Raw genomic sequence first — 72,089 nt, 5'->3', positions numbered from 1 at the left:
AAAGGGGGCCCTGAAAAGGTTGCGACCTCTGTATGCAGCCCCACTGAGAACGACTGTATGTGTGGATGTATAGGTAACTGCCAAAATAATGAAAACACTTGAGTAAATGAGGGATACAAAGTGAGGGATACCTGTGTGGAAGCAGTTTAATATGCCACACCTGTCAAGTGGATGGATTATGTTGGCAAAGAAGAAATGCTCACTAACAAGGATGTAAACAAATTTGCGCACAAAATGTTAGCAAAATAAGGATATGGACATTTTCTGGGATCTTTTATTTCAGCTCATGAAACATGGGACCAACACTTTACATGTTGCGTTTATATTTTTATTCAGTGTAGTAGAAAATACTGTTCATAAGTGAGAACTAAGACAGGACCAGAGAACAGAACTGCAAACCCCAGGAGGCAGATTAGGATAGTCCCCAACACTCGCCCCTGGTGCACAACAAAGAGTTTACACACGAGCAAGCTTCTCTTGGATGGACGTAAACACATATTAATTGGCCAGATATCCTAAAAAGAATATTGTTCTCTCCCATGCTAAAGGATTTTGTGGTTCCCTGAATGAATTGTTTTACCCTCTTCTTGTACTTTACCCTGCCCTCCTCTCTCCCACCCACAAGGTGTAGTGATATTTAGGGATGACCCAGACTTATTCTCCAGGGCCGATGATGAGTCCACCGTTGGCCCAGAATGTAGGCTCCCTCCTGCAGGCTCAATGTGGTGGAGACAAGAAACACTAGCTAGCTTTTATTTACATCTACCTATGAAGTTATTGGGAAGTACTTGAATACGAAAAAAAAGGGTCAGTTCCCTCCTTTGCTCAACTCTCGTCTAGTTGGTCACAGCATGTTGTGACATCAAACTGGATAACTGAGCTGGCCATTTGATTGGTTTGAAGTGGTGCTTGTAGAGGGATAACCCTGAAGGAACTGCAAAGCTCCACAGTGGAGATTGGATTATCTGTCCATAGGACCACTTAAGCCATACACTCCGCTCTTTTCTGGGTGGCCAGAAAAGATTGTATATAGCCTCGTTATTGTAATTTCATTGTGGTGCTCTTTATTTAATTTTTTACTTTAGTTTATTTAGTAAATATTTTCTTAACTCCATTTCTTGAACTGCAATGTTGGTTAAGGTCACGACCCTTTGTGAAGGGCTGCAGCAAAAATGGATCAAGCATATCAGTCCCAGTAGATTTGTTTTTACATCAATCAAGGCATCTAGCACATGACAGGCAGTAAATTGTTTAAATGAAGTCAAAGATTCACTAGAAGTTGACGGGTTAACTGTCGAGTCAGGTAGAGGCTATTAGAGGGAAGAGCACTCATTTGACTGAACAGGGCCAATTAAAACACACTTTCGCTCAAATAAAAGCCTGCTGTGATAGAATGATGATTAAAAGCATTACCATTCTTCTCAGTTATGATGCCAGAGTCCGACAGAACTTGCTTAAGCAGGGTCGAAGAAGAATGTATACACTTCAGTGCAAGGATCACCAGCAGAGTCAGAGATAGAGCTTAAACATTTGTTTGATTTAGCTTTCTCAATGAAGATAGTGTGTGTCTATATACACTACCTCACTTAGAAATGTCCTTGTTTTTTGAAAGAAAAGCAAAAAATGTTATCCATTAAAATAACTTGAAAATAAAGGAGAGCCGCACACTCTAGGACAGGGGTCGGGAACCTTTTTGACTAAGAGAGCCATGAAAGCAAAACATTTGGAAATTTATTTCAGTGAGAGCCATATAATATATTTTAAAAGTGAATTCAACTAAATGTCAGTATAATAAGCCTCTGAATTTATTCTTAAATAATGTTGTTATAATACTCACCATTAATGCGACTTCTGGTGCTGCATGGATTTGCTGATGTCTTTGTAGTCTGGTTGGTACTTGGTGAGGTTAAGCTTCATGCAAGCGTTGAGGCTTTCATCCGTTAAACGTGATCGTAGGTTGGACTTGATGTTTTTAAGATGTGAGAATGACTGCTCACATGCATACGTAGATCCAAACATGGTCAATACAGCAATACTCACACGCTGCAGTGTGTGGTATGTGACAGGAAGCGCGTTCCAAGTTTTGAGAATCAGCTGGTCTTCGGGTTGAAGTTTTCTCATTTCTGTCCACATGTGCTTGCTCGCCAACTCCGCTTTCTGTCGTGTGATTCTTTCCAAATCTTCATTCAGTGACTTGAACTTATTCACCCACATGTCTGAGGCCTTCAGGTCAGCCACTTCTGCTTCAAAATCTCTGACGGAGACACCAGGAATGTAACTCAGGTCGGCTGTGTTCAGTGAACACTCGTTTGGAAGGGTGATGAACTTAAAAAGACGAGTGTGCTCACGAAATTCTCCAAAGCGTGCTTTGAAGGACTGTAGGAGACTGGATGTGCAGCGAGCTAGCTGGTGGAGATCAAAGTTTTGAATAGGCTCACTTGCTGTGCATGCATCTTTAAATTGGCTCAGTTTTTCAAAATGTAGTAAACGACCTGTTTCAAGATCCATGATGAAAAGTTCTAGCTTGTTTTCAAAAGCAAACACAGCTTGTTGAAGGGATAACACTGTATTTCCAATGGCTTGCATTTTCACGTTGAGCTGGTTCAGATGTTCAGTCATATCTACGAGATAGTAAAACTTGAGGAGCCACTCAGTTTCGGCTAGCTCAGGATGCTCGATGCCTTTCATTTCAAGGAAAGTCCGGATTTCTTTCAGGCAAGCCGCAAAACGGCTAAGCACCTTCCCTCTTGACAACCAACGCACATTGCTGTGCAAAAGCAGACCAGGATAGTTATTTCCAACTTCATCCAGCAGTGTTTTAAACTGGCGATCATTTAAGGCTCGAGCAACAATAAAGTTGATCACACGAATGACCAGCGACATCACTTCCCCAAACTGCCTGTCACACATCTGAGCACAAAGTGCCTCCTGGTGTAGAATGCAATGGAAACTTAGGATGGGTCTATTTTCATGTTCACGGAGAAGCGCCACAAATCCTTTTTTATTCCCCACCATACACGGAGCACCATCAGTACACACTGAGAGAAGTTTATCCATAGGTAGATTTTTTTCTTGAGCAAACTCCATTAAAGACTTAAATAAATCCTCACCTCGTGGACCCTTTTAATGGCAGAACTGCAAGACTTTCTTCGCGCAGTGTGTCACCAACAGCATATCTTGCAATCACGCTGAACTGCGACAAATGGCTCACGTCTGTTGACTCATCCAAAGCCAGGGAAAAGAATGGCGCTGCATTTGTCCTTCACTTGCGTTTCCTCCACTTTGTTTGCCATCACGATGGTACGATCATGAACAGTTCTTGCCGACAGAGGCATGTCTTGTATCCGTTTAATTATCTTGTCTTTGTTCGGAAGATCATCAAAAAGTTCATTGGCTACATCCAGCATGAACGTTTTAGCATACTCGCCATCTGTGAATGGTTTTCCATTCCTCACTATTGCTAAAGATCCAGCAAAGCTAGCGGAATTATAGTCACCTTGCCGGGTCCATACGCGGAGTTGCTGCTGGCTAGCTTGCACCCTGCTCAGTAGCTCTTGGCACGCTTTCTTTCTGCTGTCTCCCGCAGGGTATTTTGATGCAAAGGTAGCATGGCGCGTGTCGAAGTGCCGCTTTACATTCGACCGTTTCATCGATGTAATTTTGTCATTGCAAATTAGACACACCGCAGAACCTGCTCTCTCCACAAAGGCGAATTCTTCGGTCCATTCGTCCTTTTTTTCTTTTCGCCATCTTCTTCGTCGAAGGGTTAGCTTTGAGCTAATGACCGAGCAGACTGATTCAAAAGGAGGCGTTTACCTGTTTTACCTAGCAACGGCCAACGTAGGCCAGTATCATTTAATTAAAATAATGGACAATTGCTCCTGCAGCCCTGAACAGGACATGAGCAGTGAAAAATCGATGGATGGATTAAAACAAGTGAGAATATTTTGTTTTATCTGCGAGCCAGATGCAATCATCAAAAGAGCCACACCTGGCTCGGGAGCCATAGGTTCCCGACCCCTGCTCTAGGAGCTCTGATGCAAAAATGTAATATCCAACGTTTCGACAGCCAACCTCCAGGGCGCCCTATTGTAGCGGGCATTGATGCAGTAACGGCCCCTCTATCTACTTTTGTTGACTTTAATTATTAGACCACTCGCAGAACAGCTCCCCTCATTTGTAAAGGACACCAGCAGTATGATCTCTATCATTGAATCTCTTGATCCTCTCCCTGAGAATACCTTGTTAGTTACTTTTGATGTTGAGTCGTTGTACACAAATATTCCACACGAGGGCGGTATTGAAGCTATGGAACATTTTCTTCTGCAACGTGACCCAAATGAACTACCTTCCAGTGCATGCATTATAACATTGGCTGAAATAGTACTCACACAACTATTTCATGTTTCTAAATGATTTCTTTATTCAGATGAAGGGTACTGCTATGGGATCCCCCATGGCTCCTAACTATGCTAATTTGTATGTGGGTTACATGGAGAAACGGTCTATTCAATCCTCTCAAAAATGTTTTCTTGCCTAACATCATTATTTGGAAACGGTATATTGATGATATTTTTGTTCTATGGAGGGGTGATGCAAAACAGCCCCAGGCATTCCATGCTTTTCTTAACTCCTGTTCTGAACATTTGAGATTTACTATGCAATCTGATACACGTCAAATCAGTTTTCTTGATCTTCTGATCTTGTGTGAAAATAATGTTCTATACACTGATCTTTACAGGAAACCTACTGATCGTAACAGTTTGTTGAGGGCTGATAGTTGTCACCCACTTCCCTTGAAAAATAGTTTGCCCTACAGCCAATTCTGTAGAATCAAAAGAATTTGCAAAAAACAATCAGATTTCGACAGAAATATGGCTGAGACACAAAGAAAGTTCAAGGAGAGGGGGTACAAAAATGATCAGATTAATATTGCCATTGAGAAAATTCAAAAAACAAAACGAGACATGACCTTTAAAAAGAGCAGTCTCGCAAAAAGACGCATTATTGCATTCTAACTACCCGCTATTCAAAGCGCTCTGAACAAATTAAGGGAATGTTCACAAACATTGGCACATTCTAAAATCCGATGATAGTCTCGGTAATGTGTTTTCGGACCTTCCCTTGGTCGTATTCTCGCGGGGCAGAAATCTCAGAGACCAATTGGTACACTCTGATTTACCACCCCAAGATATCCCTCCACAATGTCTATTTGCGCCCCTAAATTACAAGTGTAATGGCTGTGCTCAATGCAATGGCACTTATAAATGCAGATCCTTCAAACACCCACAAACAGGGAAATCAATCCCAATCAAAGGTGTTATTACGTGCTCCACTAAGGCAGTTATTTATCTTATAACTTGTCCTTGTGGTAAAAATTATGTGGGTAAAACAAAGCGCGAATTAAAAGTACGTATCTCAGAGCATCGTAGCACCATTAGGTGCAAAAAACTTCCCCAGTTGCGGCCCACTTTTTGGAGGCAGGCCACTCGATTTCGTCTCTGCGTTATAATGGCATCGAACATGTCACCCTCCCTAGGAGAGGGGGTGACCTTGATAATTTATTGTTAAAACAAGAGGCTGCCTGGATCTTTAACTTTGAGACCGAAGGGACCAAGGGTCTATATGTAGACTTTGATCTGAAGCCATTCTTGTGATTATTGTTTATTGTGACTTTGCCATTGTAATTGTTTGTAAGCTTGTGTAGTCTAAAATGAATCTATGATCGTATGCTATCCATTTGTTTTTTGTATGCTGTTCTTTGTATGCCATTTTAATATTTGAGAATTAACCAATGATATTAGGCCACTCTTGGCCATGATTACAGATACCTGTGTGTCTTTTGACAATATATAAACGAGTCATCCCGCAGTGAGGGGAGCTGGGAGCAAAGGAGGGGAGCTGTTCTGCGAGTGGTCTAATAAAAAAGTCAACAAAAGTAGATAGAGGGGCCGTTACTGCATCAATGCCCGTTACAATAGGGCGTCCTGGAGGTTGGCTGTCGAAACGTTGGATATTACATTTTTGCATCTGAGCTCCTAGAGTGTGCGGCTCTCCTTTATTTTCAAGTTTTCTACTCCGCTAGCCAGCACCTCGCCTAAATAGGTGTGCGTTTCTTTTTATTCTAGATTGTCCATTAAAATAACATCATATTGATCCTTTTAGGCAGAGTTTTAGGCAGAGTGCCTTTTAGGCAGAGTTGCAAAGAAAAAGCCATGTCTCAGACTGGCCAATAAAAATAAGATTAATATGGGCAAAAGAACACAGACACTGGACAGAGGAACTCTGCCTAGAAGGCCAACATCCCGGAGTCGCCTCTTCACTGTCGACGTTGAGACTGGTGTTTTGCGGGTACTATTTAATGAAGCTGCCAGTTGAGGACTTGTGAGGCGTCTGTTTCTCAAACTAGACACTAATGTACTTGTCCTCTGGCTTGGTTGTGCACTGGGGCCTCCCACTCCTCTTCTATTCTGGTTAGAGCCAGTTTGCTCTGTTCTGTGAAGGCAGTAGTGCACAGCACTGTACGAGATCTTCAGTTTCTTGGCAATTTCTCGCATGGAATAGCCTTAATTTCTAAGAACAAGAATAGACTGACGAGTTTCAGAAGAAAGGTCTTTGTTACTGGCCCACAATGTGCCATTGGAACACAGGAGTGATGGTTGCTGATAATGAGCCTCTGTACGCCTATGTAGATATTCCATTAAAAATCTGTTGTTTCCAGCTACAATATTAGCAATGTCTACACTGTATTTCTGATCAATTTGATATTATTTTAGGACCAAAAATGTGCTTTTCTTTCAAAAACAAGGACATTTCTAAGTGACCCCAAACTTTTTAACAGTAGTGTATATATTCACAGTACTATGAATGAATTGTGATTAATTTGGTTGAATTTTGTAGTGCTACTAATTGCATTAGTAGTGTACAGTTAGAGGTGCCCTATTTGATAGATTCCCCCGCTCCCCCTACCTCGGGCTTCCAGTGGGGAGACCTGAGGTCAACCTACCCCCGCCCCCCTCCCCATCTCATATTTTTGAGTGGGAGACCTTCCCAGGCAGTGGCCTGCCTAGCTCACAAACTAGAATCAGGGAGCCCACTCCGACAAGGTTAATTGGACCCACAGTCCCACATGGTGATATGATATCATTGATGTGACGTGCAAATGAGCGATAGAAAACCGATTGCACAAATGTGACCATTCCCCCCCAAAATTGTGTGGGTGCCCCGTGCCGCCCCCGGCAAGATGCCGCCTTGGGCAGCTGCCCATGTCGCCTATACCCCGCCACTGTGGTACAGAGATAAGGTAGTCATTCAAAAATCATGTTAATCACTATTATTGCCCACAGAGTTAGTCCATGCAACTTATTATGTGACTTGTTAGGACGATTTTTACTCCTTAACTTATTTAGGCTTGCCATAACAAAGGGGTTAAATACTTATTGACTCAAGGCATTTCAGCTTTTCATTTTTTATTAATTTGTAAACATTTTGAGAAACATAATTCCACATTGACATTATCGGGTATTGTTTGTAGGCCAGTGACAAAAAAACGACATGTAAATTCAAGGCTGTAGCACAACAAAATGTGGAATAAGTCAAGGGGTGTGAACCCTTTCCAAAGGCATTGTATGTACTTTACCGACCGTGCTTTGCTGGTTCAGGGGGTAGAAACTGCCAGCCAGTCGACCGTGGTGGTTCCCCATGAAAGATGAAACCCTGTGCAGCTCACACTCCATGATGTCACGACTACGTCAAATTATTTTCAAGTGGTCTTTTTTAGGTTTGCAGGAAATAAGGGAAAGTTTCCAGATGGTTTTAGCTTTGTCATCACCGCCCACAGAGACGGTCTTTGGAATTTAGTTAAGTGCCGTTTTTTGGGAAGATGTGTCTTTTGTGCTTTTAACAGACTCAAAAGAAACTACACTTACTGGTAGGCCTAAATATCATTTATGAGAATGGACACACCCTAGTATTAGTGGGGCATTAACATTTACTGTAACACGTCTAATGGGCCGTGTCTAGACAGTTGGCCTTTTGCCTCTCATTGAAGAGAAAGGATAACATAAACACACTACTTCCTATTGGGTCAGACATACTGGACCTGACCACTGTATCAGCCTGTTTCCAGTCTGTGTCAGATGTGTGAGAAAGGATTGCTCACTGTGTTAGGAGTGCGTGTAACTGTGTCGGGAGTGCGTACGGTGGAATCTGACTAACTGGAATAGAAAAGCTCTGTGTAGTGTCAGAGAAAGTGTGAGTAAAATGGGAAGAGAGTGTGACGCACTCTCTGTCCTCAGATGTGTGACCTGCCTGACCTTACATGTACCACCTAGACACATCCATGCACACCCTCCGAAGCAATGGCGAAAGCTAGTCTTACTGGGGTCTGACATAATGGAAAAAACATTAGACAAAATTCTTGACAATTTAAAAACATTAGCATGTAGCGTGCGTGCGTTTGCATCTATTAGGTACACATACTTGTCAGTACAAACACACAAAAAGTAGGTCATAAACTGGAGGTGGTGCTTTGTTTGTTTTTGAAACCAGGTATGCTGTTCACTTGCGCTATATGAAGTGGAAGGGAGTTCCATGCAATCATGGCTTTATATAATACTGTATGTTTTCTTGAATTTGTTCTGGACCTTTGAAAAGACCCCTGGTGGCATGTCTGGCGAGATGTGTGTGTCAGTGCTGTGTGTAAGTTGACTATGCAAACAATTAGGAATTTCTAACACATTGTTTCTTCTAAAAACAACTCTTAGCCAAGAGAAACTTGCATGCATATTATTGATATTAGCCCTCTGATTACAATGAAGAGCAAAACATGCCACTCTGTTCTGGGCCAGCTGCAGCTAAACTAGGTCCTTCTTTGCAGCACTTGACCATATGACTGGACAATAATTAAGATAAGATAAAACTAGAGCCTGTAGGATTTGCTTTGTGGAGTGTGGTGTCAAAAAAGGAGAGCATCTCTTTATCACAGACAGACCCATCTTTACAAACATTGAATCAATATGTTTTCAACCATGACAGTTTACAATCGAAGGTAACACCAAGTAATTTAGTCTCCTTAACTTGCTCAACACATACACCATTCATTGCCAGATTCAGCTGAGGTCTAGAACTTAGGGAATGATTTGAACCAAATACAATGCTCTTAGTTTTAGAGATGTTCAGGACCAGTTTATTACTGGCCACCCATTCTAAAATTGACAGGAAGTCTTTGTTTAGGGTTGCAGTGATTTCACTAGCTGTGGTTGCTGACACGTATAGGGTTGAATCATCAGCATACATGGACACACAGGCTTTGTTTAATTCCAGTGGCAGATCATTGCTAAAAACAGAAAAGAGTAGAGGTGATGTCACATTCGTCATACGAAGGAGACCAAAGCGCAGCGGGATGTGAATACATCTTCTATAATGAAAACGAAGAACACTTAACAAACTGAATGCTCATTCTAGCCTGGCCAATGCGAGGAGCTGGAATAGAGCGCACCGGGCTAGAATAGCGCCCTGGAGACACCGTGCGCTCCACCGCATAACACGGTGCCTGACCAGTAACACTCTCCCCACGGTAAGCACGAGGAGTTGGCTCAGGTCTCCTACCTGACTCAGCCAAACTCCTCGTGTACCCCCCCCCCCCGTGTGCCTCTCGGGCTTCCGTGCTAGCCGCATACCTTTATATCGTCGCTGTTCCTCCATTTTCCGGTAGTTCTCCTCGTAGTATCGCCGTTCTGCTTTCGCTGCCTCTATCTCCTCTTCAGAAAGGCGATACTCCCCCGGCTGTGTCCAGGGTCCTGCTCCATCTAATATCTCCTCCCAGGTCCATTTCCCCATTAAGCGCTGTTCCTCTTTTTCACGCTGCTTGGTCCTTGTTTGGTGGGTTATTCTGTCACGTTCGTCATACGAAGGAGACCAAAGCGCAGCGGGATGTGAATACATCTTCTTTAATGAAAACGAAGAACACTTAACAAACTAATACAAAACAACAAAATGAACGTGAACGCTAAATGACACGAGTGCAGACATGCAACATCACATAGACAATAACCCATAAACCAAACTGGAGAATGGCAACCTAAATAGGATCCCCAATCAGAGACAACGATAAACAGCTGCCTCTGATTGGGAACCAATCCAGGCCACCATAGACCTACATAATGCCTAGACTACACACACCTAGACATACCAAAACCCTAGACAAGACAAAAACACACATACCACCCTCGTCACACCCTGACCTAACCAAAATAATAAATAAAACAAAGATAACTAAGGTCAGGGCGTGACAGGTGAAGAGAGCTGCCCTGCAATACACCACACTTTACATGTTTAACATCAAAGAAGCTTCCATAAAATTAAAAACTCTGTTCTATTAGATAGCTCTGAATCCACAATATAGCAGAGGTTGAAAAGCCATAACGCAAACGTTTTTGAACAAAAGGGTGATGCCCCGGTGATGCGTTGTGCAGACCTCACTACACTCTGGAGAGCCTTACGGTTGTTGGTGGAGCAGTTGCCGTACGAGGCGGTGATACAGCCCGACAGGATGCTTTCGATTGTGTATCTGTAGAAGTTTGTGAGTGCTTTTGGTGACAAGCCGAATTTCTTCAGCCTCCTGAGGTTGAAGAGGCGCTGCTGCGCCTTCTTCACAACGCTGTCTGTGTGGGTGGACCAATTCAGTTTGTCTGTGATGTGTACGCCGAGGAACTTAAAACTTACTACCCTCTCCACTACTGTCGCGTCGATGTGGATAGGGGGGTGCTCCATCTGCTGTTTCCTGAAGTCCACAATCATCTCCTTTGTTTTGTTGACGTTGAGTGTGAGGTTATTTTCCTGACACCACACTCCAAGGGCCCTCACCTCCTCCCTGTAGGCCGTCTCGTCGTTGTTGGTAATCAAGCCTACCACTGTAGTGTCGTCCGCAAACTTGATGATTGAGTTGGAGGCGTGCATGGCCACACAGTCGTGGGTGAACAGGGAGTACAGGAGAGGGCTCAGAACGCACCCATGTGGGGCCCCAGTGTTGAGGATCAGCGGGGTGGAGATGTTGTTACCTACCCTCACCACCTGGGGCGGCCCGTCAGGAAGTCCAGTACCCAGTTGCACAGGGCGGGGTCGAGACCCAGGGTCTCGAGCTTGTCGACGAGTTCAGAGGGTACTATGGTGTCCCATACCTCTTTCACTCCACGAGGAGTTGAGTTGTAGCACGGTGTTGCGTTCCCTCTTCCTAGAGGCGTACGTAACATTTGGCCAAACAAATTATTTTCCAACAGTTTACTAAGAGCTGGCTGCAAGCTGATAGGTCGGCTGTTAGAACCAGTAAAGGCTGCTTTTCCATTCTTGGGTAGTGGAATGACTTTGGCTTCCCTCCAGGCCTGAGGACAAACACTTAAAGTTTTTTTAATTGTATGTACAGGATATGCATGGTATACATCTTCCAACGAAATGCTTACTTGCAGGATCCTTCTCGACAATACAACAACAATAATAAGAATACAATATATTTTTAGTGTACGAGTCAGTGTGGTGGAGGTGTTGTTGCCTGTTGTCTGCCCATCAACAAGTCCAGGATCCAGTTGCAGAGGGTGGTATCCCTCTGGGAGGGAGGCTTCGATGGTCTGTATTCACTGCCACATGAGATGCGAGTCTGAGTTGTTGAACATCACTTCAAGTTTGAGTCTATTGTCTTTTTGCATCCCTAATGAATTTGCGGAGCTCGTACCTGCTTGACTTGTACGTGTTGAGCGCCACCGAGCCATCAGGGTTCGTTCTGCTGACATTGAACGCTGTAGTACGGGCTCTCAGCATTGTACAGACATTGGTTGTACAGACATTGGTTTTTGGTTGGGGTATGTCCAGATTGTTATTGTGGGTACAACATCATAAACACATTTCCTAATGAAGCATGTGACTGACAATGTATATTCCTAAATGTTGCTGGATGAGTCCTGGGTGGGTGAATCTTTGAAGATATTCCAATCAGTATTCTCAAAACCATCCTGCAGCATTGTCTGCCTCCTCTGTTCAGCACTGCACTATTTTCTGTGTTGGTGGCTCCCTCTTGTATGTAGGCAGGGAGTAGGAACAAAGGGACGTGATCTGATTGGCCGAAGTAGGGGCAGGGGATGGCATTGTATGCATCATGAATGTTTGTGTATACATAGTCAAGCACGCTGGATCCTCTTGTGGTGTATGATACATGTTGGTGATATTTATTTATATTTTTTAGACAGTCTAAATTAAAGTCACCCGCCACAATAAAGACTGCTTCTGGGTGAGAGGATTCTTGCTGGCTAATGATCTTGTACAGTTCACTGAGTGCCGCCTTTGTGCTTGCTTGTGGTGGTATGTACACAGCTGTGATAACACATGTGAATTCCGTCGGCATATTGTGGGGTTGGCATTTTAGCATCAGAAACTCCAGGTCGGTTAACCTCTCTAGGGTATGTGGGACGGTAGCGTCCCACCTCGTCAACAGCCAGTGAAACTGCAGGGCGCCAAATTCAAAACAACAGAAATCCCATAATTTAAATTCCTCAAGCATACAAGTATTTTACACCATTTTAAAGCTACACTTTTTGTAAATCCAGCCAAAGTGTCCGATTTCAAAAAGGTTTTACGATAAAAGCACACCAAACGATTATGTTAGGTATGAGCCAAGTCACAGAAAAAGACAGCCATTTTTCCAGCTAAAGAGAGCAGTAACAAATAGCAGAAATAGAGATACAATTAATCACTAACCTTTGATAATCTTCATCAGATGACACTCATAGGACTTCATGTTACACAATACATGTATTTTTTGTTCGGTAAAGTTCATATTTATATCCAAAAATCTGAGTTTAGGTAAGACGCTACTGTATCACTTGGCAAAAAGCCTGAGAAAATGCAGAGCGCCAAATTAATATTAATTACTATGAAAATTACTATAAAATTTAACTTTCATTAAATCACACATGAAAGATACCAAATTAAAGCTACATTGGTTGTGAATCCAGCCAATATGTCTGAATTCAAATAGGCTTTTCGGTAAACATAGTAAACAAAGAGAGAGAAGCATATTTCAAGCCTGCAGGCGCAACACAAAATGCAGAAATAAAACTATAATTCATGCATTACCTTTGACAACCTTCTGTTGTTGGCAGTCCAATATGTCCCATAAATATCACAAATGGTCCTTTTGTTTGATTAATTCCGTCGATATATATCCAAAATGTCAATTTATTTGGCGCGTCTGATCCAGAAAAACACAGGTTCCAACTTGCTCAAACGTGAAGACAAAATATCTCAAAGGTTACCTGTAAACTTTGCCAAAAAATGTCAAACTACTTTTGTAATATAACTTTAGGTATTTTTTAACGTTAATAATCGATACAATTGAAGACGGGATAATCTGTGTTCAATACAGGATTAAAACGAAATGTAGCATGCCTTTTCGACATGCACTTCAATCAAACACGACACCTGGAGTGACTCGACTTCAAGATGGCCGTATTTCTTCATTACACAAAGGAATAACCTCAACCTATTTCTCAAGACTGTTGACATCCAGTGGAAGCCGTAGGAACTGCAAGAAATTCGCTTAGAAATCTGGTTTCCCAATGAAACTCATTGAAAAGAGTGACCTCAAAAAAAAAAAAATCTGAATAGTTTGTCCTCGGGGTTTCGCCTGCTAAATAAGTTCTGTTATACTCACAAACATGATTCAAACAGTTTTAGAAACTTCAGAGTGTTTTCTATCCAAATGTACTAATAATATGCATAGCTCATCTCCTGCGGATGAGGAGCTGGCAGTTGAATATGGGTATGCTTTTCATCCAAACGTGAAAATGCTGCCCCCTACCCTGGAGAAGTTAACTTCACTAGGGTAGGGGGCAGAATTCGGAATTTTGGATGAAATGCATGCCCAATTTAAACTGCCTGCTTCTCGGGCCCAGAAGATATGATATGCATATAACTGGTAGATTTGGATAGAAATCACTCTAACGTTTCCAAAACTGTTAAAATTGTGTCTGAGTATAACAGAACTGATTTGGCAGGCAAAAACCTGAGAAAAAGCCATTCAGGAAGTATTTTTATTTTTGGTTTTGTAGTTTTCTATTCAATGCCATTACAGTAGCCATTGACTCAAACTGCAGTTTCTATGCCTTCCACTAGATGTCAACAGTCTTTAGAAATAGTTTCAGGCTTGTATTCTGAAAAATGAGGGAATAAGAGCATTCGGAATGACTGGACGCTAAAGTGTCGCAGAGCTTTTTCATGCGCTCGACAGAGAAAGTGCAATTCTTGTTTACCTTTTAAATTGACGTTATTGTCCGGTTGAAATATTATCGATTATTTAGGCTAAAAAAACCCTGAGGATTGAATATAAACATCGTTTGACATGTTTCTATGAACTTTACAGATACAATTTGGATTTTTTTGTCTTCCTGTTTTGACTGCGTTTGAGCCTGTGGATTACTGAAGAAAACGCACAAACAAAACAGAGGTTTTTGTATATAAAGAGACTTTATCGAACAAAAGAAACATTTATTGATTAAATGAATGTCTGCTGAGTGCAACCATATGAATATCATCAAAGGTAAGGGATTCATTTTATCTCTATTTCTAACTGACTGTTCTACTTGGCTGGTTACTGTTTGTAATGAATTGTCTACTGGGCTATGTTATCAACTAATTGTAAGGTATGCTTTCGCCGTAAAGCATTTTTTAAATCTGACACCGTGGTTGGATTCACAAGACGTTAATCTTTAAACCTATGTAAAATATGTTTTGTTTTCTGAATTTTTATAATGAGTATTTCTGTATTTGAATTTGGCGCCCAGCAGTTTCACTGGCTGTTGAAGAGGTGGGACGCTAACGTCCCACATACCCAAGAGAGGTTAAACAGGAGCTCACAATGTTTTGAACTTTGGTATCAGGAATTGTTTATGAAGAAACATACCCTTCCCCGACTCTTACCAGAAGCGGACGTTCGAGCCATTCGGAATATGGAGAAGCAGTCTGGTTGAATAGCAGAGTCGAGTGTATTGTGCGTAAGCCAAGTCTCAGTAAAAATAAAGACACAGAATTCCCTGATGTCTCTCTGCGATTGAAGCCTTGCTCTGAGTATACAAAGATTATTATCCAGCGAATGGATACTACGAAGAGGAGGCCGTGAAGCCTTTTCAGCCAAGCTTGGCATGCTCCTTTCCTTCCTCTTTGTCATGACGATGGCTATTTATCGAATAATTACCTACTACGTTTAATAGATACTCAATTAAATTAATCATAACAATTAACTCATTAGGAATTTGGGGCACCACGGGAAAAGCTCTTTAACGAGTTACTATCTCCCGACTTAAACTCTAAATTTATATAAATATCTCTTACGTCAATAAGTCAATCATCAGTCTCATTCTGAACGTTACACAATTCTTGAATATCTCCACGAACTCTAAGCTAAGAGATGAATCAGCGATACACAAATTGGCTTAATTATTTATTCAACTAACTAAATCATCACACAGATTACGTAAACACACAGCATATGTTATTGATTACATGCATAATACAATGTAAACAGGGGACTAACAAAAGCATGACCGTTTGGTTACGCAATGGAAGGGGGAGGGGTATGTAAGGAGAGAACTTATCGTACATACATTTGGAAGCTACGCTCATGGGAATATGAATACTTTGCACATGAACGACCACTCATTCGGAAAAGAAATGCAATGTATACATTTATGCGTAGATGTCTTTGTCATCTCTCTGTTGAACTCGATGGTTCTATGGGAAGTGGTTCGATGTAAGTCTCTATTTGTCCACCAGAGGTTACAATGTCCTTCTTAGTTGTAGGCTTCTTTTGTTCTGGAGTGTTCGTTAGATAGATACTTCAGATGTACCACACTGTGTTCAGAGGGATCTGACCTTCCCTTTGGTCGTCTTTCCCAGTTTTTTAGTGGCAAAGTCTCTCTGTGTAACAAAGGATTTTCAGCCTTCCAATCCTGCCGAGCCAAAGGAAGAGTTTCTGCAAGGTATTTAAGTCATAAAACAGGCCAATCCTCAAACATTTGCCTAGCTGATGGGTTATTTTGATCCTCACCAAGGTGAGATAGTCATGACAGTCCCCCTTTGGTGGGTTCAACCTTGGAATGATTCTGCAAGTTGCAACCCAACATAAAAATGACCGTGGGATGTTCTGGTTGTGGATCATCGTTGCAGTCCCCCTCTGGTGGTTTACCCTGGTAGGCTTTCTGAAAGCTGCCGACCACCACAAGAATGGCCAGGGGATATCCTGGTTGGGAATTGCTGTTCCGGACCAGTCATCCGGTTGTCCAGGCTGGTAGATCTAGGCAGTAACTAAGGCAGATGTTAACAACGCACACACACGAAATACATCATTTAATTTCTTTCCCAAATGAGCAGCGGTGTGGCACTAACTAATGGTCGTATGGGAAACTTGTTTATGGCTCTATCACTTCCTAAGTGTCAAAGAAAATGAATAAAAGCATTAACAAAATATAGTTACCACAACTTAATCATCTAATTGGACTGTATTCTATATATGTCCAAGGTCTTGGCTAAATGACTATCATGGCATTGTGTCTAATGTCATATTTAGGGTGTTCCTTTCCTAAGTTGATAACTACATGATAAGTCTACAGCTGTATGGCACTAGCTTCGGACAGTGTAAAGGGATGACCTATGGACCTCTGGGGAGAAACTGGTGAGTACTGTAGCTGTAGAGTCAAAGGCCTCAGGGTACATTTTCAACTTTACTAAGGCTAGTATTTTGCTCATTAAATGTTCTGTTGTACGTGTGCGTTTATGCTTACACAAGTGCACATGCCAAGGGAAAGAAAACCAAGTATCTTGGTAGCTGCAACCTGTTCAGAATGAGTCTGACGTCATCAGATATTTTCCATGTCAATGCCTGGAGGTCAGTAAGAATTGATGCCGACCTCAAGACATATGTTAAGGGGACCTCTGTAGTAGTTTTACTACAAGTCACTGTGTCTTACACCATTGTAGTGGTGGTAGGTATGAAGGAGTCTATTTCATAGCTATGTTATCCACAGAGGAGCTAACATCACGACGGAAGGACTCTATAAGCACTGAACTAGTCGTATGCGGTGTGATCATGGTTCATGACTTCTAATAAGGTTCCTCCTGAATGGAGGGTTCTATTTATTAGTGGCATGTGTGTTAACCATCAGGAAAGTGTTTTGGAGATTCCCTTCCACGTGTTGCAATCTAAGTGACTACTAACTCCTCTGTCGCTGTTATCAATAGCAATTTGAACTGTGAGGTCTCTAACCTTCTTACTGATTGTTGCTGGACTGACAGTGCTGGCATTGGTACTGGTACTCAAGGGGACCAGTTATCCTACCAGAACACATGATTAGAGCATTTTACTAGTTGCATTGTAGTTGAAACTACACATGGCAAGGAATGATTATTGTTGCCATTTCTCTTGGAGTTGGAAAGTCCACTGGACTTCTTTTACGACCAGTGTGGTACACCTGAATGATATCTCAGATGTATTCTAAAGTTAGACCCGTCGAGGGGCCTGTCCACTCCTCTCTGTTCTCATGGGGAGTTTACAAATAGATTTATATCCTGCTCTGGCAGCCTCGTACTGTGTTGCACGTAGTCTCAACCCCCACACCGGTCTCGACGAGGCTCATCATGGCTGGGCTAGAATTCCCCCCCTTTGTGTCTCGAGACCCCCCCACCAGCGATTGGTGTTGGTATACGAGTGCTTCAAAACGCTCAGAGGTTGTTGAGGCCTGTCAGTCACCACAGCGTCTGCGTGTGGCAACCGTTTCAGTACCTGCGAACTGAGACAAGGATATCTTTCTGCAATATCGCACAGTGTGTCAACAGTAAGAGTCATCGGGTCAGTTGCAGAACTGATGCCGTTAGTGTCATTGTAAGGAGTTTCAGTCCCCCACAAAGCGGAAAATGTATCATCGGAAGCAGAGTACACACTGCACGTTAATGCTTTTATTCCTGAGACGGTCGCAGTGCCTGCAGAAGTGTCCGAAGGACAAGAGAAGTTAATCTCAGCTACAGTATTTCACGACTCCAAGGAGTAGGGGAGTTGCTCTTTCACAGAGACTGTTGGCTCGAAATCATGAAAAGAATGGTCATTCAGGTTTACTGATTGAATGTGATGAGATATCGTAATATCTCCTTGGGTCAGATTCTGCACCACAAGTTTTCGAAACGTCGAAACTGTGAACATAATTGGTTGGTTTTCCAATACATTAGCGGGAGTAAACGGTCCATCAAGTCAGCTCCGAGTAGCAGTGGTTCAGATTCGAGGCTGGTAACATACACAGGGTGAACAAGTGATATGTCCTGGAAGTGTAGTTTCTGCATGAGTCTCAATGTGAGAGGCGAGGTAGTCTGAGTGAAACCTCAAAGTGTAGTGTCGCATCGTTCCGTTTTTAACCAACGTTTACCTGGCTTCAAATCCCTTTCGAGATCATTGAACAATGTTTGAGAGATGAGCGACATTGTCGAGCCCGAATCAATTTGCGCATCACAGGTATGTTTCCAGGTATGGGTTGGTTGAGTTGCGTTTTGTGGTCATGTTCCCCACAAAGTGGAGTGGTTGTTCGTAACTACGAGATGTGTCATTTGTGTTCACGGTGAAAACAGATCAACTAATCAGGGTTTGAGTAGAATTGTTTCTGACCTTTTGCTTCGCAACATTTGTATGAATGTTTACGACCTTACTAAGGGTGTTAATTCTGGAGGACCTTTTGTTCTGGCAATTCCACGCCTAGTCATAGTTACTTAACTTTTCCCTTTTCTCAGATTTTTCTTACTTTAGTACTTATTACGTATTAGAACGTCTAGAGCACATCGATCTATGTTTTTATTGTCATTGAACCCTTTGTTACCCTTGTGCTCTGACACTTTGTGTGGGTTGGGTGTATGAACTTAGCGATCAGGTTGATTGTAGTGGTAGTCGTTTCGCTGGCGACGTACTTTACAGTAATTTTGACCATGGTGGGTATTGGTATCGTGGTTTCGTGATAGAAACAGTTGTTGGGTGTTATCTCTCAACGCTCCAATACCTGATAATGCACTCTCCAATTGGAGTGAGTGCTCCTGTCTAAACTTCAAACCTGAGATGTCAGGGTTCGCAGCGCTGCACACTTTTGATGCGTCTTAAGCCATGCTCGCAAACTCTCTGAGTTCTAAGATTGGCAAACCAAAGTGGGCCCAAGTAGGTAATGAAGTTGGGATACATGTTCGACAGAAACATTTGTTTGAATGGTAACAGCTCTTCCATTCCTGTTTCAGTGAGTAAGCCAAAGTAAGCTGAATGAAGCCTATCATAGTAAGCTTGTATGTTCATGCCGAGCTTGTTTGACAGTGTTAGCCAGTGAGCTGTCCTGTTTGCGAGTCGCAGAACCACAGAATTATATTTTCAAAGCCGTGGCAAGTTTAGCGTAGTAGTTTTGCATGTGTTGTTGTAGACGAATGAACCTTGTCACGTGTCTATTCGATGTTCGACCTCAACAGGTAAAGCCTGTCAGAACCCGTAGTGTTTGGGTAGCCATCCAAGGTGTCCTCTATGTCTGCTTGGAATGCCTCAGTGTCGTTTGGCTTACAGTGGTTGCTCCACTGAAAGTTTTCCGATTATGCTGCAATACTTAGAGGTCATGTGTAGTTTAGTACGGTACCCTGCATCACCACTTCATTGCTCCAGACCAGCGCAAGGGGGAGTTAGAGCACTGATTATGCTTTTGGGTCCTACTGTGTCTAACTGACAATGAATGGGTGACATAAACTTAAATATAAACTGATAACTGTGCACGACTTCAGTATTACTTCTTAAAACTGTTGTTACGGGGGGCGGAGCTAGCATGTTGGAGTGAACGGCTGTGTGTGAGAGGCTCCTGCAACCTTTTTGCGAAATAATCTAACTTAACCTACTTTATGGCACTTTTTACAACAAACGTTTCTTTCCAATACAATATTGTAACTTTCTATGTGAAAATGCTGAGTAATAAGCGACCAAAGGACAATAAATCCACATCGGAGGCCTACTCCCCACCAAACAACGAGACATACATGGCGGAAGGCACAGGTAACAACGTGACACTTACAGAACTTACCCGGGCTTTGGGAGAACTACGTGTTGCTTTAGCTGAGGATCTTAAGGCTACTATTGCTGAACTGGACTGGACTGGACTGGACTGGACACCAAAATCAGTGCAGAGGCTTTCTGTGAAAGTGGTCGACCTGGAGGGCCGATCCAGACGTAAAAACCTTTGCGTTGTTGGTCTGGCAGAGGGGGTGGAGGCGGGCTCTCGCCCCCCCGACTTCTTCGCCAAGCTATTGAAGGATGCAATGGGATCGGATGTTTTGGCTTCGGATCCCCAGCTGGACCGTGCACATCGCGCCCTTGTCCCAGTGCCTGGACCGGGCCAAGGTCCTCGCCCAGTAATCATCTGTTGTCACAGTTTCAAGACCAAGGATCTTATCTTGCTCGAATGAGGGGCAACCTGTTACATAAAGGGCACCCCTTCTGTGTCTATGAGGATTATGCGCCCGATGTGGCAAAGCACCGCGCAGGCTACAGAGATGTCATGACCAAACTCTACAAACTCCATCTTCGCCAAGCCTTGCTCTTCCCTGCAAGACTAAGAATTACCCCGCCTTCCGGTGAGAAGATTTGGCTCTCTTCGGTTTTGGACGCAGAGAAGTTTATCCGGGAATATACGCCAATCCCCCGTACAGGTTAGAGTGCCTTGTCATTGTGTGTTAGGGTCTGCTCATGGACTCGAATCCATACTATACCATAACGGGTGAAAACGTATTAAACGGTCTCAGCAAGGGCTACCGAACATGTAAGATGCTGAGCCGACCAATGGAGGGCGGTCAGAGCTCTCATTTAATGTTAAGTTCACTTTTCATTCCGTGTTCAGAGCGATGCCTATTTGGGAGGCCTTCCAGTTTTGATCATTGACACTTTCGGATGGATATACTTATTCCCCCATTTTTGTTTTGTTTCGTTATTTATTTTTCAATTCTTACATTATTCTTATTACCATACCATACCATTTATTTATTGCTTGCAGGGGACTGGGGGTGATGGTTGGGAAGGGGCAGACGCAGACACCTGGATAGCAAGTTGATGTTTGGTGTCGTTTTGCCTTTGTCATAGTCGTGGGCCGCTCTCCCGATTAGATTCCCACCAGCCCTCTGTAGTGCTTGTGTCTGTGTAGGTGTGCGTACATATAATTATTATTTGTACTTTATTATTATGTATATATTAAATTAGTGTAGATTATTATTCTGGGGTATGAATGTTTGTGTATGTAGATGTATGTATGTAGATGTATGTATGTGTATATATATATATGTGTATATATTTAAATATATATATATTTTTGTGTGTGTGTGTATGTATGTATGTATGTATGTATATGTATGTGTATATATATAAAATCTTTTTTTTCTTTAAAAAAAACTTTTTTTTTGATTGGGGGGTACGTTTAATTCAGCAAAATCCTTGTTCCGATCTCCTAACCCACAATATGTAAATGTATTCTCATAGCAGACTTAAATGTAGGTGGGTGGGGCAAGTGTATCACTCTAACTTCTCTGCCAAAACGAGAGAAACAGCGATTCTGGTACGGAAAGGAATTCCCTTTCTACATAAAACCACTATTGAGGATAAAGAGGGTCGTTATGTGATTGTAATAGGAGAGATCCACTCTACTTCTGTAACTCTACTAAATATCTATGGGCCAAACATTGATAACCCCTCTTTTTTCAAAAGAGTCCTTGCCCTGATTCCAGATATCTCCCATACTAACCTGGTCATTGGAGGGGACCTTAACTGTGTGCTAGACCAATATTTGGATAGATCCTCTACCCGGCGAACCCCTACCCCCTATTCAAGCGAATTCTTGAATACCTACATAAAAAAAATCTAATTTATTTGATATATGGAGGATCGCTAACCCTACGGGTAGGGAATACTCCTTTTACTCTCATGTTCACAATGTTTTTACTCGAATTTACTACTTTTTGGTTGATGCTAAACTACTCCCCTATACCTGTAATGTGAGGTATCATGATATTATAATCTCGGACCACAGTCCACTCACCTTCTCCCTGAGATTGGGTGACATCATACCAAACAAGAGGGTCTGGAGGTTGAATCCTCAGCTCCTCACAGAACCAACATTCTGTGAACATCTTAAAGACCAAATTACATTTTTCTTTGATACCATCGACAACACAGAGACTTCCCCAGCATTATTGTGGGAAACACTGAAGGCTTATTTGAGAGGCTGTATCATCTCCTTTCAGGCTGCCAGGAGTAGGAAAAATAGAGGACAATTGGTAGAACTGGAGCGACAAATTCACTTACTGGATAGGGAGAATGCTAGCCATCCATCTATGGAGAAACATAAAAAAATACCTCTTAAATTTGAATATAATCAGATTCTCTCAGCTAAAATTGCAAAATCTTTTCTCTATGAAAGGCAAAAATATTTTGAGTTTGGTGAAAAACCACACAAATTACTCGCCAGACAACTTCGAAAAATGTGAGTGACCGAATGATTCACAAAGTTAAATCTGCATCTGGGGAATTACTCTCTTCCCCAAAGACATCAATGACAGATTCCGTCAGTTTTATGAGACTCTATATACATCTAAAGCGGATCCTAACCCCTTACTTATGCAAAACTTTTTGGAGGACTGTAATCTTCCTGCCCTGAACCAGGAAGATTCTAACATCCTGAATAAGGAAATATCTCTTGAAGAAATTAGAGAAACAATTAAATCTCTAAAGAGTGGCAAGACCCTGGGCCCAGATGGATACCCTGGTGAATTCTATAAAACATTCAGCAACATGCTCTCTCCCTACCTGCACAGAATGTTGGTTCAGGTCAATGAGGATGGAGCTCTCCCATCTACTTTGGAGAAGCATTCATTACAGTTATACATAAGAAGGGTAAAGATCTGGAAGAGATAGGGTCATACAGACCAATATCCCTCCTTTATACAGACCAAAAGATTTTAGAAAAAACTCTGGCTAACAGGCTTAGCACTTTAATTGGTCCATTCGGACCAGACCGGCTTTATCCCTAACAGAAACTCATTCTTCAATTTCAGGCGCCTCTTCAACATTATGTATTCTCAGAGGTTACCCAACGTGGACCTTGCCGTTATATCTCTTGACGCCGAAAAGGCCTTTGACCAAGTTGAGTGGTCCTATCTATTCAAGGTCCTACAGAAATAGCAATACTGGAGATGGGTTCATAAATTGGATCCAGCTTTTATATAGGAACCCCTGTGCGAGAATACTCACTAACCAATCATTGTCGCCCCGATTTAACCTTTACAGAGGGACAAGGCAGGGTTGTGCGCTGTCGCCTATGCTCTTCGCCCTAATTATTGAACCTCTCGCTCAGGTGATTAGATCTCATGCAGCAATACACGGCTATAATACTAAAGATACTCTAAATAAGATTTCCCTATACGCAGATGACATTCTCCTCTATGTAACAGAACCCTAAGCTAGTATTACAGCTATTCTTAATGGGATTAATTTGTTTGGTACCTTCTCGGGATACAGAATAAATTGGAACAAGAGTGAATTAATGCCCATTCGGTTGCAAAACACCTCCTGGCTAGAACATCTTCCAGTTAAGTTATCTTCAGAAAAATGTACCTACCTAGGAATTGTAGTTACCAAACAATACTCCTTACTATTTAAAAAGAATTTCCCCTCTTTGATGCAAAAACTCAAGGCAAACATACAATTTTGGAGAACTCTCCCAATTTCTCTGCTCGGAAGAATTAATGCCATTAAAATGGTCTTCCTCCCACAACTGCTCTACCTATACCAGAACATCCCAGTATTCATACCTAAATCCTTTCATAAACAACTGGACTCAATTATCAATCCTTTCATCTGGGATTAGAAAACACACAGGATAGGTAAAAAACACCTCTGTAAATCCAAGATGGAAGGAGGATTGTCTCTCCCAAATTTTATATTTTATTACTGGGCCGCTAACCTCCGCGCTGTTACGTTTTTGCTGGATGACGCACCTCCGTCATCCAGCTGGCTTAGTATGGAGCGTGAGGAGTGTCACCCCTTCTCTATTGGTGCTGTGATTTTGTCGCCTGTCAATCTGGAGATGTCACTTTATCGTAACAATCCTATTATACATAGCACAGTCCGAATCTGGAAGCAAATTAAAGTCCACTTTGAGCTTAGACCAATATCATTCATGCTCCCTGTTGCCAGGAATCCCTCCTTTGCCCCCTCTAACCTTGATAACACCTTTGAGCGATGGGGAGAGTTAGGGATAGTTAGAGTTAGTACCATAGGGGATTTATATATATAAGGGACCTTTGCTTCCTTTGAGTTGCTGAGGGAAACTTATAATCTTCCCAGAAGTAACTTTTTCAGATACCTACAAATTAAAGACTATGTTAGAAAACACCTCCCAACATTTGGGAATGCTAAATCTTCCATGTTTGACGGATGCATAAAAATATGCCCCACCTCAGACAAACTGATATCTCGTCTATATGACGCTTTTCAATCTGTTAGCACACCTTCTACAGATGCCATTAAGGCAAAATGGGAGGAAGAACTAGGGACTGACATTTCGGTGGCAGACTGGGAAGATAGCTTGGAGTATATACACACATGCTCCATTAACTCCAGACATCGTCTCATACAATTCAAGGTATTACACAGATTACACTATTCCAAAACCAAACTGCATAGGGTATTTCCTGATACATCCCCTATGTGTGATAAATGTCAGGCTGCGCAGGGTACACTACTCCACTGCTTTGCCCTATGCTCTAGCTTGTATGGTTATTGGTGTGGAATTTTTAGGATCCTCTCTGAAGTTCTGGAGACTTCAATAGACCCAGACCCGCTTCTGATAATCCTGGGAGTGTCTGAATCCCTAAACGGATTAACCAACCCCCCAAAACAACTCATCTCTTACAGTCTCATTTCGGCAAAAAAACGAATCTTGTTTTTTTGGAAAAGGAGGGAAGCGCCCTCTACCAAATTATGGCTCAGCGAATTGGCAAAAACTGTACACTTAGAAAGAATTAGATATATTCTGAACAATAAATTATCAACATTTGATCAAATCTGGCAGCCTTTCCTCTCTTACTTGGATCAGTCGGCGCTGTGAATTTGTACTTTTTAACGCACTCTCAATTGTAATATATTAATCTACCTTTGGGCAGCATGTGCTGGCCCCGCCACTCGAGCAGTCGGGAGGGGAATAGGGGGGAATAAGGGGGGGGGGGGGTAAAGGGGGGGGGGGGGGAAGTGACATCTACCCTCTTTCTTTCTACCTGTCCTTGTTCTGTATGTCTTGGAGGAGGGAGGGTGGGGTGGACCCCCACCTCTCCACACTGGGTAGCACAGAGCGACACTTTAATGGGCATTGCACTAATAATGGCGCTGACTAGGGAAACGTTCTAGCAGGTAACTGGACAATAGGCTTGCCTATATGGAGGGTAGGGGGAGAATTATTTCGTCAAATGTATTTAAGTTAATAATAATACTTATGTATCACGACCGTGATTGGGAGTCCCATAGGGCATCGAACAATTGGCCCAACGTTTCGCTCCCTCTAAAAACAGAAATAAATGTTTTGGCCTTCACAAATATTATTTTGGCCTTTATTCAGATTACAATCGCTCACTTTCGTTTTTTTGAAAACGAAATAACCTCCAAAATATCGTTATATATTATGAAGTTGATGGCACAGTCACATAGCCGGCACCTAAATAAAGCTGAGTGACTCACTCATTCATGGCTTTGGGTCAAAATAAATAAGTACCAACATTCTTTCTGATAGTCTTTAATAAATAAATGTTTTGGTTATCCTGACCTGGACACCATGTACATTATTATAATAACCCATTATGGGCTATTAGCAGAACAATTTACCTTTACCAACACCTCTCTGTATTTTTGATACTTTGTGGATGGGGTCTCCCCAGTGGTGCAGCTGTCTAAGTCACCGCATCGCAAAGCAAAATGCGTTGCTACAGATATCCGTGCAGGCCGCCACCGGGAGACCCATGAGGCGGCTTTTGGTTTTAATTTAGAATCCTCCAATGTAAACTCACTCACTTTTGTACATCGCCTTGGTCCGTACAATTGACCTTATTTTAGCGCCCCAAAAACGTAATACTTCCAGATCAACTGTAATGTCAATACCATTGTAAAGCACAATTTCTCCCCTTTCCAACAGAATCAATTACATGACCCCACGCTGCCCGTTTCTGCATAATTCAACAAGGCAATGAGCTCCGTTGGGTCTTAAAAAAAATGGCGGGTGGGGAAGCGAAACTAATGCGTGATAGTGAGGAGAGGATGTTGTGTGGGAAAATTAAATTTTTTCACTCGATCTGTCCAACTTATCACCTTATCGCCTCTAAAATGTAAATAAAACACTATAAAGAGTTTATATAATGTGTCATTACATACCTATTTGAAGGTTTGTGTCGAATTTGAATCGGGTTTTTAGGGCGGTGCTAAAGTGATCTTAGAAGTAAACAGCGGCTTTGAGAATGATGATCGCATGCAATGATGATGCAAAAAATTACTAGGTATCCTCCCTTACCCCTGTCACTGTCCATTTCTTTTTTTTAAACGATAAGAGAAGTGCTACACCTGGTGGAGAGATTGTAAGACAGAAATAGTTGCTTTATGCGGGCTGTACGTTACGACATGACATGTCACGATGTAATGGAGGGTCCGTTTTTTCCTCCAATACTATAGAGCCATTACCATGTCGATCAACGCTTGAATAGAAACGTAGTTCACACCCCCAATTTTGAAGTCAACATAGTCGCTACAGTCCCATTCGTTTTCTTTGTAGCCTCGTATGAATGTTGCGGTTGCGCACATTTGTACGGAATGGGGTGAGTTTACGTTATATGTAATTATTGGCGGAGAGTCACGTCATATTTTTCGATATACTGTAGGTCTACCGTAGGCAACATGAGTCTCACTAGTGTTGAGTAATGTGCTGTTACAAGGGGTGTAGGTCTTATTTATTTAAAGAGCATATTGAATTTAGAAGCAATAGGATTTGATAGCCTGCACCGTTTTGCGCTGCTCTGAGACAAGCATGGGGACTGGTCTTGATAAATCAATGAGATTTTTATTTTCACTGAACCTCCGTTTTGGTATTGGTTAGACTACAATTATAAATGTTATGCTCTTAGTGTAACCTTTATTTAACTAGGCAAGTCAGTTAAGAATACATTCTTATTTACAAGGACAACCTACTCCTTCCTCCCCGGTTGGGGAATTGAACCCCAGTCTCCTGTGTGCCTGCACAACACAGGGATGCTTCAGCTAAATAGCCCAGTACTGTATAGCCTACACCCAACTGTAACTTTGTACAGCACCATATTTTCCATTCCATCCTAATGGAAACCTAGAGGGTTTTTCATTTTTTCTTGGAATATAAACACCATAATATTAATCAAATTAATCCCAAACTCTAAAAATAATTGGAAAGATAGATACAAATTATTTGTGATGTGGTTACAATAAAGAATGTAAACCAGATGCTGTGTTTTTATTTACAGTAGTGATGGACAGCTGGTGGCATTTTGAAAACAGGTTTTCAAACACTTGTAGCCCAATTAGCAGGACAATAGACTCTTTATAGCCCGGCTACTGTAGGTGTGAACATCCCCCTACCTACAATGTATTCGACGCTGAAGTATTAAGTACTCTGAAGTGTTACATTTCTAACTCAAAACAGCGGTACAATATTTCTTCATCAACATCTTTATGCTTTCGTTAATAAAATAAGTAGAAAAAAAGACATTTAAAATGCAGATGGTTATTTAATTTACACCCAGCTCCATAACCACAGGTAAAACCTTGCTGAGCTGATCAATGTATTTGTTGCATTGTAGCATCTCAATTTCTCTAACCAAAACATCTTGATGACCTCAAAAGTTGACACACCTACTCATTCCAGGGTTTTCTTTATTTTTACTATTTTCTACATTGTAGAATGATAGTGAAGACATCACAACTATGAAATAACACATATGGAATGTGTGCTGCGCACGACACGGAGATTCTTCAGCTAAATAGCTCAGCACTGTAGACTACTCAAGACCGTCACGTTGTACAGTGCTATATTTTCCGTTCCATCCTAACGGAAACCCAGAGGGTTTTTAATTTTACTTGGAGTAGAAACACCATAAATGTAATCAAATTAATTAAGCAAGTACCAGTCAAAAGTTTGTATACACGTACTCATTCCAGGGTTTTTCTTTATTTTTACTATTTTCTACATTGTAGAATAAAACGATGAAATAACACATACGGAATCATGTAGTAACCAAAAAAGTGTTAAACAAATATAAATCTAGAACTGAAGTCAGAAGATTACATACACTTAAGTTGGAGTCATTAAATACTGTTTTTCATCCCTCCACAAATTTCTTGTTAACAAACTATAGTTTTGGCAAGTCGGTTAGGACATATACTTTTGTGCATGAAACAAGTATTTTTTCCAACAATTGTTTACAGACAGATTATTTCACTTATAATTCACTGTATCACAATTCCAGTGGATCAGACGTTTACATACACTAAGTTGACTGTGCCTTTAAACAGCTTGGAAAATTCCAGAAAATGATGTCATGGCTTTAGAAGCTTCTGATAGGCTAATTGACATCATTTGAGTCAATTGGAGGTGTACCTGTGGATGTATTTCAAGGCCTACCTTCAAACTCAGTGCCTCTGTTTGACATCATGGGAAAATGAAAAGAAATCAGCCAAGACCTCAGAAAAAAAATTGTAGACCTCCACAAGTCTGGTTAATCCTTGGGAGCAATGTCCAAACGCCTGAAGGTACTACGTTCATCTGTACAAACAATAGTACGCAAGTATGAACACCATGGGACTACGCAGCCGTCATACCGCTCAGGAAGGAAACGCGTTCTGTCTCCTAGAGATGAACATACTTTTGTGCAAAAAGTGCAAATCAATCCCAGAACAGCAGCAAAGGACCAATGGGACAAATATTGTACTTTTGGGAGAAATGTCCTCTGGTCTGATGAAACAAAAATAGAACTGTTTGGCCATAATGACCATCGTTATGTTTGGAGGAAAAGGAGGGATGCTTGCAAGCCGAAGAACACCATCCCAACCGTGAACCACGGGGGTGGCAGCATTATGTTGTGGGGGTGCTTTGCTGCAGGAGGGACTGGTGCACTTCACAAAATAGATGGCATCATGAGGAAAGGACAATTATGTGGATATATTGAAGCAACATCTCAAGACATCAGTCTGGAAGTTAAAGCTTGGTCACAAATGGGTCTTCCAAATGGACAATGACCACAAGCATACTTCCAAAGATGTGGCAAAATGGCTTAAGGACAACAAAGTCAAGGTATTGGAGTGGCCATCACAAAGTCTCAATCCTATAGAAAATTTGTGGGTAGAAATGATAAAGCGTGTGCGAGTAAGGAGGCCTACAAACCTGACTCAGTTACACCAGTTCTGTCAGGAGGAATGGGCCAAAATTCACCCAACTTATTGTGGGAAGTTTGTGGAAGGCTACCCAAAATGTTTGACCCAAGTTATACAATTTAAAGGCAATGCTACCAAATACTAATTGAGTGTATGTAAACTTCTGACCCACTGGGAATGTGATGAAAGAAATAAAAGCTGAAATAAATCACTCTCAACTTTTATTCTGACATTTCACTTTCTTAAAATAAAGTGGTGATCTTAACTGACCTAAGACAGGGAATTTTTACTAGGATTAAATGTCAGGAATTGTGAAAAACTGAGTTTAAATGTATTTGGCTAAGGTGTATGTAAACTTCCGACTTCAACTGTATGTGACTCACCACCTGGATTCGGTCTTATGTAGCAAAATTTGGAATTTCTGTTTTTTACATTGGATCAAAGTAGAGACTCAGAGCTACAAAAAATGGTATATCATACACTGCATTTGAGGAAACAATGGGAAAGTAATTCGGCTTTGAAACTTGTAAACTCACTTTTGAGAAAACCGCCTGTTTTGGTACTACTATTTGTCTACACCCATTCATCATTGCTCACACCCTCTTAAGCCTTAGCCCCACCCATCTCTTTAAGGGTTGATCCGAGCATTCTGTACTAACTTTCCAGCTACATCCAGACATTGAGAGAGAGAGAGAACAGGTCACTGAACATTACTCGCCCTAGCAGAGCTGGTTAGGGTGTTATGTTATCCAGAGCGCTGATGACTGCAACTGTGCTGTCAGATTGTCCGTTGGTAATTTCAGAGCGCACACTGGACGCTCTGGCCAATAAGTAGGGTTGATCCGAAAGCTCTGACCTCACAACAACAGTCAAGCACCCAAGCTAACTGGCTAGCTACTTCCAGGCAAATAATGAGATAACACCCCACTCTGACCATTTTACTCACCCTAGCAGAGCTGGTTAGGCTGTTTTCATGTTATCCAGAGCGTTGGTGACTGTAACTGTGCTGCTGGCAACAATTTAATTACGCTTTGTTGCCGACGTTAACTGACACCAGACATATTCAATGGGTGTTGAGCATAAAAATGAATCAGTTATTCTGCACTCTGGCACACTAAGACGAGAGTCTTTAGTTAAGAAATGTAGCTAGCTAGGTAAACTATGAATCCCAACGCATGACGTAACGTTAGTTAGCCGGCCAGCCAGCTAACAGTACACTTTAACTTGAAATAAATACTTTACGTCAAGAGAATGTCAAGAGTGTGCAAAGCTGTCATCAAGGCAAAGGGTGGCTACTTTGAAGAATCTCAAATATATCTTGATTTGTTTAACACTTTTTTGGTTGCTACATGATTCCGTATGTGTTATTTAGTAAAAAAAAAAATTGAAATAACTTTTGACTGGTACTGTATGTCAATTCGCAAAGTCTTGTCTGATAGCTTGACGTTGCTTCTGCCAGCATTCTGGCTCTCACTTCCGGGCTTTCTCCCGCATCTCCCGCTTCAGGAACATTTTGTTCTGGATCTCGTTGAGTGAGAGGGACACAGAGCAGCGTGAGGGATTCTCCTTCCTGTACATAATGCTCTCCTTAATTGCCTCTTTTATCACCTAAAGAGGTGGATGGAGGAGGTGGAATGGATTAAACACTGTATTAACCTAAACATGTGGTTAACAAGCAATCATAATGAATTCAAATGCGGTTATAGGTTAGATAAAAAAAACAATCAGCATAGGCCTACACACAGGTGTTTGATGTCCGGGGGACCCATAATTAGTGATGGATAATTGAGCAAACTTTGATGTTGCTGGAATGTTTAACATACATTACATCTGGCTGGCTGAACTGACATTTACGTTGTTGAAATATTGTTTTACATACATTAGTTCTGGCTAACCGAACTCACACCACTTTGTTGAGGGTGGTTTGAACAGGAGTCAGGATGCACATTACCATCTACCACATACAGTACTAATGTCAAATTGGGAAACCCCTTCAGTCACTGGCATTTTAGTTCTGACCGACTGAACTGACTTTTTGATTCGTGGGATCTTTTTACACACCCACACACAGTGCTCAAGAATCAATTTGACCTTGATGTTGTAAAGCACTTCACGATAACGCACCAACCACAGACAAAACTAGTATGGCTCCACATCAACATATTTCCTGGCTCTTTGAAGAGCACTTAATTGTTCCAAAAACTGTCTGACCTAACATATTAGAGACGGATGTACAGTAGCCAGTGGTGATGTTGTTGAAGGCTGAACATACCTCGATGTTGTTGAGCGTATTGAACTCCATGAGGTCGTGGAGTTGTGTGAAGGCCTGGTTCGAGTACTGGAAGTTAAACGTGGAGTACGGCGTCTCGGGGTCATCAAAGATGTCAAAGTCAGCCATCTTCTTCTCCTGTTCTGTCTCACGAGGCACTCCTTCAAACACACAGCAAAGGGATGATATGTATTTCAGGATGATAGTGACTATGACTAACTAATAATTGGTCATATACAGCTAATAATAGCCTATATCATATGACTAATTCAGAACTACGGTTGTTTCAGCCCCAACTCCAGTAGATTACGCACTGTCAGTCCATTTTAACAATGGCGAAGTTACGTGATGGCTAGTCATTTGCGACTCACCACCTGAATTCGGTCTTATGTAGCAAAATTTGAAATCATGTTTTTGACATGGAATACAAGTAGAGACTCAGAGCTACAAAATGGTATATCAGACACTGCATTTTTGAGGAACAATGGAAAAGTAATTCTGCTTTGAAAGTTGTTAAACTTGTCAACTCACTTTTGCGAAAATGGCCTTAGAATATTTTGGTATCTAGTGTAGAGCTCTTCTTTGTTTACACCCATTCAGCATCGTTCACACCCTCTTAAGCTTTAGCCCTACCCATCTCGTTTCACTCTCGGAGCGTTCAGAGCGCACACTTGATTCTCTGGGCAATGATTTGTTTACCTCTGGATAACATGAAAACATCCTTACCAGCTCTGCAGGAAACAATTTCATTATGCTTTTTTGCTGACGTTTACTGACACCGGCCATATTCAACGGGGGTTGTACACTTTAGCTCAAGGCACCCTAGGAATGTAGGTTAGGGCACACTTTAGCTTAAGGCATCCTAAATGAGGGTACACTTGTCTTTGACTCTACAGGGGATTAACAGACCAGTGATATAACCTACTCTCTCTCCTACACAGACATAAATATATCAGTGTATGACAACATGTGAGTGGCCCTCGTCGTGAGGCAGAGCAGAGGCCAGGCCAGTGTGTATATATGTGTTCCTATGGCTGATGATGTATACCCTGTTTACACACACTGCTCTCCCAGCATAGTGAGAGATTCCCCCCATAGCACTTGGTCACAGATCTGCTCCTTATGGGTTCATAAGTCACCCCACTAGGCAACTCGTAAAATACCAATCCCACACATGGCCCAGTTCTCCACCATAAACCCTCAACTTCCTTAGGGGCATATTCCCTATGGATAAACAGTCAGTAAGGGGCCTACTATTATGTATGGAATACATCGGAACAGACCAGACTTGATCGGAATACACTGGAATTGATCTAGGAACCAAAACCAAGTTAGGGGAGACCAGTCACTAAAATAACATTGCTTATAGCTAAACGCCCCATAGCTTAATTGAAGAGGAAATCACTTTCAAACAGGGCTCACATATTTCACATATACACAAACAACCTGTACAGACATACATTTGGCATACACTGTACATATACAGTACTTACCAGGGGCTTTGAACTTCCTGAAGTTGATGTTGACCAAGACAAAATGGATGACAGTGGGGCAGTTCCGTTCCCCCTTTATTGGCTTGAAGATGTAGCACTCTTTCAGGCCCTCGCGGTCAAACACTTTGGGGTCAATCTTAGGGAATGGCAGCTTGTTCATCCGGGCCCACTTCTCAGCCAGCAGCAGCTCCTATATACCAAACACAAGTCAAAAAGTTCACATCTTGATTACTACGGCATAGTAAAATGATGAACTTTTATCCTACCTCATAACTACTTAATCATCACACAAAAAAAATTCACAAAATAATCGTCAATGATAAAATGATATAAACAAACACTTTAAAGCAAAGTACTGGCAGGCGGAGCTTGGTAGTACAATGATCTGACCTGAAGGGTGACCACATTTAAAATACCTAATGTATTAAAATTCATTCTCCATTTGCAATGTGCTGCCTATGATCTCACATATCGTCTCAAGAAATGTTTTCAAACACCAAGTTAGGCATACCTAATTTCAAAATAGGCCATCACTGCCAATCGTGAATAATATTCCTTAAACTGAATCCGCATGCCAACCATTTGATCTCAATCAGTTTCATGGGAATATGCATTTAAATCTTCTTGAACTACTGTCCGTGTGCAAATTAGAACAGATGGTGTTAACAAACTACAGTGGCTTGTGAGAGTATTCAACCCCTTGGCATTTTTCCTATTTTGTTGCCTTACAACCTGGAATTCAAATGGATTTTTGAGGGGTTTGTATCATTTGATTTACACAACATGCCTACCACTTTGAAGATGCAAAATATTTTTTATTGTGAAACAAACAAGTAACAAGACAAAAAATGAAAACTTGAGCGTGCATAACTATTCACACCCCCAAAGTTAATACTTTGTAGAGCCACCTTTTGCAGCAATTCCAGCTGCAAGTCTCTTGGGGTATGTCTCTATAAGCTTGGCACATGTAGCTACTGGGATTTTGCCCATTCTTCAAGGCAAAACTGGACCTTCAAGTTGGATGGGTTCCGCTGGTGTACAGCAATCTTTAAGTCATACCACCGATTCTGAATTGGATTGAGGTCGGGGCTTTGACTAGGCCATTCCAAGACATTTAAATGTTTCCCCTTAAACCACTCGAGTGTCACTTTAGCAGTATGCTTAGGGTCATTGTCCTGCTGGAAGGTGAGCCTCCATCCCAGTCTCAAATCTCTGGAAGACAAACAGGTTTCCCTCAAGAATTTCTCTATATTTAGCACCATCCATCATTCCTTCAATTCTGACCAGTTTCCCAGTCCCTGCCGATGAAAAACATCCCCACAGCATGATGCTGCCACCACCATGCTTCACTGTGGGGATAGTGTTCTCGGGGTGATGAGAGGTGTTGGGTTTGTGCCAGATATAGCGTTTTCCTTGATGGCCAAAAAGCTAAATCTGACCAGAGCACCTTCTTCCACATCCCTTTTGGCGAACACCAAACGTGTTTGCTTATTTTTTTCTTGAAGCAATGGCTTTTTTCTGGCCACTCTTCCGTAAAGCCCAGCTCTGTGGAGTGTACGGCTTAAAGTGGTCCTATGGACAGATGTTCCAATCTCTGCTGTGGAGCTCTGCAGCTCCTTCAGGGTTATCTTTAGTCTCTTTGTTGCCTCTCTTATTAATGACCTCCTTGCCTGGTCTGTGAGTTTTGGTGGGCGGCCCTCTCTTGGCAGGTTTGTTGTGGTGCCATATTCTTTCATTTTTTTAATAATGGATTTAATGGTGCTCTGTGGGATGTTCAAAGTTTTTGATATATTTTTTTTTAACCCAACCCTGATTTGTACTTCACAACTTTGTCCCTGACCTGTTAAGCGAGCTCTTTGGTCTTCATGGTGCCCCTTGCTTAGTGGTGTTGCAGACTCTGGGGCCTTTCAGAACAGGTGTATATATACCGAGATCATGTGACACTTAAATAAAGTCCACCTGTGTGCAATCTAACTAATTATGAGACTTTTGAAGGTAATTGGTTGCACCAGATCTTATTTAGGGGCTTCATAGCAAAGGGGATGAATACATATGCACGTACCACTTTTCCGTTTTTTAGAATTTTTGGAAACATGTTATATTTTTAATTTCACTTCACCAATTTGGACTATTTCATTACATGAAATCCAAATAAATATCCATTTAAATTACAGGTTGTAATGCAACAAAATAGGAAAAACGCCACGGGAGATGAATACTTTTGCAAGGCACATAGCCTTCCTGTATCATTCTGCATGCTTTTGAGTTTTTGGCCGCATTAATATAATTTTTTTACTATTCAGCTGACCATGCTAAAATTTAGGTGGTGTTTCTGGTGTAACAGTAACATTATATCATGTGATTATATTTGGTTCTGTTATGTAGAGTACTAATTATTCATTATGTGATCTTCCTAGACATTGATTCAGCTTTGATCTAACTTCACTAAACGTTGTGAGAAGTTGCGGCACAATGCTCCGGCCACACCTGCTCCCGCTGCACTGAGCGAGCAAAGGGAATGTAAAACAGTTAGGAAGGGAGACTTTTAAAACAGGATTGAGTGAAGTAGCAGCAAATATGTTGAATGAGAAATTAATGAGCATGGAGAGCCTCACAAGTTTGATGAAATTACCTTATCTTTCAGTTTAATACTTAAATTTGTAGCTCTTCACCAGACGTACGCTTTTTATAAGTTATTAGGCCTAGCCAGTCCCTCCAGGATTTTGCAAATTTTTTGTGTGATTTCTGCGGCCAAAAATGCTTGATTTTGCGGCAGCTGTTCTGAAATTCTGCGATACATTTTGCGATGGTTTTTTTCACGTTAATTTTGAAATTGTTTCGCACGGTCGTTAGCTGTTATCTTTGTTGGCAAATGAGATTGATTTCTGTTCAATGCACCAGCCATCATCTTCACACGTGAATACGCTGACAGGCCAGGGGGAAAAAACTTTGTTGACATGTGGTTGGATTGGGCCATTTTCCATGGTAACAGTGCAGTAATTAGTCAAAATTACGAACCCGCATTTGATTGGATCCTTTTATGCGCTAAAAGTGCGGGAATTGTTCAAAATTGCGAGCTCTCGCATAATATGCGCTGATTGGTTGATTTTGCATTGAATTATGCGATCGCAGAATCGCGGAATCCTGGAGGGACTGCCTAACTGTCCTCTCCAATTTTAGCTGGAATTTAACCCAAAAAGATTTGAGAAATATGATTGATTGACAATAGGCATATGACATTGGACTACGTCTCATCTTGCCTGTTCTGAAAGAGCTGCAAAACCTGGACCCATACAAATAAGCTGGGCTTGACAATCTAGACCCTCTATTTCTGAAACTATCCGCCGCCATTGTCGCAACCCCTATTACCAGCCTGTTCAACCTCTCTTTCATATCGTCTGAGATCCCCAAGGATTGGAAAGCTGCCGCGGTCATCCCCCTCTTCAAAGGGGGAAACACCCTGGACCCAAACTGTTACAGACCTATATCCATCCTGCCCTGCCTATCTAAGGTCTTCGAAAGCCAAGTTAATAAACAGATCACTGACCATCTCGAATCCCACCGTACCTTCTCCGCTGTGCAATCCGGTTTCCGAGCCGGTCACGGGTGCACCTCAGCCACGCTCAAGGTACTAAACGATATCATAACCGCCATCGATAAAAGACAGTACTGTGCAGCCGTCTTCATCGATCTGGCCAAGGCTTTCGACTCTGTCAATCACCATATTCTTATCGACAGACTCAGTAGCCTCGGTTTTTCTGATGACTGCCTTGCCTGGTTCACCAACTACTTTGCAGACAGTGTGTCAAATCGGAGGGCATGTTATCCGGTCCTCTGGCAGTCTCTATGGGGGTACCACAGGGTTCAATTCTCGGGCCGACTCTTTTCTCTGTATATATCAATGATGTTGCTCTTGCTGAGGGTGATTCCCTGATCCACCTCTACACAGACAACACCATTCTGTATACTTCTGGCCCTTCCTTGGACACTGTGCTATCTAACCTCCAAACGAGCTTCAATGCCATACAACACTCCTTCCATGGCCTCCAACTGCTCTTAAACGCTAGTAAAACCATATGCATGCTTTTCAACCGTTCGCTGCCTGCACCCACCCGCCATCACCACCCTGGACGGTTCCGACCTAGAATATGTGGACATCTATAAATACCTAGGTGTCTGGCTAGACTGTAAACTCTCCTTCCAGACTCATATTAAACATCTCCAATCCAAAATCAAATCAAGAATTGGCTTTCTATTTCGCAACAAAGCCTCCTTCACTCACGCCGCCAAACTTACCCTAGTAAAACTGACTATCCTACCGATCCTTGACTTCGGCGATGTCATCTACAAAATAGCTTCCGATACTCTACTCACAAATTAGATGCAGTTTATCATAGTGCCATCCGTTTTGTTACTAAAACACCTTATACCACCCACCACTGCGACCTGTATGCTCTAGTCGGCTGGCCCTCGCTACATATTCGTCGCCAGACCCACTGGCTCCAGGTCATCTATAAGTCCATGCTAGGTAAAGCTCCGCCTTATCTCAGTTCACTGGTCACGATAACAACACCCACCCGTAGCACGCGCTCCAGCAGGTATATCTCACTGATCATCCCAAAAGCCAACACCTCATTTGGCAGCCTTTCCTTCCAGTTCTCTGCTGCCTGTGACGGGAACGAATTGCAAAAATCGCTGAAGTTGGAGACTTTTATTTCCCTCACCAACTTTAAACATCTGCTATCTGAGCAGCTAACCGATCGCTGCAGCTGTACATAGTCCATCTGTAAACAGCCACCCAATTTACCTACCTCATCCCCTTACTGTTTTTATTTATTTACTTTTCTGCTCTTTTGCACACCAGTATCTGTACTTGCACATGTTCATCTGATGATTTATCACTCCAGTGTTAATCTGCTCAATTGTAATTTTTCGCTCCTATGGCCAATTTATTGCCTACCTCCTCATGCCTTTTGCACACAATGTATATAGACTCATTTTCCCCCCGTACTTTTTTCCCCCTGTGTTGTTGTCTGTTCACACTGCTATGCTTTATCTTGGCTAGGTCGCAGTTGTAAATGAGAACTTGTTCTCAACTAGCCTACCTGGTTAAATAAAGGTGAAATAAAAATAAAAATAAAAAACATTAAAAAAAGTTGCGCAGAATATCAGATCTCAACAAAGATTGGAGAAGTGTTTAACATCACCAGTACCACATCCTTATGATATATGTTTTTTCATAAGCACAACGTGACTGGAAGAGACAGGTTGGAATGTCTGACTGAAATATGGAACAAAACAACTTTTTTCCTTCTAAATTAGTGATGTTTGAATTTGTTGATAAAATGTGGGACATGATTGTTTGGTTGCGGGACTCAGGACAAAGGTCCAAATTGCGGGACTGTCCTGCACAATCCTGGACATGTGGTCAACCTACTGACCTTGAAGGGTGGGCTGGAGTCACTGGGGCGGGCTGAGAAGTCAAAGGAGATGATGAGGTCGACGCCACGCTGCGGGCGCAGGATGAGGGGGTACGGGAGGTTATAGGTCAGACCACTGTCCACTACGTGGATCTTTTTACTCTTCACGTCCAGTGGCTCGTAGATACCAGCAAACTCATCTGGGTCTGAGAATGTTATGGAATACATGCAGAATAAATACAGAACGTGTTATAGTAGAAATGCGTAAAGGAACAGATGTGTGTGTTGATTGGGTATGTGTGTGATGGTCATGTTATAACTGTTTCCATATGTACACAGTAGATGTCTTCATGGATCCACCTGTACCCAAATACCCAAGATTCGATCCGAGACGCGAGTGGGTCCGGATCCAGAATTCTAAATAATGTCAGGGGTCTGGGTCGGATGTCATATGATATGATTGTCACAGGTCTCAGGTATGTGTAATTTTAACCGACTTGTCTGGAAGGGCCCATATAGATCTGAACGCGACTGTTGCAGTAGAGAGAAATTCTATAATTTTTGCTGCTGCTCTTACTTTTCACTAGAGTGGACGTGGCGTGTGTAGCTTGTTGTTGGCCAATCATAAGTCATCATTGCGGCAATAGGTTACGGTCATAGAGCCTCAGTGTGTGGCAAATGGAAGATGGAATTAAAAGGAGAAATATAGGCTACAACTACCAAGAGCCAACAGGTAGGCTGCTACTTAATATTCTGAATGGAGTTGTTGTTATTCGTAAGTGTAGGATGAGAAAGTGCATGCACTGCAGCCTCAATTAGCATAGCTAGCTAATGTTAGCTTACTTGACTAGTGTCTCTCAGTTCTATGCAGTCAAGACCGGTACAACGTAATCATATTTGATGAAAGTTAACCTAGCTATGGCAGCTATTAGACTACTATAGCGCAAGTCGGCTTGGTTGGTTGCTGTCTCTCATGTCTCCCTCCCTCCTGCCTGCCCGTTTCCCCTCGCTCACAGTATGGCCCCTCCGCCTGCTAGAGCAGCACCTCAACCTCTCTCTCCTTCATCAGCTATGCTTAACTTCTTTGGGACCGGGGGGCAGTATTGAGTAGCTTGGATAAAAAGGTGCCCAGAGTAAACTGCCTGCTACTCTGTCCTAAAAGCTAGAATATGCATATAATTAGTAGATTTGGATAGAAAACATTCTGAAGTTTCTAAAACTGTTTGAATGATGTCTGTGAGTTTAACAGAACTCATATGGCAGGCAAAAACCTGAGAAAAAAATCCAACCAGGAAGTGGGAAATCTGAGGTTTGTAGTGTTTCAACTCTTTGCCTAACCAAGATAGTGGAAATGGGGTCATGTTGCACTTCCTAAGGCTTCCACTAGATGTCAACAGTCTATAGAACCTTATTTGATGCTTCTACTATAAAGGAGGGGGGAATGAGAGGGGATTGAGTCAGAGGTCTGCCAGAGAGTCACGAGCTGGTCATGCGCATTCACATGAGGTAGTTTGCGTTCCATCGCATTTCTGAAGACAAAGGAATTCTCCGGTTGGAACATTATTGAAGATTTACGATAAAAACATCCTAAAGACTGATTCTATACTTAGTTTGATATGTTTCTACGGACTGTAATATTACTTTTCGTCTGAACTTTCGGCTGGACCTGCCAGCGCGTCGTCAGTTTGGATTGTGTACGCGCAAACAAAAGGAGGTGTTTGGACAAAAATGATGGACTTTATCGAACAAATCAAACATTTATTGTGGAACTGGGATTCCTGGGAGTGCATTCTGATGAAGATCATCAAAGGTAAGTGAATATTTATAATGCTATTTCTGTCTAATGTTGACTGCACAATATGGCGGATATTTCTTTGGCTGTTTTGGGCTCTGAGCGCCGTACTCAGATTATGCTTTTTCGAAATCTGACACAGCGGTTGCACATTAAGGAGAAGTTTTTCTAAAGTTCCATGTTTTATAGTTGTATCTATTATCAATGTATATTATGAGTATTTCTGTGAATTGATGTGGCTCTGCAAAATCACTGCATGTTTTGGAACTACTGAACATAACACGCCAATGTAAAATGAGATATAAATATTCACTTTATCGAACAAAGCATACATGTATTGTGTAACATGAAGTCCTATGAGTGTCATCTGATGAAGATCATCAAAGGTTAGTGATTCATTTTATCTATATTTCTGCTTTTTGTGACAACTCTCTTTGGCTGGAAAAATTGCTGTGTTTTTCTGTGACTTGGTGGTGACCTAACATAATCGTTTGTGGAGCTTTCGCTGTAAAGCCTTTTTGAAATCAGACACTGTGGCTGAATTAACGAGAATTGTATCTTTAAAATGGTGCCTAATACTTGTATGTTTGAGAAATTTGATTTATGAGATTTCTGTTGATTGAATTTGGCACCCTACAATTTCACTGGCTGTTAGCGAGGGGTTCCGGTTAAATAGGGATGACAGTTACTCCAAATGGATTGTGATATGTGTATTGCTGATTTCCTTTTTGTCTTTGTTTCGATTTATGGAGTGTTGGATTCCCCGATGGGTTAGGGTGCTAACTTCCTGATCTGGTAACTCTTCCAAGAGGTTGCCAGTAAAATAAGGGAGTATGAACTCATTTGAAAATGGTTTTAACAGTAACAGTATGTTGCTATGCTCTTTGACACTATTCGTAGAGATAATGTTATTAACTTCTCTAGGATAGGTGGGACGGTAGCGTCCCACTTGGCCAAAATCCAGAAAAAATGTAGCGCGCCAAATTCAAATATATTACTATAAAAATCAATCTTTCATGAAATCACACATGAAAGACACCAAATTAAAGCTACACATGTTGTGAATCTAGCCAACATGTCTGATTTCAAAAAGGATTTACGGGGAAAGCACACCAAACAATTATGTTAGCTCAGTACATAGCCACAGAAAAGCATAGCCATTTTCCCAGCAAAAGATAGTAGTAACAAAAACCAGAAATAGAGATAAAATTAATCATTAACCTTTGAACATCTTCATCAGATGACACTCATATGACATCATGTTACACAATACATTTATGTTTTGTTCGATAATGTGCATATTTATATCCACAAATCTCGGTTTACATTGGCGCCATGTTCAGAAATGCCTCCAAAATATCCGGAGTAATTACAGAGAGCCACGTCAAATAACAGAAATACTCATCGTAAACTTTGATGAAAGATACATGTTTTACATATAATTAAAGATACACTTGTTCCTAATGCAACCGCTGTGTCAGATTTAAAAAAAAACTTTACGTAAAAAGCACACAGACATAATTCAAAAAGTTTTAGAAACTTCAGAGTGTTTTCTATCCAATACTAATAATAATATGCATATATTAGCAACTATGACTGAGGAGCAGGCCGTTTACTCTGTGCACCTTTCATCCAAGCTACTCAATACTGCCCCTGCAGCCATAAGAAGTTAAGGGAGGGGGAACAGTTTATTACCCTATCACTTCGTCTTCCTGTCGAACCATAACAGATGTCAGGGTTGGAGAGAAGGAGGAGTGCATCTAAATTGGAGTATATATACTTGTGATGGTGGAAACATGTTTTGTCTAATGCAGCTGTACTGATCCTCTGGGAAGAATAAACTTGGTTAAGCTTTCATAGTGTCCGTTGAGTTTTTTACTCTGAGAATTAGAACCTAACAACCCTATGACAAAATGTGCAGAATTGCAGGAAATAAGCTTTAAACCTGCAAAATTCTCTCCACCAACAAGAGGGGTGTGAACAGTTTTTGTTATGAACAGTGCTTGTGCCCATAGAAATAGATGTGGCGCGTGCACGCGGGCTCGGGATGTTCCCCAATACTGGAAGGGGGGCCCCGAGTCAAAAAGTTTGAGAACCTTTGCTGCAGTGGAGAGGGTCAAAAGCTTCAAGTTCCTCGGCGTGCATATCACAGAGGATCTGACTTTTTATTACTACTATTTTTTTACTTTTGCATTTGGCATTTGATTCTTGATGGATATTGATCATGTAATGCATTGTTGAGGAGAGTTAGCAAGTAAGCATTTCACTGTACTGTGCACCTGACAAATAAACTTTGATTTGATTTGCTTTAACTAGAATCTAACAACGGTCATAGACCTGTCATATATCTGGAATCTAGAATGTGTTACATCTAGAACTCCTAGATCTCCAGATTTGACATCTGACCTGTGACAGCGTCAACCTCATCCTCGAAGGAGGCGCAGGAGTTCTGGTACATAAAGTCTCCGAAGGTAGAGAAGGGCATGTTGGTGTTGAGGTTGAGGCCTAGCATGAAGTTATGGACCTTCCCCGCCCGCCCCTCTCGCGTGTTGAACAAGGAGTCGCCGCTGAAGAGGGAGGTGATCATTCGCTGGACCCAGCTGTTCTGGGCGGTGCCGTACTCATCTTCCGCCTCTGGGTTCTCCTTGCCTCCTGGAGAGGGGAGAGATGGAGAAAAAGAAGGGAGGCAAGTGAGAGAGAAGGGGACAATGTTGATAAAGAGAGGCCACATGGGATGTACAGCAGGCTTACATTATGCATTTGGTGGCTAGAGGTGCTTGATAGGCCTTGATCTGAAGTGCACAGTTCCTCGAGGGTCACAATTTAATTGATCAATCGTTTAGTCTACACTCCCAGGTATAAAAATATTATATACAGTGCATTCGGAAAGTATCAGACCCCTTGACTTTTTCCAGATTTTGTGAAATTACAGCCGTATTCTATAATGGATTAAATTGTCTTTTTTCCTAATCAATCTACACACAATACCCCATAATGACAAAGCAAAAACAGGTTTTTCGAAATGTTTGCAAATGTATTAAAAATAAATACTTTTGTAAATGTGATATCAGTTTTCAGACACTTTACTCATTACTTTGTTGAAGCACAGCCTCAAGTCTTCTTGGGTAGGACGCTACAAGCTTGGCACACCTGGATTTGGGGAATTTCTCCCACTCTTCTCTGCAGATCCTCCCAAGCTCTGTCTGGTTGGATGGGGGGCGTCGCTGCATAGCTATTCTCAGGTCTCTCCAGAGATGTTTGATCCGGTTCAAGTCTGGCTGGGCCACTCAAGGACATTCAGAAACTTGTCCCGAAGCCACTCCTGCGTTGTCTTGGCTGTGTGCTTAGGATCGTTGTTCTGTTGGAAGGTGAACCTTCTCCCAAGTCTCAGGTCCTGAGCGCTCTGGAGCAGGTTTTCATCAAGGATCTCTCTGTACTTTACTCCGTTCATCTTTCCCTCGATCCTGACTAAACTCCCAGTCCCTGCCGCTGAAGAATACCCCCACAGCATGATGCTGCCACCACCATGCTTCACTGTAGGGATGGTGCCATGTTTCCCCCAGCTGTAATGTTTGGCATTCAGGCCAAAGAGTTCAGTCTTTGTTTCATCAGACCAGAGAATCTTGTTTCTCATGGTCTGAGAGTCCTTTAGATGCCTTTTGGCAAACTGTCATGTGTCATGTGCCTTTTACTGAGGAGTGGCTTCGGTCTGGCCACTCTACCATAAAGGCCTGATTAGTTAAGTGAGTTAATGGCATGTTGTTTATAACACAATTTTTCACTTATTTTGTACATAATGTTGCTGCTGTCGTCTCTTATGACCGAAAATAACTTCTGGACATCAGAACAGCGATTATTCACCTCGAACTGGACAAAGATTTTTTCTTTAACCTCTACCGACCACCAAACCCGGATCCGGGATCCCCCCCAGCATAATTGCTGACTAGCATAGCCTAGCCTAAAGTTACAGGGATATCATAAAAAAAATTGTTCATGAAATCACAAGTCCAAGACACCAAATGAAAGATACAGATCTTGTGATTCAAGCCGTCATCTCTGATTTGTAAAATGTTTTACAGGGAAGACAAAATATGTAAATCTATTAGCTAACCACTGTTAGCAAAAGACAACAATTTTTTTACTCCACCATTTTCTTACTGCATCAGTAGCTATCACCAATTCGGCTAAACTAAGATATTGATAGCCACTAACAAAGAAAAAACCTCATCAGATGACAGTCTGATAACATATTTATTGTATAGGATAGGTTTTGTTAGAAAAATGTGCATATTTCAGGTATAAATCATAGTTTGCTATTGCAGCCACCATCACAAATCTCACCAAAGCGACTAGAATTACTACAGAAAGCAACTTGTATTACCAATTTACTCATCATAAAACATTTCTTAAAAATACACAGCACATAGCAATGGAAAGACACAGATCTAGTGAATTCAGACAACATTTCAGATTTTCTAAGTGTTTTACGGCGAAAACACAATAAATCGTTATATTAGCATACCACATATGCAAACGTTACCCCAGCATGAATTCAAGCCAAAGAGAGCGATAACGTAATCATCGCCAAAATATATTAATTTTTTCACTAACCTTCTCAGAATTCTTCCGATGACACTCCTGTAACATCATATTACAACATACATATATTGTTTGTTCGAAAATGTGCATATTTAGCCATAAAAAACCGTGGTTATACAATGAAAATAGTAGCAAATCAAGCCTCAAAATGTCTGACGTCATCTTTCAGAGTGATCTAGTTTAATTGAAAGCTAATCATATACTTGACTAAAAAATACAGGGTTGACAGGAATCGAAAGACAAATTAGTTCTTAATGCAATCGCTGATTTACATTTTTTAAATTATCCTTACTTTTCAATACAGGTTGCGCCAAGCGAAGCTATAGAAAACAAAATGGCGCCATAAGCGTTTAAAATTTTTCGACAGAAACACGATTTATCATCATAAATTGTTCTTACTGTGAGCTGTTCTTCCATCAGAATCTTGGGCAAAGAATCCTTTCTTGGGTCTAATCGTCTTTTGGTCGAAAGATGTCCTCTTGTCCGTCGAAATGCCCACTAACGTTCGACCGGGACCCCGAAACGTGCCCGGCGCTTCAAAGTGCAACACAAAGCAATGCCTCAAAATCGCACTAAACGGATATAAATTGCTATAAAACGGTTTAAATTAACTACCTTATGATGTTTTTAACACCTCTAACGAGTAAAAACATGACCAGAGAAATATTACTGGCTAAACTAAAGCTTGGAAGGAGGCGAGTCCGATGTCCTTCGCGCGCAAGGCGCAGGCAGCAAAGGGAAGCTACTTCCGGTATTTGCTGTTTTATACAGCCCCTGATTGCGCAATCGACTCCATTCAAAGCGTCATCACGCACTGACATCCAGGGGAAGACGTAAGACGTGTCTGTTTCTCCATAGCATTTACACGGACCTTCAAACTGACTCCAGATCAGTGGCCAAAATGTTTGAAATCTGACTCCCTATCATGAAAAGTGCTGTAGATTGAGTTCTGTTTCACTCAGAGACAAAATTCCAACGGCTATAGAAGCTAGAGACTGTTTTCTATCCAATAATAATAATAATATGCATATTGTACGAGCAAGAATTGAGTAGGAAGCCGTTTAATCTGTAGTGCAAATTATGCTAATGCGAAACAGCACCCCCTATATTCGCAAGAGGTTAATGAGTTCGACGTGAAGGATATACTGCTTTCTCGGGAATGGGCCTAAATTCTTCCCATTTACGGGAAGAAAAGACAGAGAAAAAGGGGGCGGAGGTCAGGCTTCATTCTGAGAATTCGAAGGTGCGTGAGTAAACTTCCACTACCATCCGTTCTATTGGCCATTGTGCAATCATTGGAAAACTAAATGGATGATATATGGTCAAGACTATCCTACCAACGGGACATTAAAAACTGTAATATCTTGGTCGTTTGATAAGGAAATGTACTTTAGAATGGATCTTTCACAATTACCACCCGGTGGTTATTGGTCGAGGTTACTAGAATAGATACTTTAGATGTATCTATAGTAGTGAAAGGAGATTGTTCTTCTCTCTCTTCTTCGGGTCGAGTTTCCTAGACTATTTTACATATACAGTTGCAGACTGTGAATGTGTAGTCTTTAGTTTTGTAGATTTCTTAACCATTCGTGACTTCCGGTTCCCACCATCCGCCTGCTTGGTCTCTATTTAAATTGCCAACCATTTCAACATGTAGCTACAGCTCCAAGCTACATTGCAATTATTAACAAATTCAACAGGATTGTTCTTTAAGTGCCCTTGGACCCTTCCAACTGGTTGGAAAACAGAAATATTGTTTCATTATTGAACCTTTTTATGTTAAAGTTTGGCCAAGTCTCTCTCTGTATTCCACAGTCTCTCTCTGTATTTTACGACCGGTCATAAAACTGGTGGGGGAGAGAGAGAGAGGGATGGGGAGGGGAATCTGGCACCTATAATCCTCACCCAACAGGGCAAGTCATGACAACGTCGTCCCCACAGTGACCGTACGTACATATCCCAACCAGAAGCCATGGATTACAGGCAACATCTGCATCGAGCTAAAGGCTCGAGCTGCTGCTTTCAAGGAGCGGGACATTAATCCAGACACTTATAATAAATTCTGCTACACCCTCAGTCGAACCATCAAACAGGCAAAGCATCAATACAGGATTAAGATTGAATCCTACTACACTGGCTCTGACGGTCGTCAGATGTGGCAGGGCTTGAAAACTATGACGTACTACAAAGGGAAACCCAGCCGTTAGCTGGGTCCCTAATGAGACCTGACCGTGGCCCCCTTCATCACTAATACATTACTCTCTCCCCTTATCAATGCCTGCCACATATGATCGTTTTCCCTACACTCACTACATTCTAAGCTTAATTGCACCCACCATATACCTTCCTCCTACAGATAACCATTAACTTCTGGTGTAGACCCTCTAAACCATAGCACTCAATATTTCAATAGAATACCTGATAGAACTCAGAATCCATCAACTGGTACTGTATATCTTTATGATTTTGGGGGTTAATTACCTTGTATCAAGCCATGGAAATGTGATAAGCCTGATGAGTTTGCCGTTTGTGAACAGAATACAAATGTTTATTATATCAAGACACGAGGAGCGCGCATGACAAAGGCAGCTAAAGCACACCTGATTGGTAGGGCTAAGCATGAATAGTCATTGAAAGTTGTGGACACAATTGTGGGAAGCATTGGGCCAGCATCCCTGTGGAACGCTTTTGACATCTTGCTTTGACGAATTGAGGCTGTTCTGAGGGCACAAGGGGGGGGGGGGGGGCAACTCGATATTAGGAAGGTGTCCTTAATGTTTTTAACACTCAGTGTATATAAGTTGTTTGTCATGAAAGATGGTCTCTATAGTTCTATCGATCTTTGAGTAATTAGGAAAAAAAATAAAAGTGTTACTTTCGTCCCGTTTTTCCCCTACTCGCACATGGAAAAAACAAAAAGTGTTACTTTCGTCCCGGTTTCCCCCTACATGCACGACTAGGGTTGGGTGATATTACCATAGCATCGTCTATCGACAATAATTGACTGCCATCGCTGATGGTGACAACATTGTGATCTGACAGACAATGGTTTAGCCTATTTGAACTATATAGCCAACTATACAGAACGAGAGGAATATAGAAAGAGAGGAATGAAAGAGAGGACTGTAGGCCAGACAGAGCAGAGAATTCCACCAAAGCAGTGCACAATGTCCAGTCAGAAAATAGCCTATTGTTTCTCTCTTTGTCGGATGCATGGGCATTAGGCAATAGCCTAAACCTAATTTTGTTTTATAATGGACACTCCTTAACTATCTAGTGTCAAGACATTTAAAAAAATTGTAGCCTATATTCCCTTCTCTCTCCATTCGATAGGCTATGAATATGACTGAAGGCTACACTTCATTGTTTTATGCATGGCTTTCTCCCAATCAAACAATACATGTAACAGAGTTCCATCTCCAAAACTTATTTGAATAGCCTAAAAACGTAAGGTATTCTAGCATGTCGTGATATTCAAAAATAACAAGAATGAAAGTCTATAGCCTAAGCCTAGGCATATGCTATTCTCAATCACAGCTTTATGAGAGATAGAACAAACCATATTATATATTTTCTATTATTTTATGAGGCAAATAAAGCTATTATTATCCAGTTCTGAAGATGGTAAACTGCTTCTATCCAGCCCATGATGTAGGCCTATAACCTAGCTCACTATGTCGAGACGGCCTGTTCCTCATCAGACAGTCACTGCTCCATCAATGCAGCATCAAGGCTGTGACTTCCCCTGAACAGTGTGAATGTGTTAAAATAATGTAGACCACACACTTATTCAGGATTCTGTGTATTTCGTATGAATCATTATGCATCATGGATATTGCAGTTCTCACCTTTCCAAGGCCTCTCGTCATCATCTAGACTGTCCTCCCCCACAATGTGTTGAGGCTTTAACTGTTCTGCAGGAAAAGACAAGGATATCTTCTTTAATCACACTTTCACTCATATCCAAGTCTTCACTCCATCTCAAAAACAGAGGTTATCATAGCATGACATGTATCGCTTACATTAGGCTGTCCAATTAACTTTCAATTGTTTAGGCCCTACCTTTTATAAACTCATTTGCAACAATGGCTTACATAGCAAACACAATAAAACAATTGACATTTAACATAAACCAGGAAATCATTGGAATGGGTGTAGGTGTACCTGCTTGCAGATGCAGTGAGTGCACATGTGCAACACAAGCTACAAGGTCAAATCAAACACCAACAGCCCATAAAACAAACTTAAAAAGCAGTTATAAATAATGACAGGAAGCTGAACATTATCCTTGTTTTGACCGAAGGGAATCCCATGCACATCTGTGAGCTGGCATTTGGGTCAGGGATAAGACCAGAGGTCAGGGTTAGGATTGGGGTTATAAGAAACGTGTGTGTGGTTTCTTACCGAGCTCTTCCTCCATGGTGCTCCCCCCGACAGTGTCTTTGACACCCAGCACTCTGTTGAAGAGGATGGAGAAGGCACTCCCCCAAACCCCTGGAGAGAGATAAACCCACTAGATCAACATCAATATCATGTGATGACTTATGCATATCATGTTTGATGATCGCTTATCATGTGAGGAATCTCTTCAGGAAGTCCTATGCAGAAGTGCCAGCAACATTCTGTCGTTTGTGTATGTATGTGTGTGTCTATGTCTGGGTTTTCTTACCCATAAGGTAATGTAGTGGGTTCTCTTCATACTGCTTCACAGTGATTCCCATGAAGAACTTGCTTCCAAAAAGATCAGGGGTCATGAACGTTCCGTACTTTGCCATTCCAATCTCATACGGGCTGAACTCCACCCAGTCTGTCAAAAAAATGGTTAAATAAAATAACAACATCCATTGATAAAAATCAATCCGCGTATGTAACTAGCTAACACTTTAATTAGGGGAGCACACTGTAAGTGCAATGTAATTGGGAAAATGTGTATATCCTGCAGTAAATATGTGTATGTTTTTGTTATGGAAAAAGGGTAGCCCAGGTTTACAGTAACAGTGCAGGCCAGAAGCAACTGTCATTATGACCCTCATTACTGGAACCAGGTGACAGGGGGTATATACCCTACCTGACTCTAGTGACACAACAACACCCACACATATAATTGTAAGGCCAAACACAACACACTGTTCACACATAAGTCTGACAGAGTTCCTCAGAATGACAATACACTATCACCTTTCAGCCTATCATTGGTCCTGGATAAGGAGTACAATGTTACTACTGTACTGTAAGTTATGTGGTGTTATTTTTGCCTTTCTCTGGAAAGTTGTGACAGCATTACCTTGTCACACCAGAGATAAAAGGTGGGGGATTTACAGTAAAAAAAAAAAGTGAACTGATTTAATATTCTATTCCAGCTAATCTGTAAAATACACTGGAACACCAACATTAATTTGCATGAATATTATTACAAATATGTTGGTCACAGTACCAATGACTCAGCATACAGTAATGGACTCAGTCAACCTAACAGAGGACAGGTTGTCCCTAAGGACTGTTTTGAGGTCCGTTTTACATGTCATTATGAGTCAAGCTAAAATTTGAGAAAGATCCTAGATCAGGACCAGGGGCGTACCACAACGACATTGACACCTACATAACATTGCCCTTCCACATTGTACTACTACACCTACTAGTGATGGGGGGGGGGAAATCTATACAGTTACATATCGGGATATTATTTTTGATGATATATCGTTTTGACAATATCGCAATATTATTTTTGAGCTAGTTGGCTGTACCTGCCCCTATTTCCTTCATAGCTTGTTCTCCATCTTCTTTTTAAATAGGCAGCCAATTGGTTTTCAGCACTTTTATTTCCATGACTAATCAAAACATGTTTTCTCATGGCTCTCTCTTGTCCCTCCGCAGCAGACATATGGGGAGCAATATGTTTGGAACATCGAATCGCAATAAAAATCACAGTATCGAATTGCAATACATATAGAATTGTGAGAATCAGCGAGAATCGCAATCAGCGAGAATCGTATCGGCACCTAAGTATCTTGATAATATCGTGAGGTTCCTGGCAATTCCCAGCATTAACACTTACACATTGTTGATGTTCCTTCTCACACTACAGCACTAAAACAACAAGAATGCCTGGGGTCAATATGATGATAGCTCCATTTACTGTATTGGAATAACATTGTTTGCATAAACCTTTGTTTGTCATCACCTCCAGTTTCTCCTTACCTTCAGTAACAGAGACTGTTTCAGATGTGCAAATTGTTCAGACTCGTGTCACTATTAATTTGTTTAAAATGAATGGGACAAACTTAACCAGCGCTGGCCATATGCACAGTGGCTATCTGCAGTACATTCATGGATGACTCTCTCAAAGCAACATTTGAATATCAGCCAACCATGACACATCAGTGTGTGTGAAATGAGTGATGCTCCAAGGAAATGTAAAGAATGGAAATTTGCATGCGGGGGAGATTATCTGACCATCTCTGATTACTCATAATGCAAAAGGCATACACATATTCATTGTACTAGAGATTCAAACACACACACACACACACACACACACACACACACACCAGAACTTGAATCCTCCATTCCAACTACATGCCCAATACTGCGGACACACTCACACTACGTGCATGACACAGGCGTCTGGTGGTACGTTAATTGGGGAGGACGGGCTCATTGTAATTGCTAGAACAGAATAATTGGAATGGTATCAAACACATCAAAGAGTTTGAGTTTGATACCATTCCATTCACTCCATCCCAGCCATTATTATGAGCAGTCTTCCTCTCACCAGCCTCCTGTGGTGCATGAACTCCTACTGAAATGCTACGCTTCATTGAAAAACTGAGAACTGAGGAGAGCCTCGGAGCCACACTGACCTTGTGATCTACAGTAATACACACAGACACACACACAAACAAACGTTAACACACCATTATGAATGTAAATCAGTGAGGTAAAGGCAATAACAGGGGCTCATCACTCTCTCCTCCCCCTCTTACGCAGGTCTACTCAAACTGACAACAGTGATTGTTGCGTAACCATTGTGTGAACAAACACACACTCACACAGACCACCCACACAGACACACACACACAACGTATACACGCTCACTGACCTGCGAACATGAGCTCGGACACGTCTGGTTTGACGTGCAGACAGGTGAACAGAGGGAGAGGACACTGGCCCTCGTTCACCTTCTCCTGCAACTCACTCAGCTTTGTGTCCATCCTCTGATGAAAACAGAGAAACACTGGGAGTTATAGTCAGTTTAGTTTCATCCTCTTGAAGACAGAGAAAGAGAGAGATGGCTGAAATAATGCAGTAACAACAAAAACAGGTGTGTGGGGTTCTCCTCTCACCGCGGGGATGAGTGTCTCTCCGATGAGCATGCCGAAGATGTCAGTGAAGGTGACGGGCTGTCCGTTGGCCTTCTTGCTCCACAGAGACTGGATGTAGTTGGTGATGTGCTGGGGCAGCAGCAGTCTCAGAGGGTTACTGCTCACTCTCTTCATCAGCTCCGCGTTGATCTCCTTAGGACCCTTCGAGGGGAACTCTGGGTGAGAGAACAGGGTCGACATGTACCTGCGGGAGGGACGGAGATAAGGAGGGAGGGAGAGGGAAAGACATAGTGAGGGAGGAAGGGAGGCATGAGAACACACAGGCAGACCACATACAGTCCTCCCTCTAAAAACGGGTTACATTTTGGTGCAGAGGTAGATGGGTAGATACTGTAGGAGAAAAGAGGAGTGGGAGGGAGGGAGGGAGAGAGAGAGAGCATGGTATAAACAGATGAATAGTTGACTGACCAGGTGGATCCAGAGAGGCCAGCAATGTAGGTGGCACAGTCCAGGACCCCAGACTCATACAGGCCCTTCATAACCCCAGAGAAGCCCACCATGGCCCTGAAGCCTCCCCCTGAACCCACTATGGCGATCACCGGCACCTGCACAGACACAGACAGACAATGACAGCCACAGACAGGAAGAGATTGGAAAGGATTCGGATCCCTGTCATAACATGACTCCTTGAGATTCATAGCAGCTCAACTGTCAGTAAGCCCTACTTCCTGATGTTACTTCCGTCAGTCAGTCAGTCTACAGTAGGTGACTGTTGTTGCCTCACTCTACTTGCTGTAGTTCCTGGGCCTCTTTCCACCTCTGCACTGACTTCTCTGAACTAGAACCACAGTCATTTCCGTAAACAATTACAACAAATATTATAACCCACTCTGACACAACAACTGCACTTCACTGAGTTGTGAAATGTTCTAGTATTTACTAGCCTCAATGGGAATGCGGTGTGGCAGCTCAGAAGTTCTGCAACAACACTTTTAATGTGTTGTGGGTTATTATCTCATTATGGCTGGTAGCTTCCGGATCATCCGAGAACACAGGCAGGCAGTGAGAGGTGTCGGATAGAGGCTACAACCAGGAGAACAGGGCCAAATGTCAGCTGCCTCTGAACCAGCCTTCAGAGCTTTCGGTGTGAGAGGAAATTAGGGCCTATAAAATTATCACGTTTGAATACTAAGAGACCTGTGGATGTGATGTACGTGTTCTTGCTAATAAAAAGTGGTGTTGTTGGCTAATATTGTCTCGTCTATGAACTTGACCACTATGCTCAGCAATACTGCATAGTAAACCCCATTTCCATGGCAATAAATGCTTTATTTAGCTCATGTCTATTATATTGCCCGTTCATTTTGAAATGGTTACCATTCTATGACCCATTGACCCTGCAATGCATCCCAATACATGATGTTTCACATGTAAAACACTGCATTTGACTAAGTCAGAAACTGATTCAAAAAAGAACACTGTGGTTGGCAGTAGGCCGCTTTGCAAGCCTGGGCCCACAGTACTCAGGTATGCCCACCTCCCGAGGAGTGCTGGGGAGGAAGCGGGGCTTTTCCATGTCCAGCAGCTTCTTGATGCCCAGCATCACCCTCTCTCTGCGGGCCTGTCTGAATAGTTTCTCCTTGTCACACAGGGTCAGGCTGAACCGCAGGTCCAGGTTCGTACTGCATGGGGACACAGAGACAAGATAAGGTTATAACCCTGCATATGGCCATCATAAGCAAGACAAAATGTTTATCAAATAAATAGGTCCCACTTTATTTGGATAGTCTGGATTTTCATACTATGAATAAACTATTTGTTGATAAGAAACTGCTTGCAAAGGTTACAATTAGAGTAAGAATAACCCTAACCGTAACTAGGGTTAGAGTTTGTAGATAGTTGAAATGTTACTGATAGTATGTAGAGCATCTACAGACTATCCAAATAAAGTGTTACCAATAAATATTTGTCATATTTGACAAATGTAATAATTTATTATCAATTTAGATTGTTAGAGTGCTCAGTTGAATGTGTCCCACTAGCAAAAGCCTGTTTGTGGGGTCAGTGAGTTTAGGATATGTGTTGTTGAGTGAAATGAAGTAAGATTAGTCTAGAAGACCTACAATAATAAGCATAAACAAAAGCAGACAAAACATATTCACACGTATGTCATTACATTTCAACAACTGCTTTAAAACATCACGTTTTCCCATATGGGAAACAGACAGACATCTCTGTATTCTCTTTAGTAGACCTGTTAGTCAGCCATGATGACTGATTTTATGTTCTGTAGGTTAGCCAGCCATGACTGAAGTTAACAGATGTTATTCGATCTGGTTCCAAGTTGGTCTGGTCTGAGATAGACCTCCAGAGACAAACACACCCAAGACCTCCCACCTCTGCATTACTGAGACTACAATCATGCCAAGCATGTCCTCCCCTTTACCTAAAACAACAGTCTGGTTAGAGCATTGGGCCGGTAACCGAAAGGTCGCTGGTTTGAATACCCGTGCCGACAAGGTGAAAAATCTGTCTATGAGCCCTTGAACAAGGCATTTAACCCCGATTTGCTCCAGGAGCGCTTTAGTACTATCGCTGACCCTGTAAAACAGCACATTCCAGTGTTGGAACATTTTTGGGGGTCTTTTTTTTGCAACAGTCCAGTAAATCTAAGCCCTGTGTTGACTGAAAACAGTTACAGTTGTTAAAAAAGGAATAGAAATAAATATGGTGGCTCCCATTGCCCTGGAAGAAGTGGTGTTCATTGATCTCTCTCTTAAACAAACTACACTTTGGCCCAAACAATCTATTTAGCGCAAAATTGAAAAACAATTCAACTGGGAAATGAAATGGCACCCCCAGCCTCCAATATTTAACAATAATGGCTTGCGATCTGGAGGATGGCCTTTCACATCGCCTCAATGGTCCAAATGTGGTATCCGTACCCTTTGCGATACTATGGATAGTAATGGTTTGAGGATATTCCAAGATCTGAAAGAAGCATTTATTTATATTACCAGGTAACAATTTTTTTCTTTATCTCCAACTTAGGTCAGCTGTGCTGGTTTATGGGGTTCCATGGGAAACCCAGCTGTCGATTCATCCAATGATGGAATTTGGAAACGAAAGGACTAATCTCGGTAATATTTCAACAACTTTTGGAAAGCTCGCCATCAAAAAAGTATGGCCCAGAGATCTAAATGTAACTGAATCATCCTTTAACTAGACCAGAATATGGAATAATTACGATGAAGATGTGTGAAGAGGGGGGCTAGGAGGGATGGGAAACATGGTTTCCGGTAGGGGAGGGAGAATGCAGGCAGGTGGATGGGGACTGAGGGGGTTGGGGGGAATGGGTTTGGGAGGGGGAGCATTTTTTGTTTATTTTCCCTTCATACAGAATATGACTTAAAAACTGCTGATGCTGTTCTTTGTCTTTTGTATGCACTTCTCGGATTTCTTTGTTTGAGTGGTAGCCCACATGTACAGGAAGGCGGTACCTGTAAACCCATTCTGAAAATGGACAACCTAAATAAAAAGATGGTCATCATCATCAAAATTATTATTATTATTTTTTTTTTTTTAAGAGTTTTGTACTAAAACACAATGGTGTGGGTTACATAGCTTGAGGTGAATTCCTGTGCTTTAATTAAGCTGACCCCAGTACAAGTAGCTGCTGCTTCTGCAAAAGCTAAATGGGGATCCAAATAAATAAACAGACAGACGAGGAGAGGAGTGTTAATGGAAGTACACGTACCAGACCTCCAGGGCCATCTCTAAGTACACATTGGTTGCCTGTCAAAACAACACAAAGACGCTGTGGTTATCGTAGAAGAAGAAAACATTGATTAATCTGTCAACAGCCTGGGATAAAACTAAACAAAAAAGGAATCTGTCAACAGCAAAACACCCTGGGATACAGTACAACATCCACAAGGAGAGGGGATGAGAAACACTGTAGGAGGATGAGGGTAATGAGAGGAGAGAAGGGGAGAGATGCAGGTGGGTAAGCTACAGTAAGGAAGAGGAAGAGTGGATGAAGAGGGATAGATAGAGGGTGAGAGAAGAGAAAGGAGAGGGATATTCAGTAAGAGGTCGGAGGAGAAGAGAGGAAAACCTCACTGCCATAGATGAGTCAACATCACTCAACAGACAAGTATATTTGTGTGAGCTAATGTCTTTCAGGCACACTCTTTCCTTCGGAATACTCTACAGAAAGACAGTGAAAGTATAGAGGTCTTACTTTGCCGATGAGGAAAGGCACTGTCTCTGTGTGGCCAGTTTTCAACATCTTGGAGATGTTGTACGACGCAGTCCCAAGCTTCTCGTCCATCACGTAATTGGCGTCCATTAATGTTATCTGATTGAGTACAGCGCCAACCAACAAGCTTAAGGCTTCAGCTTCCACATCTTGACCTGACTGGGAGTTCAGTTGATTTGACTTAAATTAAACTGTGCTGAACTGAGTTGAACTGACACGGTTCCATCTCTCACCTCTAGAACATTATCCTGGTTTGGGTCCAGTATGAAGTCAAAGGTCTCATTCCATTCTGGGTGGATGTCGTTGTCTATGTGCCTCGTTCGTTTCCTGCTCTCAGGGGTGGTGGGAATGAACAGCTCCACATAGGGGTCAGGAGTGTCGACTGCAGACACAAACACACGAATGCATGCGTTACATACATTTACATAGAAATATAGAAAGTGATAAACATACTGTACATATATTTTTGATACACATAACATAGATAAACACAACTACAGTATTGTTATTACATAGCTATAAGAGCAAGTTAATATGAAGTGTTTGAATATTCTGGCAGGTCTTGAGTATTTGGAATAATTACATTTCACGACACAATATAAATGATTTGCTTTTACATACAGAAATGACAACTCCCTGTGATATGCTTTTATGTTGGAGAACTTGTGATCGTTAACATGTGAACTAGGAGCATGTGGAATAACAGGTGTTGTCAGACTCACACAGGTCACCCAGTGCTCCCTTAGTGACATTCTTAGCGCGCACCACTGTCACTCTGAACTTGTGAGAGAACTGCTGCTCCACCTGCACACAAACATCAACAGAAACATAGCCTGTGAGCAAGGACACACATGCACAGATCTATCACACTTGAACTCCAACAACTGCCTAGAGCTACTTAGGGACCGTGTGTACATTATTAACTGTGCTTTTTTGTCTAAACCTAGGCTTAGATACAATCATGTGATACAAGAGGTGTCAAGGTGAGGTGTGAGTCCTATCCCTTTTCTTTAAGATTATCAGAGCTCCCTTACCCCAACTAAGGGGCAGCCCCTGTTCTTTTTTGTTGCCTTGTTATTGTTTTGCAGTCATTTGTGAACATAAGGTATGATGATGCCATTTTGTCTTATCACTATTCCTCTTGTAGTGCATCTGTAGATCTGCTAGTCTTCACCGCAGTGTAACAGCGATGAGTGAGGAGTGAGCAGCAGGCACAGACTTTCACTGGGAACTAGACTGCCATGGTGGGGCTACAGTACAGTGGCATATCTCCTAGTCAAGCCAGTTGGGCGCCTTCTTCATTTAAAAATTGTTTTTATTTGTGTTTTCTTTATTGAAATAGAAGGTCGCAAATGAGAAGAGCAGACAGCTAGGTAGAGTAATACATATATGAAGGTGGAGGCAGGGTTTGAACCCATGCCCCACAAGGGACAATGTGTGGTCTTGAGTCAGCAACACTACCACTAGACCAGACTCCAGCAACAGCAGGGTGTCGTCTTTATCCTACCATGATATATAGTATGTCTAGAGCTTCAATGACGAGAAACATGCAGTGCTGCCCACGAATGTGCTGATAAGAGTGAGCCAGAAAACAGATAGAGGTTTTCAACTGAAGTTATACTGCTGTTTATTTTCTCAACAGGGTCTGAGCTTACACACAAGCCAATGCAATGGGTTCCCCCTGCCATAGATTTTGAATGCAAGTGGGCATGTGTGGACTTACAATAATGTACTGGTAGGGGTCAATGGAAGACATTGTTGGCTGGTTGGTGTTACCCTCTTGTCCAGTCTCTGTCCAGCCTCCAGTGTCCTTGAACTCAGGAAGATCCTCCAGTGATACTGGGTACCATCTACAGACGCTGGGGACACACAGAGCATCATAATGTAAGGCAGGGGTACTCAACTACAATTTGAGAAGGTCCAGTGACAAATATTTACTAAGTGGCAAAGTTCCGGATGGATATCGTCCTTTATTGGTGCTGTGGTACAGGATAGTAACAAACATAGTCGTCTACGACTTAGGAAACATGTTGCTATATAAAATGTACATTAAATACACTGCTCAAAAAAATAAAGGGAACACTTAAACAACACAATGTAACTCCAAGTCAATCACACTTCTGTGAAATCAAACTGTCCACTTAGGAAGCAACACTGATTGACAATAAATTTCACATGCTGTTGTGCAAATGGAATAGACAAAAGGTGGAAATTATAGGCAATTAGTAAGACACCCCCAAAAAAGGAATGGTTCTGCAGGTGGTGACCACACACCACTTCTCAGTTCCTATGCTTCCTGGCTGATGTTTTGGTCACTTTTGAATGCTGGCGGTGCTTTCACTCTAGTGGTAGCATGAGACGGAGTCTACAACCCACACGAGTGGCTCAGGTAGTGCAGTTCATCCAGGATGGCACATCAATGCGAGCTGTGGCAAAAAGTTTTGTTGTGTCTGTCAGCGTAGTGTCCAGAGCATGGAGGCGCTACCAGGAGACAGGCCAGTACATCAGGAGACGTGGAGGAGGCCGTAGGAGGGCAACAACCCAGCAGCAGGACCGCTACCTCCGCCTTTGTGCAAGGAGGTGCACTGCCAGAGCCCTGCAAAATGACCTCCAGCAGGCCACAAATGTGCATGTGTCTGCTCAAACGGTCAGAAACAGACTCCATGGGGGTGGTATGAGGGCCCGACGTCCACAGGTGGGGGTTGTGCTTACAGCCCAACACCGTGCAGGACGTTTGGCATTTGCCAGAGAACACCAAGATTGGCAAATTCGCCACTGGCGCCCTGTGCTCTTCACAGATGAAAGCAGGTTCACACTGAGCACATGAGCACATGTGACAGACGTGACAGAGTCTGGAGACGCCGTGGAGAACGTTCTGCTGCCTGCAACATCCTCCAGCATGACCGGTTTGGCGGTGGGTCAGTCATGGTGTGGGGTGGCATTTCTTTGTGGGGCACAGCCCTCCATGTGCTCGCCAGAGGTAGCCTGACTGCCATTTGGTACCGAGATGAGATCCTCAGACCCCTTGTGAGACCATATGCTGACACATGCACATTTGTGGCCTGCTGGAGGTCATTTTGCAGGGCTCTGGCAGTGCACCTCCTTGCACAAAGGCGGAGGTAGCGGTCCTGCTGCTGGGTTGTTGCCCTCCTACGGCCTCCTCCACGTCTCCTGATGTACTGGCCTGTCTCCTGGTAGCGCCTCCATGCTCTGGACACTACGCTGACAGACACAACAAACCTTTTTGCCACAGCTCGCATTGATGTGCCATCCTGGATGAACTGCACTACCTGAGCCACTTGTGTGGGTTGTAGACTCCGTCTCATGCTACCACTAGAGTGAAAGCACCGCCAGCATTCAAAATTGACCAAAACATCAGCCAGGAAGCATAGGAACTGAGAAGTGGTGTGTGGTCACCACCTGCAGAACCATTCCTTTTTTGGGGGTGTCTTACTAATTGCCTATAATTTCCACCTTTTGTCTATTCCATTTGCACAACAGTATGTGAAATTTATTGTCAATCAGTGTTGCTTCCTAAGTGGACAGTTTGATTTCACAGAAGTGTGATTGACTTGGAGTTACATTGTGTTGTTTAAGTGTTCCCTTTATTTTTTTGAGCAGTGTACATTAAATGAGATGAAGAATTTGAATTAATTAGAACTTATTTCAAATGTAAACATGTGCAACATTGCATCAACATTACTGAAGAACAAAAGTGGTTGCACTATGAACCATTGTACGTGGGCCTTGAATATTATCATTTCAATTTTTATAAAATAAAGTATGTTTTCTGGAGAACAAAGGAAAGTTGAACAAAAATAATAGTCTAAATGCACCAAATGTCACTGTGGGCCATGCGATATTCATATATAAGTCACTCTGGGCTCAATCAACCCATCTGAAGATCAATTTTGCTTCTTCTGAAAACTTTTGTCACATTTGAGACCGAGAAGTGGTTTTGGATGAGCAACAGCAGTTCTCTTCCAACAGTGAAGTCATCAAAGCATGCCTTGACGTTATCCATCAGCTTCTGGATGAAATCAACATGGTTGAGAACATCTTTGTCTCCCTGAGTTTGCACCAGAAGTTTGGGGAAGTGGACAAGTTCTCCCTGGAGATCAATTCTTGAAAAGTTCCAATTTCTTCTGGAAAGTCCGGACTGCTGTTATGATATCACACACTGTGCTGTCCCGTCCTTGCAGCTTAACATTCAGTTGATTAAGGTGTGATGTAATGTCTGTCAAAAATGCAACTGTTTCCATCTTCTCCTCATCTTCCAAAAACTCAGAAAATTGAGTTGCCTTGTCACTCTTTTGCCCTGATAAGAAATCTTTGATTTCCTCCTAAAAGGCCCAAAAGCATTCCAAAACCCTGCCTTTGCTGAGCCCTCTGACATTGGTGTGCAGTAGTAAGTCATCAAAACTGGCATTGGCCTTTGTCAGAATGCCTCGTAGCAGGCGGTGTTGTAGGGATGATGTTGATCTCAAAAAGTCGATCAGTTTCATTATCGTTGTCATGACCTCAGAATACTATTGTCCCAGACTGGCACACAGGACAGATTGACCAATTATGCAGTGATATGATGTCAGGTCAGGGTTGTCCTCTTTCACACGTGCAACCAGTCCCCTCCCTCTTCAAATCATGGCTGGAGCTCACTGACTTCAGATCTATCCCCCTTTTTGTCAGCATCCCTTTGATGGTCTCAGGTACAGTACCAGTCAAAAGTTTGGACACTCATTCCTACTCATTCCAGGGATTTTCTTTATTTTTACTACATTGTAGAATAATAGTGAAGACATCAAAACTATGAAATAACATTTTTTTTTAACAAATCGGAATATATTTTATATTTTTCAATTTATCCATCCTTTGCCTTGATGACAGTTTTGCACACTTAACATTCTCTCAACCAGCTTAATGAGGTAGTCAGCTGGAATGCAATTCAATTAACAGGTGTTCCTTTGAGCCAATCAGTTGTGTTATGACAAGGTATGGGTGGTATACAGGAGAGAGCACTATTTGGTAAAAGACCAAGTCCATACTATTGCAAGAACAGTTCAAATAAGCAAAGAGAAATGACATTCCATCATTACTTTAAGACATGAATGTCAGTCAATGCGGAACATTTCATGAACTTTGAAAGTTTATTCAAGTGCAGTCGCAAAAACCATCAAGCGCTATGATGAAACTGCCTCTCATCAAAACCGCCACAGGAAAGGGAGACCCAGACTTACCTCTGCTGCAGAGGATAAGTTCATTACAGTTACCAGCTTCAGAATATGCAGCCCAAATAAATGCTTCACAGAGTTCAAGTAACAGACACATCTCAACATCAACTATTCAGAGGAGACTGCGTGATTTAGGCCTTCATGGTCGAATCGCTGCAAAGAAACCACTACTAAAGGACACAAATAAGAAGAAGAGACTTGCTTGGGCCAAGAAACCCGAGCAATGGACATTAGACCGGTGGAAATCTGTCCTTTGGTCTGATGAGTCCACATATGAGATTTTTGGTTCCGACTGCCGTGTCTTTGTGAGACGCAGAGTAGGTGAACGGATGATCTCCGCATGTGTGGTTCCCACTGTGAAGCATGGAGGAGGAGGTGAGATGGTGTAGGGGTGCTTTGCTGGTGACACTATCAGTGATTTATTTAGAATTCAAGGCACATTTAAACAACATGGCTACTACAGCATTCTGCAGTGATACACCATCCCACCTGGTTTGCGCTGGGACTATCATTTGTTTTTCAACAGGACAATGACCCAACACACCTTCAGGCTGTGTAAGGACTATTTGACTAAGAAGGAGAGTGATGAAGTGCTGCATCAGATGACCTGGCCTCCACAATCACCCGACCTCAACCCAATTGAAATGGTTTGGGATGAGTTGGACCGCAGAGTAAAGGAAAATTAGCCAACAAGTGCACAGCATATGTGGGAACTCCTTCAAGACTGTTGGAAAATCATTCCAGGTGAAGCTGGTTGAGAGAATGAAAAGAGTGTGCAAAAGCTGTCATCAAGGCAACGGGTGGCTACTTTGAAGCATCTCAAAATTAAAATATATTTTATTTTGTTTAACACTTTTTTTGTTACTACATGATTCCATGTGTTATTTTAAAGTTTTGATGTCGTCACTATTATTCTCCTATGTAGAAAATAGTACAAAATAAAGAAAAACCCTTGAATGAGTAGGTGTGTCCAAACTTTTGACTGGTACTGCAAATCTTCTTCCCGTGTGTGTGCTTCTAAATTTGTTAAGCCCAACAGCTCCTCACAGAATTCCTCTTTGTTTCGTTTTAAAATCTGACAAACACAAGAAGCTGGGCATTATCAGTGTTATTTGTTGATTCACCCAGAACTAATGAACTGCATGGTGCATACTGAATGGCCTCATCAAGTTGTGAAGTTAAATCTTCAGCTAATATTTCACCTTTATTTAACCAGGTTGGCTAGTTGAGAACAAGTTCTCATTTGCAACTGCGACCTGGCCAAGATAAAGCAAAGCAGTGTGACACAGACAACAACACAGAGTTACACATGGAGTAAACAATAAACAAGCCAATAACACAATAAACAAGTCAATGACACAGTAGAAAAAATAAAGTCTATATACAGTGTGTGCAAAAGGCATAAGGAGGTAGGCAATAAATAGGCCATAGGAGCGAATAATTACAATTTAGCAGATTAACACTGGAGTGATGAATGAGCAGATGATGATGTGCAAGTAGAAATAGTGGTGTGCAAAAGAGCAGAAAAGTAAATAAAATAAAAACAGTATGGGGATGAGGTAGGTAGATTGGGTGGGCTATTTAGAGATGGACTATGTACAGCTGCAGCGATCGGTTAGCTGCTCAGATAGCAGATGTTTAAAGTTGGTGAGGGAAATAAAAGTCTCCAACTTCAGCGATTTTTGCAATTCGTTCCAGTCACAGGCAGCAGAGAACTGGAAGGAAAGGCAGCCAAATGAGGTGTTGGCTTTTGGGATGATCAGTGAGATATACCTGCTGGAACGTGTGCTATGGGTGGGTGTTGTTATCGTGACCAGTGAACTGAGATAAGGCAGAGTTTTATCTAGCATAGACTTATAGATGACCTGGAGCCAGTGGGTCTGGCGACGAATATGTAGCGAGGGCCAGCCGACTAGAGCATACAGGTCGCAGTGGTGGGTGGTATAAGGTGATTTGGTAACAAAACGGATGGCACTGTATCCAGTTTGCTGAGTAGAGTATTGGAAGCCATTTTGTAGATGACATCGCCTAAGTCGAGGATCGGTAGGATAGTCAGTTTTACTAGGGTAAGTTTGGCGGCGTGAGTGAAGGAGGCTTTTTTGCGAAATAGAAAGCCGATTCTAGATTTGATTGGGTTGCAACAATGGCGGCAAATAGTTTTAGAAAGAGAGGGTCCAGATTGTCTAGCCCAGCTGATTTGTACGGGTCCAGGTTTTGCAGCTCTTTCAGACCATCTGCTGTCTGGATTTGGGTGAAGGAGAAGCTGGGGAAGCTTGGGCGAGTAGCTGCTAGTTGCGGCAGAATGAAGAAATACTTTTCCATCCACTCAACTTTGAATATACGGTTTTCAGAGTCAACCCCCTTTTTTTTTTAACAAGCCATATTAACAAAGATACTGGTAACTAAGCTCCTTCTATCTGTGATATTTAGTTGAACTGCCGTCAAATCTTTCTGTTTCTTTCTGCCTGCTTGTCCCAAGGTTCAACAGAGGATATTTGGATTAATGTGATTGGGTAAGACGCGGCCTCTTGTATTTGCATATAACCACGCGAATGGATTAGACAGGCACTAGTAGCGGTGGGCGTTGCTTCGAGAGAGAGCGAGAACGAGAGGTTGCTGAGTTAAAGAGGCCGCTGAGCCGGGTAGTTAAAAAAAAAAAAGATGTCTAAAAAAATAATGTATTCACTTTTATATAACAAAATGCGACCCGGATTGACCCTTCTGAGTCCGGAACTCTGACCGCGGTCCGCAAGTTGAGTTTGGCTGATGTAAGGGATGGTTGTGGTAGCATCGAGACTGGTGACGCACAGAGAATCATCATGTAAGGCAGTATTCAAACTTTTTCTGCGGGGACCCATTGTTTTCACAATAATTTCTTGCGACCCCACCCCAAATCTAATGACACAACATTAGAGTCGGTAAATTTATATTTTTACATCAACAAATAACCAAAAAATCTCTCATCAAAATAAAAAGAAAACAGTAAATACATGTACTCAATAAAATTGTACATGTCAAATGATCTTTCTCAAAAAAAATTGCATATTGTTCCATACAATAATCTGTACTCATACATTTTTGTAAAGAAAAAAAAAATGCTTGTATTTACTTTTACTTTGGTGACCCCACTGCAGTTCCACCGAAACCCCGACTTAGAATACCACTGATGTAAGGGATGGTGTGGTAGCATCTACAGACTGGCAGTTAGTGAAAAAATTGATTTGTGCTGGTGTGTGAAACGGTTTATTTTTACTTAACCTTTATTTAACTAGGCAAGTCAGTTAAGAACAAATTCTTATTTACAATGACGGCCTACACCGGCCAAAGCTGGGCCAATTGTGCACCGCCCTATGGGACTCCCAATCACAGCCGGTTGTGGGACCTCACGATATGCCTCTAGCACTGAGATGCAGTGCCTTAGACCGCTGCGCTACTCGGGAGCCGGTCAGATTTACTGCAACAGTGATGATGCAAATACTAAAATAATGCCTTGAAATAACTGTGTAACTGGTTAGCAACTACTGTAGTGAGTGTAGGACCGGGGAGAGAGGAAGTGTGCTAAAGCCACAGGACTGAGATAAGTGTGTGTGTGTGTGTGTGTGTGTGTGTGTGTGTGTGTGTGTGTGTGTGAGAGAGAGGGGCCTATGTGACGCAACGAAGGAAAAGATGCTACCACAGTCTAATAATGTTGTGTGTGTGTTACCGCGCGTGTGTGTCTCACAAGCTCAGTGTGGCTAAAAGGCTTTCCTCAGTTCTCACTTGTTCAATAAAGCGTAGCATTTCTGTGAGCAGTTCATGCACGTATTGTGGGTGTGTGTGTTCGCAGTGCTGGTCACGTAGTTTGAATGGATGGTCCAAGTTTTGAATGAGCTTGTTCGGGTCTGCGACGTGGTGACCTGCATATGCACCATATTTCTGAATGATCCACAAAGCAATAAGAGCTGAGTAGATTGGACAGGAACACAGACACAGCAGGGCCTGACGCTCTGCCACTACTGAGTGGTCGTCTGGTACTTTAGCTGCCAGGGACATTAAAGAAAGCAGTGCCAATGTGCTTAATAATAACTACCGGCATCATTATTGGATTAATGGAATGGAATAACAATAATAGTTGATCACATTTAAATGACAATATCATGACTGCATTTCTATGTTCCTAAGCACTAAGCCATGGTCAGAGAATGTAGACTATTTCTCTCTATTTTAACATCATATTCCAAACTCCTTTCACAGACATACCAGTAACTAACATGCAGTAATATGCCATGTTGGAACACTTGTGTTATTATGTTAAGGTATCACTCTGCTCATAGAGAGCGGCGGGACACAATAGCATTTAATGAACCTAAATGCCGTGACTTTGATCGAAATGAAAGTCAACAACAAAAATGAAGATAAAATTATAACATTTTACATGGCCAGTAGGGCAGAGAATTACCAGGGACCTCAAGTTACGATATTATCACGACAATTTGCTGCCGATACGATATGTATTGCGATTCTCCCGATTCTATATTTATTGCGATTCGATGTTCCAAACCTATTGCTCACCGTATGTCTGCCACAGAGGGAAAAGAGAGAGCCTTGAGAAAACAAGTTTTGATCAGTCATGGAAATAAGAGCTGAAAACAAATTGCTTCCCTATGTAAAAAGAAGATGGACAACAAGCTATGAAGGAAAAGTACTGGAGTTTTGGTGGAGGTACAGCCAACTAGCTAGATATTGTCAAAAAAATAATATCCTGATATGTAACTGCATCGAGCTTCAACTTTCAAATCATTTCCTAGGAGTTTTCCAGACCTCACTACAACTCAAACTCTGGTTACGGCGCTGAACTTAACATGCAGTCCACAGAGATACTGTCTTCTAGCACTCATTGCTAGATTAGCCATGTCCCACTGGGCACACCACGTAATTTCAAAGTGGACATTTTGTTCATATTTGGATGAGACGTTGATCAACGAGATTGTTCACCCACTGAAAAAAGAGCCAGAAGTTTGTTGAATTCCCTATGTGTTATCACTATACTTCAAACATATAAAAGCACAACCAATGGAAAAGCAATGCCTGATTTTGGGTTTCGCCATCTAAATGCGTTATCACTGCGCTTTCAATCACTTCAAAGCACAACAAAGTTCAAAATGGGAATACAATGTCAGATATTTTGTATTTAAAAAACAACTTCATTTGTTATCACTGTGCATCATTAAATTGCACTACCAAATTACAAGGACTGCGGTTGAGATTACATTAGAAGTACACAGTGCAAGTGATCAATGCTGGTCAAGATTCTGCACAGATTATTATAGCAATTGTGAAGATCTACACAGACCTGCGACCTTTGCATGCTATCTTGAACATGCACGCGTTCTATGATTACATAAGAAGCCATTTATAGTTACAGTAGGCTAACCTCAAAATGTGGCCATGGATGTGTTACTCAATTTAACACAACTGACTTAGTCTGGCTTTAATTCCAGTTTGTCTACGAATGAATCATTTATATGTTGGATTCACATTTCCATCTCAACGGGGGAGACATTTCACCACTATGACCTATTTATTGCCTTACCTCCCTAATCTTACTACATTTGCATACACTGTACATAGATTTTTCTATTGTGTTATTGACCGTACATTTGTTTATCCCATGTGTAACTCTGTGTTGTTGTTTTGTCGCACTGTTTGCTTTATCCTGGCCAGGTCGCAGTTGTAAATGAGAACTTGTTCTCCTCTCAGGAGCTTACACTCCCTCTTTGGCGCTCTGGTTATTCCAAAAGGAAGGCGCTTGAGTGATAAAAGTTGTCAGTTTTCTGCAGCTGGGTTCAAGAAGTATTTGCCAAAAAACACTAGACGTGTTGAGTGTGGAGAACACTCTCACCCCGGATAACTTTGGTGCTATATCCTCCAAGGTGGGTAAGATGAACCCCTCCCGTTTCACTGCTTTGTTGAGTCATTTTAGGTCCATGCATGTTCTCATTGTGACAATTCTTCTTCATCACCAGCACCATGGGAGCACACCAATCAGTAGGCTCGGTGACTTCCTCAATGATGTAACTTCTTTCTATTCTGTCATTCTTCCACCGCTTTTGGAACGAGTGGAAAAGGAATTCTGAGTGGCGAAGTCAGAGAATAGGGGACTGCATCCGGCCTAAATCAATCTTAACTGCTTCACAGTTCAGTAACACATCTGTGTTGATCTCGTCTCCTCTGAGGACCAAACCCATCTGACATGCAACAGTTTTGCTCAGTAGGTTATTTGTATATGGTCACAAAGATCCAGAATTTGTACTTTTATTATGTTTTGCTCGGTTGTGGTTTGGAATTTTCCTTATACGCAATCAATCTGCCACCTGGGCTGCAGAAGTCTAGTTCAGTGTTGACCAGCTGAGGGCACTGTGGCAAACTCTATTACTTGCTCTAAGACATCATTGTAATATCTGTGTCAATTTTACATGTGTGCCATTCACTGGGAGCTCAACATGACTCATCAGAATCGGACTGCCTTGTAACTGACCGTAAAAGAATGTCCTTCGCTTTTCCTCTTCATTTTCTTCAGTCATTTCTTCAACCATTTTTGTTTTGCATGCAATCTCTTAAAGTGCCACATTTTGTTACACTACCAGCATCTTTTATTGCGAGCAGGACAATTTTTACTATCATGGCTGCGGTTACAACGTGAGCAATTTCCCTATTTTGACTCTTTGCTTTTAACTTTTTGCCCTGGCCCCCTGTATTCTTTTTAGAATGTTTGTAACGCTGTGGTTTGTGTCTCACCTCGTCAACTTCATTATGGGCTCCGGCGCACATGGCTGTGTGTTGCTTCTTTATCTGCTCTGACTGGCGTGCAATTTCAATCGCCTTCTCCAGTGTCAGACTCCAGTTGTAGCTTTTGTGAAACATCACTGTCCATAATGCCAATCACAATCCTGTCCCTTATTTGTTAGTCCTTTGTAATGCCAAACTCGCAGTGTTCAGCTAGCTCATATAGATTCCTCACAAACTATAAAACAGCATCTCCCCCTTTTTAATCCGCTTAAGGCCCGCATGGACTGTGTGATTTTAGATGTGATTTTAAAATGTCCACGTTGTTGGCAAATTCTTAAGTTGGAAACAACCTTTGGACGTCTTGGCCAGGGGCGGATTGGACCATTTTTGTTGGGTGGGCTGGTAAAAATGAAGACCTACAAAAACATCTTGTTTATATAAAGTACCAGTCAAAGGTTTGGACACACCTACTCATTTAAGTTTTTTAAAACTATTTTCTACATTATAGAATAATATTGAATACATCAAACCTATGAAATAACACATATGGAATCATGTAGTAACCAAAAAAGTGTTAAACAAATACAAATATATTTTATACTTGAGATTCTTCAAAGCAGCCACCCTTTGCCTTGATGACATCTTTGCACACTCTTGGCATTCTCTCAACCAGCTTCACCTGGAATGCTTTTCCAACAGTCTTGAAGGAGTTCCCACATATGCTGAGCACTTGTTGGCTGCTTTTCTTTCGTTCTGCAGTCCAACTCATCCCAAATCATCACAACCGGGTTACGGTCAGGTGATTGTGGAGGCCAGGTCATCTGATGCAGCACTCCATCACTCTCCTTCTTGGTCAAATAGCCCTTACACAGCCTAGAGGTGTGTTTTGGGTCATTGTCCTGTTGAAAAACAAATTATAGTCCCACTAAGCGCAAACCTGATGGGATGGCGTATCGCTGCAGAATGCTGAGGTAGCCATGCTGGTTAAGTGTACATTGACTTCTAAATAAATTACCCACAGTGTCACCAGCAAAGCACCCACACACCATCACACCTCCTCCATGCTTCACGGTGGGAACCACACATGCGGAGATCATCCGTTCACCTACTCTGCGTCTCACAAAGACACAGTGGTTGGAACCAAAAATCTCATATTTGGACTCATCAGATCAAAGGACAGATTTCCACCGGTCTAATGTCCATTGCTCGTGTTTCTTGGCCCAAGCAAGTCTCTTCTTCTTATTGCTGTCCTTTAGTAGTGGTTTCTCTGCAGCAATCCAACCATGAAGGCCTGATTCACGCAGTCTCCTCTGAACAGTTGATGTTGAGAGGTGTCTGTTACTTGAACTCTGCCTGGTGCAAGCTTAGGTGTAGTTAATTGCTGATTTTTGAGGCTGGAAACTGTAATGAACTTATCCTCTGCAGCAGAGGTAACTTCCTTTCCTGTGTTGAGGTCCTCATGAGAGCCAGTTTCATCATAGCACTTGAAGAAACTTTCAAAGTTCTTGAAATGTTCCGCATTGACTGACAATCATGTGTTAAAGTAATGACGGACTGTCGTATCTCTTTGCTTATTTGAGCTGTTCTTGCCATAATATGGACTTGGCATTTTACTAAATAGGGCTATCTTCTGTATACCACCCCTACCTTGTCACAACACAACTGACACATTAAACAACTGACGCATCAAACGCATTAACCTTTTCATATGCGAGTTCCAAATATCTCTAACGGTCGCCCCAGCGAGAGTTGTTTTATGCACGAGATGTCAGAATGCACTCACTGTTCCCAAATGTGATTATTACACAACAGGACAGTTAACCCGCGCTGCCAGCTAACTATCTATAGGCTATGTTTCAACTTGTCAATTTCAAATTATTTTCTAACAAGTTAAATTTTCAAGCAACAGTTTGAATTGAGGTGTATTCCACCTCCTCATTAATTCAATTTAGCGTTACGGAAAATGTATGTTTGAGCCTTTACTGAGCCGGATAAACTTCTCTTTTTGAGGACAGCCCACCTCACTTCACTCATGTTTGCATATATTTGCGCAGTCTTGCAAGAATTGGAAAATTTTCTTGCTGGCGCTCGCTTTGCCTTCCTTGTTGTTTTCCTTACACATAATAACTTTGGACATGTGTGCGTTCCTATCAAAGTAAGTTCCTTATTTTCTGTATATCGTGTTGTCATTTCTACTGTAGGCGCATACTGTATGTATGTATGTAGTATAATGTATTTACAAGTACTGATGACAAATAAAGCATTCCGATTCTAAAACCATGACATAATTTTCTGGAATTTTCCAAGCTGTTTAAAGGCACAGTCAACCTAGTGTATGTAAACTTCTGACACACTGGAATTGTGATACAGTGAATTACAAGTGAAATAATAATGTTAACCAGCCACGTCACGGACACCACCATCTTGCTTCCGGACAAGTTAAACACCTTCTTCGCTCTCTTTGAGGATAACACAGTGCCAAAGACGAGGACCGCTACCAAGGACTGTGGGCTCTCCTTCTCCGTGGCCGACGGGAGTAAAGAGCCTACCTTTTCATGGTTGTTTGATCAATAGGGCTGAATTTCCTAAATGAAAGAGGACTCCAGTGGTATTTACATATTTGCAGAAATCCATTCAGGTGTATTTTGAGGCTTTTGGCGAACGCGTTTGAATTATCTAAAGTCGTGGTGGTGCTACTGCCTGTAAACACAGCCCAGAGATGTTTTTATTAGGTTTTATTTACTTCAGTGTCTATTAATTGTCCAAACGCACGGCCATTTTCCCACTCTACAGTATTGTTATAGAATTTCCACAAATGCATTAGCATACATCTTTCCAAAACATTCTATGAATTTATGGTAATGTGAAAATTACCATATCTAAGTGCTCGCTTGTCAGAAAAACAAGGTGTCATATTCTTCCTATTTCATGTTCCTAAAACGCTGTCAGTTCCACTTTAAGCAGACAGGCAGACAGACAGCGAACAAGAATAAGCACAGAGTGAAGGAAAACAAAATGGCTAGAGCTATAGTTGTAATGGTGTGTTGTATCTCCTGTGGTGTTTTTACATAATTGTAAATGTGACAAGATAAGCTGTCATCTTGAATTGCTTTGTTTTCTCAATTATTTTTCACTGTCGTATGAACGTATGTTTATATATACACACACTGAACAAAAATATAAACACAACATGTTAAGTGTTGGTCCCATGTTTCATGAGCTGAAATAGAGGATCCCAGAAATGCTCCATATGCACAAAACAGTTTGTGCACACATTTGTTTACATCCCTGTTAGTGAGCATTTCTCCTTTGCCAAGATAATAAATCCACCTGACAGGTGTGGCTTATCAAGAAGCCGATTAAACAGCATGATCATTACACAGGTGCACCTTGGCTGTGGACAATAAAAGGCC

At 41.9% G+C, this 72,089-nt stretch overlaps 1 protein-coding gene across 1 annotated transcript; it reads right to left on the bottom strand.

Moving 5' to 3' along the window:
* Positions 1–30,898: 30,898 nt before the first annotated feature.
* LOC120051922 (cytosolic phospholipase A2-like) lies at positions 30,899–58,436 on the bottom strand. Its single transcript, XM_038998806.1, has 17 exons — positions 58,404–58,436; positions 57,403–57,484; positions 56,914–57,062; positions 56,663–56,779; positions 56,177–56,214; positions 53,957–54,101; positions 52,888–53,024; positions 52,441–52,663; positions 52,197–52,311; positions 49,767–49,904; positions 49,502–49,591; positions 48,946–49,011; positions 42,905–43,150; positions 38,728–38,912; positions 33,287–33,476; positions 31,797–31,954; positions 30,899–31,132 (listed from the first exon to the last, which is right to left on the bottom strand). The coding sequence occupies exons 1-17, from the start codon at positions 58,434–58,436 to the stop codon at positions 30,995–30,997; spliced, it is 2,250 nt and encodes a 749-aa protein (XP_038854734.1). The 3' UTR covers positions 30,899–30,994.
* Positions 58,437–72,089: the final 13,653 nt, after the last annotated feature.

Source organism: Salvelinus namaycush, chromosome 8, assembly GCF_016432855.1.
Source record: "Salvelinus namaycush isolate Seneca chromosome 8, SaNama_1.0, whole genome shotgun sequence".
Taxonomy (NCBI): Eukaryota; Metazoa; Chordata; class Actinopteri; order Salmoniformes; family Salmonidae; genus Salvelinus; species Salvelinus namaycush.
Note: the sequence above shows the minus strand (reverse complement) of the source record. Positions and strands in the feature narration are given on the sequence as shown.

What these genes read in the sequence shown, in the direction of transcription:
- LOC120051922 (XM_038998806.1), bottom strand. Translation starts at nt 58,436, where the DNA reads ATGTCTTCCATTGACCCCTACCAGTACATTATT. An exon ending in TCCCCAGCACTCCTCGGGAG is followed by an intron (nt 53,025 to 53,956) that starts GTGGGCATACCT and finishes GTGTCTGTGCAG; the next exon opens with GTGCCGGTGATCGCCATAGT. An exon ending in GTCCGAGCTCATGTTCGCAG is followed by an intron (nt 49,905 to 52,196) that starts GTCAGTGAGCGT and finishes TTTTTTTGACAG; the next exon opens with ACTGGGTGGAGTTCAGCCCG.